Below are 72089 nucleotides of genomic sequence, written 5' to 3' on the forward strand. Positions count from 1 at the left end.
ATTTTTCTCATTAATTTTATTTTAATCAAAATATCCACGGGTGTGCTGCCGGTCTTTAGTGTCCAACGGACTATATAGTGTCCCGTTGGACACTATAGACCGGCAGCACACCCGTGGATATTTTGATTATCAAATACGCTGGGAGAAACTCAAGAATCACAATTTTATTTTATTTAAATAGACAACACTAAGCGACAGCTAAAGCAGTCTTTAGGCTGTGCCAAGCCACAATTAAGGCAGTGTAGTGAATGTGTGATTAAAAAAAGTATTGACGAATTTTATAAAGATAAATTTCGAACAGGTGGATATAAATATGTATGTAAAGTATGCTGTAAGGAACGTAATAAAATTGAAGTTACTTGTAAATGTGGTAGAACTGTAAATAAGTCTTCAGTAAAAAAATATTTACAAACAACAGCTCATAATAATCTTATGGCTGCTAAAGTGTAATGTAAATAATTACATATGTTATTGTTTATATATTTTAAAAAAATATGTTTTTCACAAAAGTCAAAAGTAGGAGAATTTTTTGGACTAAGAAAAAGTTATAAAATATGCTTTTTTATAAATTTGTTTTAAAAATAATTTAAAAAAACACGTTTTTCACAATAGTCGAAAATAGGACATAGTAATTACCTAATATATTTATTTACATTACATTCACCTATGGGAAATGTATGCAAGATAAATGATTTTTTATTATAGTTATTATTATGATTATATTATATTATATTATATTATATTATTATTAGGTAAAAGGGATAGTAGTTAGATTTGGTAGGTTTTGGATCATTAGATCAATCTTATGGAAAATAAAAAATTGCGAATGTTAACGAGTAATTTTTTTATTTTATAAGATTGTGCGAATACGGACTATTGTCTTAGTTTTATGACTGTATTCATCATGTCCTGCCAGAAAGGTCATCATTCGTAGTAAATTACGAAAACTCATGAAGTAAACCCAAAGCAGTACCTGGCGATTCCCTAGCAAGTGATAGAGGCCCTTTTCTGTTCCTAATATGTATAAATGTTCTAGGTGACATTCCCAGCATCTTATGTTGATTATCTGCAGGTGATTCTGTCATTTACTGTCTAATAAAGTCATCTGGAGATCTTTCCCAAATGCAAAATTATTTAGACAAGATTTTTGGACGATGAGGAAAGTGGTATATGGTTCTAAATAATGAAAAGTTTAAGTTCATCCACATGAGGAATTCATTAAATTTCGGTTACACAATAAATCACACAAAGCCAAAGGCTGTCAGTTCAGTTGGATACATAGGGATAACAATTACGAATTACTTGAACTAGAACTATCACAGAAGTAGTATTGTGGGAAAAGCGAAATAAAGACTGAATTTTATTGGCAGAATACATAGAAGATGCATAAGACTACTAAATACACTACCTACACTACACTTTTCCGTAGTCTTCCTGGGAACAGATGTCTACACGGGATCCGTATCTGATGGGACTGAAGATTGACATCAAAAAAGTTCGTAGAAGACGACTCCTTTCGTATTACCGCAAAAGAGGGGAGAGAGTGTCAAGGATATGATAAGTGAGTTGTAGTGGCAATCATTGTAACAAAGGCGATTTTCAATCCTGAGAAACTATCACAAGGAATTTCAATCACCAGCTTTCTCTTACAAATGCGAAAAAATTGTCCCGGTACTCACTTACATAAATAGAAATGGTCATTGTAATAAAAAATATAAATCAGAGCTCACACATAAACATTGGAACCATAGGCAAATAGTCTGAAGATGGTTCGATGAACCCTCTAACAGGCACTTCATTTTGAATTGCACAGTAGTAATGTATATACAAATGTACATGAAGAATCAATGTTTCATATTACTATGTCAAGGCATGTGATCAGGAAACTGCAGACAAAATTTTTCTAAATCGTTAAATACATGAGCTGCACATTATTTTCTTTCCATTTTTCTGAAATAGATACAGTTACCTGAAGAAAAATGAATACTTCCAGGAGAAGAAGTAGAAACTGAAGATATGTTGGTAACAATATAAGTTTCGCCTAACGTGAAATTTGAAGTAACTGTTCAAAATTTGAACGTTTTGTGAACTGACTGTACCAGTTCTAGGTTTCATTACACTCACAGTTGAAGCGACACACACTTTGCATCACATTTGTCACTCTCACCTCGATATAAAGTAGTGGAATCACCAGATGCAATAATTTACATGGTGATGTATTACACATACGTTACATAAGTAAGTATATTGGTATGAAATCAATTCCGACACTCTTCCTGATTTTAATGCACAATTATTAAGTGATTGATTAGAGTGAACGAAATATAAAGGTAATATGTAGCGTTTACAAACAAGGGACCAGTACACATACGCTTATTGAGAATACATAGCATGGATACAAGAAGATGGATAGGAGAACAAGAAGAAGAAGAAGAAGATGATGATAGTGATGGTGATGATGATGATGATGATGAAGGAGCAGAATCAAAATGCAGAATGCTCTGCAGCGACTCAGGTTCGATCATACATTTGGGTAATATTTTATTTTGTTTTTTAATTGTTAGAAGTATTACAAAAACTTTTAATAGAGTTAACGACCTGAAATGGTATCAACTAAATCGTAAATAATTTTATTTTATTTATGAAGTAAAATTTACAGTTAATTACCACAAAATGTGAATTACAATTAATGTTTCCTTTTTATAAAGTTGAATAATTTCAGATGCATTTGGAATGGAGGTAAATTAAAGCATTAATTGCCATTAAAATGTTATTTTAAATTTAACGATAATATAACTTGTGGGTGGGTTAAAAATACTGGTTACAAATTTGAGGAACCTGTTTCTACGCCCTATTGTACATAAAAATAGACACATGGTGAGGAAGGGTCAATACACTCACGGAATTAATTGAGTAGTTGTCCTTATCTGCTACAGTGTGATATGTGCAGTTATACGAAACATTATTCCTCTATAACACTCAAATTAACGTACCAGTTCTTACTTGACTTGCTGGTAGTGAAGCGTTCTATACTGTGAAGGATTATCGGAATTTTTAAATTATTGTGAATTAAGAATATCTGTTAACGAAGATGTTGCGAAGGTATCAGCAGCTGCAGATGAAATCAGTCAAGATTCATTGTGCAGTCAAATGTTGAAGGAGAGGTTAATAGTTGCGGTCATTTACGAAGAAAGCTTGCAAATTCCTACTGATAATTTTGAAAAAACAACAATAGTCACGTTATCAACAGACGTTTTAATTTAGTGAATGCAATTTTGCACTGTGATAAACAACGAAAATTCGCTTCTATTTTCACTAGGTGAATAGGAGTCATGTCACCTCTACATATTATTGTAAAACTTCTATAATCATTTGCGAAGACTAAGACATATTGTAACTCCATTTCCATAGACAGAGTTAGAAAATGCTATACAAGTCTAATATAGGTCTGTCAGACTCCCTCATCGTTAATCACATGTTCTAAATGTTGTACTACCTGTATCCTAAAGTGCCATTTCTGTATACTAAGTGTAAGACACAATGCGTGCAACTGCTTTAAGACCTGCCTTGTCCTTTGCCTATAGAGTTTGTTGTTGTTGTGGTCTTCAATCGAAACACTGGTTGGATGCAGCTCTACATGCTACACTATCCAGTACAAGACTCATCTCCTAGTAACTTCTGCAGCCTACATTATTCTGAATCTCCTTACTGTATTCATCTCTTGGTATCCCTCTACGATTTTTTCCCCCACACTTCCTTCCAGCATTAAAATGGCGATCCTTTGATGCCCCAGAATGTGTCCTACAAAACCGACCCCTTCTTCTACTTAGTTTGTACCACAAATATCTGTCTCCAAAATTCTATTCAGTACTCCCTCATTAGCCACGCAATCTATCCATCTCATCTTCAGCATTCTTCTGTAGCAAGACATCTCGAAAGCCTCTATTCTCTTCTTTTCTAAACTATTTATCGTCGATGTTTCACTTCCATACTTGGCTACACTCGAATACAAATGGTTTTAGACGGACTTCCCGACACTTAAATCTGTACGCGATGTTAACAAATTTCTCTTCTTCGGAAACGCTTTTCTTGCCATTGCCAGTCTACATTTTATATCCTCCCTACTTCCGCCATCATCAGTTATTTCTCATCCCAAATAGTAAAACTCATCTACTACTTAAAGTGCATCGTTTCGTAATCTAATGCACTTAGCATTTCCTGATTTAATTCGACGTCAATCCATTATTCTCGTTTTGCTTTTGTTGATATTCATCTTACAGCCTCCTTTCAAGATACTGTTTATTTCGTTCATCTGCTCTTCCAAGTCCATTGGTGTCTCCAACAGAATTACAGTGTCATCGGAAAACCTCAGAGTTCTTATTTCTTCTCGCTGGGCTTTATGTCTTACTCAAAATTTTTTGTTTCTTTTACTGCTTGAATAACATCAGGGATAGGCTACAGCCCCATCTCAATCCCTTCTCAACCACTGCTTCCCTTTCATATCCCTCGACTCTCATTACAACCATCTGGTTTCTGCACAAATTCTAAATAGCATTTCGCTCCGTGTGTTTTACCCCTGGCACCTTTAGAATTTGAAGGAGAGTATTCTAGTTAACATTGTCAAAAGCGTTCTCTGAGTCTACAAATGCTATAAACGTAGGTTTGCCATTCCTAATCTATGTTCTATGAGAAGTCGTAGAGTGAGTATTGCCTCGTGTGTTCCTAAATTTTTCCGGAATCCAAACTGAGTTTCCCCGAGCTCGGCTTCTACCAGGTTTCCCATCCTCCTGTGAAGGATTCGTGTTAGTGTTTTGCAGCTGTGACTTATTAAACTGATAGGTCGATAGTTTCCACACCTGTCAGCACCTGCTTCTTTGGAATTGGAATTACTGTATTCTTCATGAAGTCTGTGGGTACTTCACCTGTCTCATTCGTCTTGTTCACCAGATGGAAGAGTTTTGCCATGGCTGGCTCTCCCAAGGCTGTCAGTAGCTCTAACGGAATGTTGTCTACACCCGGGGTCTTGTTTCGACTTAAGTCTTTCAGTGCTTTTTCAAATTCTTCACGCTGTATCATATCTCCCTTCTCGTCTTCATCTACGCCCTCTTCCATTTCCATAATGTTGCCCCCAAGTACATCACTCTTATACAGACCCTCTGTATTCTCCTTCATCCTTCTGCTTTCCCTTCTTTGCTTAGGACTGGTTTTCCATCTGTACTCTTAATGTTCATACAGATGGTTCTCTTTCCTCCAAAGGTCTCTTTAATTATACTGTATGCAGCACCTATCTTACCAATAGCGGTATATGCTTCTCCATCCTTACATTTCGTCTCTACCCATTCCTGCTTAGCCATTTTACACTTCCAGTCGATCTCAGTTTTTAGACGTTTGTAGTCCCTTTCGTCGGCCTCATTTATTACATTTTTACATTTTCTCCTTTCATCGAATAAATTCAATATCTCTTGTGTTGCCCTAGGATGTCTACTAGCTCCCGTTTTTTTTATCTACTTGGTTCTCGGCTGCCTTCACTATTTCGTCTCTCAAAGCTATCCATTCTTCCTCTATTGTATTCTCTAATGCTCAGTCTGAAACTTTCTACAGCCTCTGGTTCTTTAAGTTTATTCAGGTCCCATCTCCTAAATTTCCTGCATTTTTGCATTTCCTTCAGCTGTAATCCACAATTCATAACCAATGAATTGTGGTCGGAGTCGACATCTGCCCCTGTAAATGTCTTACAATTCAAAACCCGGTTCCAAAATATCTTTCTTACCACTATATTATCAGTGTGAAACTTTCCGTAGTCTCCATGTCTCTTCCACGTATACAACCTTCTTTCATAATTCTTAAACAAAGTGTTAGCTATGATTAAACTATTCTTTGTACAAAATTCTCCCGGATGGCTTGCTCTTTGGTTCCTTTCCCCTAATGCATATTCACCTCCTATATTTCCCTCTCTTCCTTCTCTTACTATCGAATTCTGGTCCCCCATGACTAATAAATATTCCTCTTCCTTAACTATCTGAATAATTTCTTTTATCTCATCATGCATTTTCTCAATCTCCTCCCCATCTGCATAGGTAGTTGGTGTATGAACTTGTGCTACTATGGTGGTTGTGGGTTTTCTGCCAGTTTTGTTTCTCCTGATAACGACGTCCTCCTGAGTAGTCCCCACCCGGACATTCGAATGGAGGACTATTTTACCTCCAAAATATTTTACCCAAGAGGACGCCATCATCATTTAACCATACAGTGAAGCTGTATACCCTCGGGAAATGTTATGTCAGTATTTTCCATTTGCTTTCAGCCGTTCGCATTACCAGCACAGCAAGACCGTTTTGGTTGATGTTACAAGGCCAGATCAGTCGATCATATAGACTTTTGCCCTACAACTACTGAAAAGGCTGGTGCCCCTTTTCAGGAGCCCTCCGCTGTGGTCGCACCTATCTGCATCGCTGAGGCACGGAAGCCTTACCGCCAGTGGCAAGGTCCATGGTTCATGGGGGTCAATACAGTTACGTCATCTAAATAAATCTTATACTGCTTTTGTTTTAACCCTTCCAAAATTTCATCTAACAACTACAGAATCGTCGGAGGTGAATTCCTTAATCCAAATGGAATTCGACAATATTGGCAGTGTTCTGAAGGAACTATAAGTGATTGTTTGGCTGATCCCCCCGTGCCACTTTTAGGAGATGACATACACTCCACAAATCCACGGTAGAAAAGTACCTGCACTCCTCCATACTATCCAAAGTTTCCATTAAATGCAGTACTGAATAAGTGTCTGTCATAATACGACTATTGAGATATTTAAAGTCACAACACATGGTTTTGTGATATCTCTGTACTTTAATGGAATGGTCACCACTGGTACTCCACAGGGTCTAATACTTTTCTCAATAATACCATCCTGAAATTGCTAATTAACGAATACTTCCCCCTCCAGATATAGATCATATATTTTGCATCGTTTATGACACACAGGCACTTATTTCTCAAATGGAATTCTACGCTGTGTCAGTGGGGTTGTTGGTAAATGTGCATGAGTATTAAACAGATACTCTAACTCTACTAACAACCACACCATTGCTATCTTTTCTCTTCCTTTCAAGTATTTTGCCTTTTCTCATAACGCTTCATTCTTCATCTCGATGTCCCATTTCACTCTGTCCAAATCATCTTCCCATAAAATTTGCTAATCGGCGACCATCACCCGTTTAGCCAAGTCCATGTTTTCCATCATATGGATATCTATTCTGTCAGGCACTACCTGCTCACAATACAATTCCTGTACATATACCACACTTCTTTGAATGACACACACTTTCGCATTTAATTCCTAAGTTTCCTACAATTGTACAAATACACACAAAACATTTACCGAAAAGTCAGTTCCAACACTCATACCTAGTAGTTTTCCAGTACTTTGCGGTGCAATATCAGGCAAATTAGTATATTGTAGCCTTGCACACTTGCACACAGTCTAATTGGTTCCCCTCTCTGGAGAGACAAGCAGTACGTAGTGTGTCACTGACAGCAGTTTACCTTGGATGGACTGATGTATCATCATGTTGCAGCATCCGCTGCCAGATGCCAATTTTAGCGTGATGTTCATGAAAGAAATTTATTGTACTTTAACTGTCGCCTATACGAAGAAAAACTTCCATACAACACGATAAATTTTTTGCCCAATTCGAATACCAAATATCACTGATCACAACAAAGGCACATCGCTTCCCCTTCTCCACATAACCAACAATGTCATAGGCCCAAACTCCTTTTCCCCATGAGGTCCTAGCTTTCCATAGACACCTGTGAATGTGTATCCAATAAAAACTTGTTTTCTCTTCCATCCATTAGGCCAATTAAGCAATATTTCACTTCTGCACACGTTTTAGAGCTGACAAAAAATTTACTTTGATCACCAGTAATCTGGCCTGTATTCCTCACTACCGTTTGACGGCATGTTGCTATTTCCATATCACATTCCTCCATCATGTCGCTTATTAAGTTTTTCGCTATAGTACCATTCTTAATGCCCTGCTGGCCCCTATTTCCTGCGATGCAGTTGACAGCACTCCCGCTGTATATGGCCTGACCGTAACACTTTATTCCCTCAGCAAATCCCCCCCCCCCCTTTTCCTTGATTCAGTTTATTGTGTCCATTTTCTCTGAAACAGCCGAAGTTCGTTTGGCTGTAGCTAAGCTTTTAGGAAATTCTGCCCTTACTTCTTTTGATATATTGAGTTTGTTCTGCCTCTTACGGAAGACCCCTACCAGTATCACCGTTTCCTGTCATCTCGTAAGAACTGACATTAAGCTTCCTGATTCCGTGAACAAATTTCTCGGTGGACTTCCCCCGTTTTTTGCGACACGTTATTCTATTTCGCCTTGTAATATCTTTGGTATCGTTCTCCATAGACAACATACCAAATCAATCCTCGTTCCAAACTTTGCAGCAACCATATGGTTGCACTACCAATATGCAGTCGCTTCCAAGATACGCCCTCATTAGTCCGTGTGGTGAGCGCCGCGGTCGGAGCCGATTAAAGGGTCACACTTTTGCCCTGTCCAGTCTAGTTCGCACTCTAATCGTGATGCCTCGCCACTCAGCTGTCCTACTAATGTGTATACATGGACTTCGTCTGACTCACGGATATGTACTGCTCACCGATTTGGACTTGTTATTGGAAACCGAGTTAGGTAAACGAAGTTTACCGCACACTACTCTTCAATCTCATTCTACTGCTCCGAGTCATAGTATCCAACGACTCCTTGGCATCCACCAATGGTAAACCAAACAATAAGCACAAACATTCATCCTCCTACATCGCCGTACATATCTTGTCCCTAGAAACACAAACGACTGGGCACTCCGTAACTCTTCATGATACGTGAAGTAAGTTTTGTCATCTCTCACCAAACATAACTTGGCTGATGCAGCAATTACTCCTCTGACCAAAATTCCAGCTTCGTGGCTGTTCTTAGGTTGTCTATGAACACTAACAGATCTTCTCTTGCTTTACTCTCAAAAGGAGGAAGTAAGGTAGTGATAATAGCACCGATGCTGTCGTAACTGACGAGGATTTATCCTCTCTTAATGCATCTACTTGCTTACGCAAGCCCATGTTGTCAGCCTGCATCTGTACCTTCTGATTCAGCAAGGTCTGTACCATCTCTACATTGGTAACCCTAATTACCCCTGACTCACTCATTGCAAAGCCTGTATCCACAAGAAAAGGAAAAATACAATTGGATAGGGTTTCATACCAATACCACCTTGACGCTTTTTATTACAGACACTTCTACTTGCCAACCATAAGTACTTCTGCATTATGTGGCATGATGTCCACGCGTCACACATGTAAAATAAATTACTGCTGATCATTGGGTACATAGAACACTGTGCCTCTACAAGTTACTTTTCCTACGCCTAACCAGATATAAGCTGCGCGCTGTTTCTCTAGAATACCCCTTTAAGTCACTTCAATCGTTGAGTGAGTCCACTTCTGTCAATCTATACTTCCGTCCAACGCATCAGTCAAAGTAATCAGACATTGCCAAATCAATTACACGGGAAAAATAAAAAAAGTAACCTCAAAGACAGAAAAAATGACGTACCACGAAGTAATTAACCGAATGGGACGGAAATCGATAGATGTGATGTAAAAACTACAGACATGAAAATTATCACATTATCAGAAAAGTTGGATTACTGATTCAAGAGAAAAATCTTCACAAATTGAACAGGTCAATAACGCTTTGGACCACCTGCAAGCATTTATTTGGCTTGGCACTGACTGATAAAGTTTTATGATGTTTTCCTGAGGAATGTCCTGCTAAATTCGGTCCAACTGGCTCGATGGATCGTCAAAATAACGAGTTTGTTATAATGCCCTGCCCATAGCACACCAAAAGTTCTCCGTTGGAGAGAGATCTGGTGACCTTGGTTGCCAAAGTAGGGTTTGGAAAGCACGAAAACAAGCGGTTGGAGCTCTCGCCGTTATGATGGCGATCATTAAATCGCTGAAATATAAGCCCAGGATGACTTGCCTCAAATGGTCCAAATGGCTCTGAGCAGTATGGGACTTAATATCTGAGATCATCAGTCCCCTAGACTTAGAACTACTTAAACCTAACTAACCTAAGGACACCAAACACATCCATGCCCGAGGCAGGATTCTAACCTGTTACCGTAGCAGCAGCGCGGTTCCGAACTGAAGCGCCTAGAACCACTCGGTCGCAACGGCCGGCGATGACTTGGCATGAAGGGCAATAAAGCAGGGTGGAGAACATCGTCGACGTACATCTGTGCTGTAAGGATGCCACGGATAACCACGAAAATGTTCTTGCTAAGAAAATAAATGGCACCCATACCGTCACTGCTGGTTTTTGGGCGGTTAGATTCGTACCCACCGCTATCCGGGGCATCTCCAGGTATGTCTTCGGCCTGGAATCTATTTGACTGGTGTATAATTGTCTACACTGATAGTCATGCTTTGAACTGAACTCCAGTGACTAGCAAAAATGCGTCTGGAGACGTCCCAGACAGTGGCGGGATACCGCCTGACTGTCGCTCAACATATGGGCCGACAACCAGGAGTGATGATCTGGGGTGCCATTGCTTTTCGTTGCAGGACCCCTTCGGTTGTCATCCGCAGCACCCTTAGAACAAATCGGTACAATGACGATGTTCTGCGCCTCGTTGTGTTGCCATTCATGGCAAGCCATCCTGGCCAACGCGCTCTTGGACAGAAGTTAACACGATATCCCTCAGGAGGACATCTGCCAATTCTGTCAATCGATGCCAACGCGAATAACAGCAAACATAACGGTCAGAGGTGGATCAGTTTCCTATTTACTTGCTCAGCTTGTAAAGCTCTTTCTCTAGAATAAATCATCCAATTTTTCTGAAATTATTATTAATGTTTTTCTGTATATGAACATCACATCTGACGATTTTCTTCCCATTCGGATGAGTCCTTCGTAGTGTGTCTTCTTTTTGTTTGTCTTAGAGTGTAATTCGTTTCCACTCACTAAGTAGAAATGGTGCTTCCGATTGTTGTAATGGTATCGGCCATTATGATGACTTCTGTCCGAGAATGACGTATGCAGGAACTCTGGGGTGCGTTCAAACAATACCCAGCGAGTATGTGTTGAGGAGAGCTCCTCCAGTTTCAACACTATTTATTTGCAAGACTACCGTACGTACGTCGACTACCGTACATACATGCTTCAGCGGGAGACCAGTGGCGGCTATGAAGCGCACAGACATATCGTGCCAATCCAGGACCCTCTAAATCGCCTACAGTGCCGGACGAAGAAACTGTAGATGAAGTCGCCAATTAGCGACACTGGTTCCAGTGGCGGCGCGTACACCAGCGTCTAGTTGATGATGTTGTTAGGTGAAGTTTTTGTTCCACAATACGTGGAAATTTAGCCCGCCGCTAAGGCGCTAAGGCAAACTGAGGTATTGCAGCATGCTGTGCCAGCAGTTTGCTAACACCCTTAGCCAATATTTTATGGGCCGGTCGCCTGCACGGCACTCGACAGGTTGTGGAGTCTTGTCTGCAGTTAGTTCCGCAGCACCTTAAACAGCAGGTTGATCCATCCCAAACTATGGCTTACACGAGAGCGAAAAACCATCTAAATCTACCCTCAAGTATTCTAGTGTATAAGACGAACGGTCTTTAATACGGCCTGCTGATTTGATCCTCGTTTTGATCGCTTCCGTGACATGCAAATCAGCACATTGTACAATATGTAATAGCAGTACGAAGGTTGTTTCAAGTAATAATTTTCAGCACAGGCTGTGGTATTCGGGGCTCAGGAAATGGGAAATACGATGCTGTATAGGGGTTCGGCATACTGAAGAAGGAAGCGATTTCAATTTTATCACAATGACAAGAGTTACAATAACCTAGGAAGTACATGTGTAGTCATCCGCAGAGCAGGACGCAGATGTGATCTGAAATACAGATATCAAGTACTTTTAGCGTCCCGTACCTCAATAGGATCACTTCGCTGTCCAACTGTCTGTCTCTCTGTCTGTACTACTTATAGGACCCCTTTTCTGGGTAGAGGTATGATTTTGAAAATTATGACACATACGAAGGTGTGGGAGCTCTTGTCGGAGTGAACCGTTTAAGCTTCTAAGTCAATGCAGTCAATGGAATATCGTTGTATTTGCAAACTCTCTTATCAGAACCTCTAGGGGATATACCGTTCACCGAGAATCATAAAATTTGGCAATAAGCAAAGTATTACAATTTAAGTAAAGGAAAAAAATCTGAAACTGGTAATTTATAATTATATCACATTAAAAATATTTTACTACTTGTTTTCCGCCTGTCTGGCTGGGTGTCCGTCTGTTAAGACCTGTTTATCTCAGGAATGGGTACAGATATCAAGCTGACATGTATGCCAGGTACTGAGGTTTACGGTCCCGTGGCGCTGTAAGACTTTTAAGCCTATACGTCAGTGCAACCAAAAGATACGGTAATTTGTGTCACGTATTTTGGTAATCGCAAACTGACATATTAGATTCTACATGGCACTTCTCGTTGAAACAGAATCATACAATTTTGCAAAAAGCAAAGTTTCACAGTACAAGTAAAGGGAAAATTCGACAAGTACTAATATAGAGTTCTTTTTGTTTTTCCGTTTATTGTCCTTCTGTTTGTCTGCGCGTCTGTTAAGACCGCTTTTTCTCACGAACAGTTAGAGGAAACACGTTCAAACTTATGTCAAATACTAAACTCAGCGGTTCTTTGGCAGCTTAAATAATTTAAGCTGACAAGTCACTGCGATGAAATGATACGGCTATATATATATATATATATATATATATATATATATATATATATATAATAATAATTTGATTCTCGCATGCTCACTTATCCAAACCTATGAAAGAACTATCTATATACATCATGGGGCTGGTTGTCTAGTGGTAAGACGTTTGACTGGAAACCACAGCATGTAATCTCGCTCGCACAACGGAATTTTTAACCTAGCTTTGACTTCTCAACGATGTGAGCAGTAGCCATAAACAACATTTAGTTAGAATTCCACGTTAAACTACAGTCCCTCTATCCCTGGGTGGATAACTTAGATAGGGTAGGGACGAGCAAGTCGCAGAAGTGGCGTCCATTGAGCAACACGAAATTATTATTATTATCCACACAAATAATGACGTTTGTAGGGAACCTTGAGAGTGCAGGTACTACTGGAACTACATTTTACCTTCTGTCTGCTGTTTATATGAACAAAATCTTGTGTTCTCGCAGGTAAATGTCAACGAATTTCGTAAACTATGTTGGATGGAAAACACATACTCGTCTTAATTTAAAACAGTACAACTTACACCCTTGCGTTCCACACAGACCACGCCCATGTATCGCCCAGACAGGAACGACGATTCCGTCACAGACAGTATCTATACAATTAAATCAAAGAGGTTGCGCGGCGCTTTCGGCAGCTTAGGTTCTCCAGCCATATGGAGGCCAGAGTGCCTTCACTGTGCGTAGGCGGGGGCACCTTGGCTGAATATTTACGGAGTGAAGACTGCTTACGTCCTCCTCGCAACATGCTTCTGAAACCTGCCTGCTTTCAATTCGATATAGTTTCCGAACTGCTGTGCAGACACATAACTGCTCTGTAGCTAACCACTTTTCTAAGAAGTACGGACTATCTGTATTGATCTTCCATAGTCCGGTTAGCAGGTCTATGACTCACATGTTCAGGCATCGTTAATTTTTACTGTTGTTGCTTGAATTCAGAGGCAATAAAATTTATTCACTTCACGTTGAGGCACAGGTATTTTACTAGCGTGGGCAAATAGTAGTATGTCACTTCACCAATTTAGGTCGTAGAGCAGAGAGTTATGGGATATATAACTCACAAATTTATCCATTATATCTCTACAGTACAGTGTTACAGAAAACTCAGCAGTCAGATCGAAGAAGCGCAGCGCCCTTTGCGTCAGTGCTACATCAAATGCCCACCTAATTCCATGTTACATAGTATTCTGGCTCCTTCAGTAGTTGCTGTATGCCTTTCAAATACTGCTTTTGAGACACTAACATTATGTTATTGATTCGAAGACTCAAATGCTTATCTGTACAACGTACCATATCTTAACATGCCAAACATCTTTCAAAATTTGATTATCTGTCACAAGCAGTGCGACTCGTACGTATCCCATTTCCTTTGGGATGGACTTCAGACACCATAATTACACGATAAGTTTCATACAATCTTGTAACAGTGTGTATAACTCGCATATAATAGTTGATTCAATAGCAAACACTTTCTGCGGGAATTGTGATTTCCACCGCCACCTTGCGCTAATTTATCTTCCAACTTTGATCACATTTAAACGAAGAGCTCTCTCCAGCTTCGGCTACAAGTTCACATTCAACAGGTGGCTCCTAAAACATGAATACCATTCCTGTTAATTACCTCTCCTCTTAAAATGAGAAAGAAAAGGCAGCTAACTGGTGGCAATAGACTACACCCAGACACGAAGACAAGACCAGATTGGATAACATAAATGTCAATAGGGCTTCAACTTGACTTAGAAAATAATATGTGTGTTGTAATATCTCACGTGAAACAGAGACAACTCATATTCTATTTTACTGTAGTTGTTATCGTTAAGCCGGCCGTGGTGGCCGTGCGTTTCTGGCGCTGCAGTCCGGAACCGCGGGACTGCTACGGTCGCAGCTTCGAATCCTGCCTCGGGCATGGGTGTGTGTGATGTCCTTAGGTTAGTTAGGTTTAAGTTCTAGGGGACTTATGACCTAAGATGTTGAGTCTCATAGTGCTCAGAGCCATTTTTTTGCTATCGTTAATGACAAGATAGAAGGCCAACTTGTCACGCGAACAGGAACGAATACAGTGCGAAAAATCACTGTATTTACCTGTTATTGTTAAAGAAAAAAGAGAAGGATACAAGGTTCATATATTCTGGACGTTATTTGTAGCGATAAGCTAATCGACATCTATTCTCAAGACAAGCAATGAAAAAAACGAAGGAGAACGACACAACCACTTATAAACAGAGCATTAACACTGTGTGCATGTTAACTATCATAGGACGAAGAAAGGAATGAATCAGAGATAGATTAGAAAACTATTCGGATCAAACATGTATTACTGAACAAAGCGAATCGTAGACCAGGCCGTAGCAATTAATAACTTGGTCATGTGACTACATACAGTCATGTTCCAGTTCATAGTAATGCCAGCTGTTTCGACGCAACGTAATCATGAAAAGTGAAGTGGAAAACGTTTAATCTTGATGTCAATAAATTTAATGACATTGGTAAGGGGAAAGGAATGACAGTTCTTATGGGAAAGGTAACGGAACGTGCAACAAAAGTATTAAATATGAGCTATGTAAATCACAATAGAAGGGAACAAAACTCAGCTGACCGGGATACAAGTATATAAAAGAAAATGCACACCAGAAACGTACCATTGATGATACGGACAGATGCGTTATTGGGCAGCAATTGTTGGGATATTGTGAAAATTACAAAGAAATGCTAAATTCGAGAAAACTTCACTGTTTTTGTTGCACAGAACTGGACCTCAAGAATGTCAAGGAAATCCGAAAAAGAAAGTTCTGTCAGTGATTTTAAACGGCACCTGCTTAAAAAAGTGTCATGTGTGTTTCAAGAAAGGCATTACAGTGATATAAATAAAATACACGCGACATTGATTTAATGAGTACTTGCAGCAGCTAAATGTAACCCACAATGTACATTGACGCCTCTGTGTCACTACAGATATAGGGTTGCCAGGTATCCAGCTTTAGACGGACATGTACAGCTTTTTACCGTCGTGTCCGGCCAAAAGCATACAAGTCAACCCATTCTGGCTTTTCTTATTCTCTTTAGCAATGAAGTCGAGATGGCACAACTTCTTCCGCTCTGACATAATGATGATCCTTTGAAGACATCGTCGTATCATGTGTCTCGGCTTCAAGGTATTCTTTCGCAGTACTGGTTTTTCAATTGGGCTACATGTAAGACCTAATCACCAACTCTGGGCCATATTGTTCCTCAAATACGTTTTTACGTCCTCAAGACAAGAGAAACTCCTTTCTAATGGAGCACTTGTTTCAGGAATGGTAGCAATTAGACACAAAAATTTGAAAATTTTTGGGAGAATTTTATCCATCTTAATCGTCAGCCTGGCGTAGCGATATGTGTCCTCATGCTGGAAAGAACGTACAGTCTCCAGTTCTACACGGAACTGCAGGCGACTGAAGAACGCACCAAACGATCATAACAATAAATGTACACCGTCTACAGGGAGATGCTGAGCATACATGACGAACTGAGAAGCTGGAGGGAGGAGGAGAGTAGTGTTTATGATCCCGCCAACAACGAGGTCCTTACAGACGGAGTGCAAGCTTGGATTAGGGAAGGGTGGTCAAGGAAATTGGCCGTCCCCTTTCAAGGGAACCATCCCGGCATTTGCCTGAAGTGATGTAGAGAAATAACGGAGAATCTAAATCAGGCCGCAAGAAGGTTTGGACCGTCTTCCTTCCGAGCGCGAGTAAAGTGTGCTAACCATTGCGCCACCTCGCTAGCTAGCCGACAAGTATCTTCTAATATAATGGAACAGTTTATCACAATCCGAACATTTTGTTTGCAGATTCCATGTAGGTTACAGGAATGCAGCCGGCTGACGTCGTCGACAATCGCCGATATTTCTACAGGTGACCACCCCGGCTTCTTCAAGGCAAATCAGCAGAAAGTAAGCGCTGTACAGTAAGTTCGAGACCTCGGTTTTCAGAACAATTCCCAACTATGTCCCTCCGTTTTTGAACATGGGAGAGAGCAGTATTCAAGGCAGAATTTGCACAAACTTCCACCTGTAATAACAATGTTACTTGCTAGTTTAATCTCAACTGCTTCCATGCTTCCATCATAACAGTATTCCAGTAACTGGAAGTCCATGCCATAATCCCCACGCTGTTGTACTGCATAGGATGACCGGTGACAAGATAATATACTCCAATAGCGCTTCCGTGCTGTCGTTTTACCATGAAAGGGACAAGGTGGTCACCTGTCGAAATATCGCTCGTAGTCGACGACACCACCCGTCTGCATTCCCGTAAGTTATCTGAACGTTTTATAAGAAAAAGAGAAACTCAAGTCGCACATTGTTTCCGGTTTTGTTACAGTATTATCCAGCAGCTTGAAGTACGTCAATGGATTGACACTGTATTCAGCCTTAATTTCAGCTCGATTATTGGAAGCTTCAGGTTGAGAACTAATCGGGCGTTTCGTGTAATTTAAAAAGTCAAGTCGATTATCTTCTTCTCCTAAGCTTTTCATTTAAGCTGTAATTTGTGAGACAACAATGTTGCAAAAACCGTCCAGCCTTGTTTTTTTCTGATGAATGTTGAAAAGCAGTTCTGTACCAATATGCTTTGAAAAACAGAGAGACGAAAACAGCAATCAAAATCAGGCAGACTATTTTTGAAACCACAGGCTACTCTTGTAGTCGTTGCACTATAGTAAGGAGTTTCATTTAAACCTCAATTAGCCGCTGATGGTTTTTCGTTAACGGCAGATATTATTTTAGCATTACAGTTCCATCTCATTTCATTAGTCGAAGGACTACTTTTACTAATAATAATATTCATAACTGCTGTGCGTTTGGAAAACTGGTGCAGACAGCATGAACACACTGAAGCGTCACGAAAAAAACCTTACTTGTTTTATACGAGAGCAGCTCTGGTGAAAAACTAAATTTAAACGAAGTGCAAAACAGTGAGTGAAGAGCTTGTGGGGCAATTTCACGGACCTTAGCTTGCAGGCCATTTAAGTCTCCTTTGAGAACGGGAGCACCGTCACAGATAGTGGCACCAGTTTGCTCCCCACATCATAACTCTGAAACACACCACTCAGCACAGTGAATAAAGCAGCAGCAGCTCCAACTTATGATAACCAAGAAAGTGCTATTGAAGGTTGCCTTTGCAATCCTTCAGCCTCACAACAACAGAGCACTGTGACTTGTCTGAAACGTCTGTTTCTTTATCCAAAATAGAAGTAGGGCAAAGCTGAACTGAGCATATTTTGTGTATGTGAGTTGCATACATTCAGGGCAAGAATACTTCCAGAGAGGACGGGGGAGGGGGAACCTATAGTTATGCTGATTGATTGATGACGCACTGTGGGTTGATTTATGCCCCCCTGTGGATAATCCATCCTTCTAAGAAACTCCCCAACCCTCCGACTCCCCCTTCTCCGCACCCACCCTTCTGGCAAATCCCCAGTCGGTCCCCTCCCCTACGCCAATACAAGCACACTCTTGATACCAAATTAATTGGCTAATTATTTAAATTGATCAATTAACTAACCCCTCCCTCTCCTAGGAAATCCTCTAGTCCTTCCTTTCTCTTCTCTTCCCCACTCCCCCATAGGGAAATTGGCAAGAATAATATTCAGTCTGTTCATAGTTGCTGGAGAGGAAGGACATAGGCTAGTTTCTTTTCCTTATTTTGGGTGCTACCTTATTAGCAATTGACAGGAAAAGCTCAGCCCCACCCTTACACTCCACTTCCCTCTCTTCCCTCCCATTCCTCCCGCACCCTCCCTGCCGACATGAGCACGCTTTTTGAATTTTACACTTTTGAAGAGGGTTTCTGGTGCACTTTCCTTGTCACCATCCCTTAACCTATAGTTCTGTTCCATGTCACCACTTTTGATATCAAATTAATTGACTAATTAATGAAATTGGTCGAAAAATATTGTTGGTATTCTGTCATCGAACACGAGCTGCTTCATACCAGGCCCGAGTTTTTCGAATATCCCTTCTTCTACACTATGAAATTGAATGAGTAATTAATTAAACCGATATCTTTTTGTGTGGGAGAGTTCTCCTCGATGGATACTGCTCCCTTCCGGAAATATTGACTGACTGGCTGGAAATCGATTTCATGATGTGAAATATTGTTTATCTAAAAAGTTTGTCAGGAAATTGATTGCAGTGTGTGGAATATTTAAACAACTGCAGCACCTTTTTATTCCAATTGCGCAAGGAACACTATCGCAGAGCACGTAATTTGACTGTCACGGATCGAGCTAAACATGTCTGGCAATCGCCAGGCTGCACCATGCACTGGTATCTGAGATAAGCAAACGGCCGCACTACGCGCACTCAGGCCTGTGTCAGCTGTCGGCTGCCGCACTGCCCGATGAAGGACCACCAGACGTCTCGAGGTATCAGCACGCCTCAAGTGACTCCTTCCTGTCTCATGCCACTGCTTGGGGGAATTACGACCAACCTGTCCAAGCCTGTTGACCATGGTATCCAAGATTATTACGCTCATTTTTTGTGGACATCCAGCCGCCAGGTCACCCCACTGCCGCTGTTCGTGGCGGCATCATTTGCGACCTCAAGTGGCTACTTTCTGTTCATACATGCGTGAACCAACCTGATCAAAACTTTTAACTAAAGTATCTCTAAATACTGCAATCTGAATGGTTCCTACCAAATAAGAGGTTAGAGCTTGAGTCTGTAAAAACCGTAGTTCCTCCACCGCCAGCCTCATTCTGCTATCATTCACAATTGGATCAGCTCGATCTCATTCCTCCGTCTTGTGTTCCTAGTCTGTTTGCTTCGTCATAGTCTTCTCTGCATGAACATGAAGCATTATGCAATGACATCAGGTAATAGCAGCGGCAATGCGAGTGACAGTAAATGTCCGAGGCAGTCACAGGAATGGGAATTACCTCGTAAGTTAATATTCAAATCGGCATCTGTAACTTCTTCTTCCACTAAGAATTTCATAGTAGTGGAATTAAATACATTCCATCTTAATTTTTGAGCATATATCCACAAAACTGTCGATGAGTTGGAGGCAGAGAAGTTACAACAGCAGCGACAGTAACAGCATCATAAGTAACATAAATAATTTTGTTCTTCTTTGTATATGTAATATATTGCTGTTATTTTGTGGTCACTCAATGAGCCTCTGCTGTTTTTCGCGAATTTGAAAATCAAAATCGACAACTGTAACATTTTTACTTTAAATGACAGTTTTGTAGTATTGAATACATGTGGTCTTATTGTTTCAATATATGTCCAACATGTAATTGCTGAGCTGGCTGGTGAAGTCCAGTCACAGCAGCAGCAGCAGTAGCAGCAACAAAATTTTAAGTAGTGTGTGTATTTTCCTCCGTCATAATAACTCGTATATGAAATATTTTACTGTTTGACAAAAATTTCATTCTATATGTAATATGGTGCACATTCTTCTTTCCTGGCAGAAGAAGAGAAACAGGGAAAGATATGTGTCAAAGATAAGCAGGAGCCATCACAGATCTACTGTAACGGCATGTTCTAAAAATTATTTCATTCTCGTAGTTTTTTTGCAAGTGTATATGTTTTATTATTAAAAGGTTAATATATGGTTTTAGGTGATAACAGTGAGATGTGCAGAAGGGCCTTCCCCAATTCAGGTGAGGAGGAAATATCGCAGTAGGTGGAGGAGATGTAGAGAGACCTTTGTCGGCATGAGGAGCTTTTAATGACCTGAGGGAGATGGCAGGGAGCCAAAGCGAAATAGGTAATTTATATACATGTACACATTCTACTTGCAAATATTAATAGTCTGCGTTCTTTCTTTCCTAGCAGCAGCAGCAAGAGGCGACGTCTGAAAGCATGTACTTGTTTCTCATTACTCTTTTTCTACTGCACCACCATCCATGTGGTATGCAGTGGCACGGGTACCGGAGGTGTTGAAGAAACAACTATCTTTCTCCGGTTTCCTCGATCGAAGTGGGAGGGTCAGCCAAAGCACTCAGCCGAATACTGCACCTAGACATCCATACGCATGTCTGTGATCTGGTAAATGGAGGGTCTGACTATATCGAACTCCCTAAAGATATAACAGCCAAGCAGGCATGCATAATGTCGAAAATAAAAAGGATCAGACTTGTTTTCCATGGTCATTTCTGGCTAGCGAGAGAAATTACGAGAAAAATACGCAGCTCACTTCTCGATATGGTAGATACCTTGACATTCATAAGTGTTATTACTTTGATGGCATCGAGTTTCCCCATGAAGATCCAGGACATACCGAAACTTGAGGTTTAGAATACCGGCATATTGATTCAGGTTTATGACCTGGAGAAATGCAAGTCAGATGAGCAAAACAGGCATATAGTCGTCGGCCCGCTCCATTTCTCAAAATTTGACAGTGAGTTTCAGCAGTAAGTAAGCATGCTGCTTTTCCCGGATGAGAAAAATAGGGAGAAGGGCAATTATCATTATATTTGGGTGAAAGACATGTCCCGCCTTCTCGCCTCCCAGATGAATAAACATGAACATAAATAGCATATCTGCGTAAGGTGCCTTTTCGACAAGCGAGTCTTCAGCAAAGCATCTAGAAGATTCACTTCCAAGGACCTGGTACGTCTTGTTATGCCGACTGGCGAAAACAAATTCATAAAGTGAACCAATACTCACCATTAGCAGCGATGCCCTTTTGTGATGTACGCCGAACTTTGCAAGTCTCTTCGCTCCTGTGACCCACTGTGAAGGTGACCATACAGCCTAACATACTACCTTAAGAGAAGAACACGTACCACATGTGGCTGCTTCCAAATTGAGTCGTCCTAAGCGCTACAAATCTTATGTCAGGGATAGTGCTGAGGTTTGGCTCCTCAGTGAGCTTAAGAAACTTTCATAGGAGGTTGATAAGCTGTACAGCGACAACGTTCCCACGACCAAATCGAAGGAGAATGAATATTTGTACAATAACGCAGTTGACTGTCATATTTATGGGCTGCCGTTAGATAGAAAAGCTGAAATTTCCCGTATGGAGACTTTGCCAATGTGTCCATAAGCACACTAGGACAAGTAATCCGCGTAGGTGTGACAGATTCAGCACATTCCTTGATTCAAGTTACCTCATGTACTTGGATGTTAATAGCTTATACAGGCATGCCACGCAACAATCACTGCCGATTGGGGAGTTTTGAGTGGTGCCTGCAAACGAATGCAAGGGTTAGGTAGAAAAATCGAGGGTATGGTGGCTAATTCTGATGTCTGGTGTGTGGTAGAGGCAGAACTCACACATCCTATTAGTTTGCATGATGCGTACTCAGATTTGCCGCTGTGCTCAGAGCAACCAGTTCTGTGAAAAACTGACGACAACTATGGTAATTTCTGACAGTATCTTATATTGGGGATACAGCTGGTCAGAATCACTCGGGCTATCTCCGTCAAGCAGTCCCCCTGCTTGATGGAGACAGCACTGAATACGACACTGAGTGCTTCCATGACGTGTGACTTTGGAAAAATTTTGTTAAATGAATGAACAATTCAATTTTCGGTAAACCAATGAAGAAGTTGATGGAACAGCGTGAAATTTTGATTATAACATAATGAGATGGGTGTTATTCAATGAGAACCTCGTTGCGCGGAGATGGCGAAGGTTGAAGTTGAATTCACGGAAACGTATCTATGGAGGGGTGTGCATAGTAGACCTATCCAAGCTCGACATTATATGATTATCATCAATATGAGTTGGCGAAGCCGCATTTCGCTGATATTGAATTATTGTATATGGATATAGATGGCTTCAGCTATTGGGTGAAGAACTGCAATCCACATGCAGTAATGAGGTACCATGGTAATGAATTCGACTTGTCTACATACACGGCCGATAATCCTTACGGCATTGTACGAAACAAGAAGGTTACTGACCTTATGAAGGACGAGGTGAATGGATTGACAACTATGGAATTTGTAGGTCTGCCAACAAAAAAGTATGCATATTGCAAATTGGAAGGTGCCACTAAGAGGCGGCCTAAGGGTGTGCGTTGTGTTGTAAGGCATCCGGATCTTATGGATCATATATCAGATCAGTCCCCAATGACAGTATGACACAGTATGAGATCTTCAGAAAACTGTATTATCAAAAAAAAGCAATTACAGTAATCTAATGCACCAAAAACTAACAAAACAATATCTACCAATGTAAGGGCAGGATCATGCATAAATAAGTTAAAGTTTGGAGACGAACCAAGCTGGTGGTTAATGGCATTGGAAAACCCTACTTAAAAAAAAGAGTGCCGAGCTTCAGTGCAGAAAGGGATAAGGCCAGGACAATAAATTATTCCTATTAACGCAAATACAGCCGGTACCGAGGGTAATTGGCTGCATGGCTTCAACAGGGCTAGCGGCGACACGGAATGAAAAATAAAAATTCACTTCTAAAGAGATGGCGGTTTGCTGAAGCCTTACTGGGTGATGCAAATGTGACGTGGTGGGGAGATCTCCATTATATAAAAGCATATTGAGAACTAAAATTTTCGAGATCTCTCTCATCTTGCAGCGGACTGCACAAGTGTGTGGAAAATAGCGAGGGCATTGAGAGTCCTGCATCTGCGAAGTGTGGGCGATATGATTCACATATAATGGCGACAGATAGTAAAGAGGTAGTTAATTATTGCTGCGGGATTTTTTGCGGCCAATGAAATTGTGCACGTCGCTCCAACCCTTAGCGAGTGTGCAATAGCCATTATTTCGTCTAGGGAAACATTAACGTTCCACGGAATGCAGGAAAGTTGAGAATCCGTGAATTCGGTTAAGGCCATAGTAGGGAATTAACGTTTTAGATCCAGCACAGAGAGAACACCATTGCATATCCCGATTGGTAAAGTACCATTGCGCATTAGTCCACAGTAAATGTTGAGTCGAGATTTTGCTCACTCCAACCTGCGTACACTTTGACCATTGAATATCAAAAGCCAGGATACTAACCCACCCTCACATTTAGTACATGAGAGTTTTTTCATTGGATTAAAAGGTAAATTTATTCTCCACCAACTTCGTACATTGACCAGCTATGATATCACAGAAGTAAATTTAATAGATAAAGATTTTTGATCATTCTTACCTGTGATAACATTTTCATTTGTAGAGATAACGATTTAATAAGGCAATTCAATATGTGTAAGAGTTAAATATTCGGTTATTGAGTGTTGAAAGACATTGAACATGATCGCTGTGCATCAGGTGACCCCTGAAAGCACCGTTGACAAAGTGTATGTAGCATGAGAAAGGGATTAGCTGTTTTGTCTTTCTAGAATAGATCCCAAACTTTCACTTTCATTAATTCATGTAGTCTAGTTACGTAACAGAAGCATTTCTAATTAATTTGTCACAATCCACACCTAATATTAGCAACCTTACAACGCCATATTCATTTTTATTTAGAATGACTGTTTCACACCCTTGGCTTGAGAAGACAGTTCAGATTCATTGTCCATTTGCGCGCATTGCTTACAATGTAGCAGCTACAGCCCCTCTATTGAAGCCAGTGCCTGTGCAGTGGCGTCCGTGGTGCTCCACCGGAGCCACAGCACATGGTGCAGCAAACTAGTGGTCGATTGAGAGGATACGAGGTGTATACTGTGCTGCAATCTAAGGTCAGCCTGTCGCCTTATAACGACAAAAGCGTCATTTGTGACGACAGGATTGAAACACTCCCGTACTCACACTATTCTCTTGTTGCAAGAGAAGGGGTGAGATATCCTGATTGAGTGAGAGGAAGAGTACGAGACTGGCTGTAAATATGATCAAATAGTATGACTCCTTTATCGTAGTATAAGTAACTGTGTGTGTGGTTATGTAAATATTTATTTATGCACACTATGTGTGCTTGTATAGTTTGTGTATTATGTACACATGTGTAAATGTCCCCCCAACCCCCCCAATGAACCATGGACCTTGCCATTGGTAGGGAAGCTCGCGTGTCTCAGCGATACTGATAGCCGCACCGTTGGTGCAATACAATGGAGGGGTATCGTGGTTCCTGAAGAGGGGCGACAGCCATCTCAGTATTTGCAGGAGCAACAGTCTGGATGATTGACTGATCGGGCCTTGTAACATTAACCAAAACGGCCTTGCTGTGTTGGTACTGCGAAGGGCTGAAAGCATGGGGAAAGTACGGCCATAATTTTTCCCGATGTCATGCAGCTTTACTATATGGTTAAATGATGATAGCGTCCTCTTGGGTAAAATAGTCCCCCATTTGTATCTCTGGGCAGGGACTACTCAGGAGGACGTCGTTTTATCAGGAGAAATTAAACTGGCGTTCTACGGATCGGAGCTTGGAATGTCAGATACGTTAATCGAGCAGGTTGGTTAGAAAATTTAAAAAGTGAAATGGACAGGTTAAAGTTGGATATAGTAGGAACTTGTGAAGTTCGGTTGCAGGAGGATGAAGACTTTTGGTCAAGTGAATACAGGGTTATAAATACAAAATCAAATAAGAGTGATGCAGGAGCAGATTTAGTAATGAATCAAAAAATAGGAGTGCAGGTAAGCTACTACAAACAGCATAGCGAACACATTATTGTAGCCAAGACAGACACGCCTACTACAGTAGTACAAGTTAATATGCCAACTAACTCCACAGACGACGAAGAGATTGAAGAAATGAATGATGAGATAAAAGAAATCACTCAGATAGTGACGGGAGACGAAAATTTAATAGTCATGGGGGAGTGGAATTCGATAGTAGGAAAAGGAAGATAAGGAAAAGCAGTAAGTGAACATGGAATGGGGGCAAGGAATGAAAGAGGAATCCGCCTGGTGGAATTTTGCACAGAACATAATTTAATCAAAGCTAACACTTGGTTTAAGAATCATGAAAGAGGGTTGTGTGCGTAGAAGAGGCCTGGAGAAATTGAAAGGCTTCAGACAGATTAAATAGCGGTAAGATTTAGGTTCAAAATGGCTCTGAGCACTATGGGACTTAACTTCTGAGGTCATCAGTCCCCTAGAACTTAGCAATACTTAAACCTAACTAACCTAAGGACATCACACATATCCATGCCCGAGGCAGGATTCCAACCTGCGACCGTAGCGGTCGCGCCGTTCCAGACTGTAGCGCCTAGAACCGCTCGGCCACTCGGGCCGGCTAAGATTTAGGAACCAGGTTTTAAATTGTAAGACATTCCGAGGGAGACATGTGGACTCTGACCACAATTTATTGGATATGAACTATAGATTAAACCTGAACAAACTGCAAAAATGTAGGAGATCGACAGGACGTGGAAACTGGATAAGGAGGGACGGCTAGAAGACAAATGTAAGGATATAGAGGCATATATCACTATTGGTAAGATAGATTCTGCTTACAGGAAAATTAAAGAGAGCTTTGGAGGAAAGAGAACCATTTGTATGAAAATCAAGAGCTCTGATGGAAAACCAGTCCTAAGCAAAGAAGGGAGAACAAAAAGGTTGGAGGAGTACATAGAGGTTCTATACAAGGGCGATGTACTGGAGGGCAATATTATGGAAATGGAAGAGGAAGTATATGAAGATGAACTGGGAGATACGACACTGCGTGACGAGTTTGACAGAGCACTGAAAGACCTGAGTCAAAACAAGGCCCAGGGAGTAGACAGCATTCAATTGGAACTACTGATAGCTTTGGGAGAGACAGCCCTGACAAAACCCAACCATCTGGTGAGCAAGATGTATGAGAAATGCGAAATATCCTCAGACTTCAGGGAGAATATAATAATTCCAATACCAGCAGATATTGACAGGTGTGAAAATTACCGAACTGGTAGTTTAATAAGTCACGGCACCAAAATACTAACACGAAAGTTTTACAGACGGATGGAAAAACTGTTAGAAGGAGACCTTGGGGGCAGATCAGTTCGGATTCCGTCGAAATGTTGGAACATATGTAGCAATACTGACCCTAATACGTATCTTAGAAGATAGATTAAGGAAATGCAAACCCACGTTTCTAGCATTTTTTTTACTTAGAGAAAGCTTTTGACAATGTGGCTGGAATACTCTCCTTCAAATTCTGAAGGTTGCAGGGGTCAAATACAGGGAACGAAAGGTTATTAACAATTTGTACAGATATCAGACGGCAGTTATAAAGAGTCGAGGGGCATGAAAGGGAAGCAGTGGTAGGGAAGGGAGTGACAAAGTGTTGTAGCCTATCGTTGATGTTATTCACTCTGTATATTGAGCAAACAGCAATGGTAAAAAAGACAAATTTCGAGTAGGAATTAAAATCCATGGAGAAGAAATAAAAACTTTGAATTTTGCCGATACCACTGTAATTCTGTCAGAAACATCAAAGTACCAGGAAGAACAGTTGAACAGAATAGATAGTACCTTGAAAGGAGCATATACGATGAACATCAACAAAAGCAAAACCAGGATAGTGGAATGTATTCGAATTAAATCATTTGATGCTGAGGAAATTATATTAGGATGAGTTTTGCTATATGGGTAGCAAAATGGTCGAAATAGGGCAGATGTAAAATTTAGACTGGCAATGGCAAGGAAAGCTTTTCTGAAGAAGAGAAATTTGTTAACATTCAGTATAGATTTATGTGTCAGGAAGCCTTTTCTGAAAGTGTTATTATGTGGAATAGCCATGTATGGAAGTGAAACATGGACGTTAAACAATTTAGATAAGAAGAGAGTAGAAGCTTTTGACATGTGGTGCTACAGAAGAATGCTGATGTTTAGATGGATAGATCGCGTAACTAATGAAGGGGTACTGAATAGAATTTGGGAGAAGAGTAATTGGTGGTACAACCTAAGTAGAAGAAGGGGTCGGTTTTGTAGGACACATTCTGGGGCATCAAAGGATCACCAATTTAGTGCTGGAGGGAAGCGTGGGGGGGGGGGGGGTAAAAATCGTAGAGGGAGACCAAGAGATAAATACAGTAGAGAGATTTAGAAGGATGTAGGTTGCATTAGGTACTTCGAGATGAAGAAGCCTGCACAGGGTAGGGTAGCATGGAGAGCTGCATCAAGCCAGTCTCTGGACTGAAGACCACAACAGCAACATCAAAATATATATGAACACCACGCGTACTAAAAATATATCTAAGTATATAGACGCACACAATATACACTAATGAAAAAACAAGTACACAATTGCACGTCAGACGACAAAAAATGTAAATACCGTATCTAGCACGACATGTGCATTTCTATGCAGAATACTTTTTAAGTTTCACCTGCTGCTAGCCGTCCAAGTCAGATCAGTTTTTATGCGTACATCATTCACAGTCCATCAAAATTATTATTGTTCATCCATGTAACTGCTACCATATCTGAAAATTCTAAATATTTCAACCAGTGAATTTTTTAATTTGTTAATGTTAAAAATAAATTATGTGAAAAAGATTCTAATTTTAATTTCAAGAACTGAATTGAATCTTAAGATTGAATCTGTATCTGTAAGAATTGAATAAATGAAAAACTTCATTGCCATGCGTCTTTGTTGTTATTTACAAAAAACCTTATCGCGACAGTGTGTATGAAGGATGTGCAAGACGCTCTAATGACATTAATTTTGAACATGAAGGCGAAGTTTAACATGGAAGATAATAAAGTACACAGAATGATTGAATGGGATTACTCCTATCATGGAGCAGGGATTGTCTTATGAGATTAGGAGGTGCGTGACCGTGTCCGCTTCCAAAGACAAATAACAAAGATGTCTAAAATTGTATCTCCTGTTCTTGAAGAAGACCACAGACATACTATCTAGGATCTGGGAAAAGTTGCGTACTATATAACTATCAAAATGGTAACAGGGTGAAAAAAATCATACACTGATTGTAAGGTAAAAAAAATAATTCATTTTCCATCCAACTTAAAAGTAATCTTACGTTTACATAAAACAGACACAACGCTTTTTTCATACATCTTCCTGGGTCGACTGAGAATAGGAAACCCGCAGAATTCCAGGTCTTTAGTAGTAGCAAACTTGAAGATTCGTCGTGTCCATGTGATCTTATCTTTTCGTTTGACGTAGATAATGGTCGAATAATCGAAGTGGCCTCATCATATCTTTATAGGGTATACCAGTGAATGACATGGTAGCCGTTTTGCACTCCTCAATGTTGTAACACACTTCACACCCTTGAAAGGCCTCGGTGATGCAGTGTCTGCTGAGAATGTCTTTATTATACAGGTACCCTCTGTCAGTGCAATATCTTAAAATATGAACTGTCTACACTCATCATCAGAGAACCCAAGAAGCAAAGCAATAGGTTACTAAAAAGGGAAAGATAGTAGCATCTTACTTGGCTGTTGTGACTATGGAACAGACATTATGATTTATTATTGCTCATTTCATCTACATCTACATGTTTACTCTGCAATTTACACTTAAGTGCCTGGCAGAGGTTCGTCGAACCATTTTCATACTACTTCTCTATCATTCCACTCTCGAATGGCACTTGGGAAAAAGGAACACATAAATCTTTCTGTTTGCGCTCTGATTTCTCTTATTTTGGTTCAAATGGCTCTGAGCACTATGGGACTTAACATCTATGGTCATCAGTCCCCTAGAACTTAGAACTACTTAAACGTAACTAACCTAAGGACATCACACAACACCCAGTCATCACGAGGCAGAGAAAATACCTGACCCCGCTGGGAATCGAACCCGGGAACCCGGGCGCGGGTATCGAGAACGCTACCTCACGACCATGAGCTGCGGACTCTCTTATTTTATTGGGGTTTTTTGGGGGAGGAGACCAGACAGCGAGATCATTGGTCTCACCGGATTAGGAAAGGCCGGGGAAGGAAGTCGGCCGTGCCCTTTCGAAGGAAGCATCCCGGCATTTGCCTGGAGCGATTTAGGGAAATCACGGAAAACCTAATCCAGGATGACCGGACACGGGATTGAACCGTCGTCCTCCCGAATGCGAGTCCAGTCTGCTAGCCACTGCGCCACCTCACTCGGTCTCCTATTTTATTATGATGATCATTTCTACCGAAGTAGGTGGGTATCAACAAAATATTTTTGCGTTCGGATGATTGAAATTTCGTAAATAGATCTCACCACAAAGAAAACCTCCTTTGTTTCAGTGACTGCCTCCCTAACTCGCGTATCATATCAGTAACACTCTCATCCCTATTGCGCAATAACACGAAATGAGCTGCCGTTCTTTGCACCTTTTCGATGTCCTCCGTCAATCCTACCTCGTAAGGATCCCACACCTCACAGCAACATTTCAGCAGAGGACGGACATGTGTAATGTCGGCTGTTTTTTTGGTGGGTTTGTCGCATCTTCTAAGTGTTCTGACAACAAAGCGCAGTCTTTGTTTCGCCTTCCCCACAATATTATCTATGTGGTCTTTCCTATTTTAGTTGCTCGTAATTGTAATTCCTAGGTATTTAGTCGAATTGACAGCCCTTAGATTTGTGCGATTTATCGCATACCCAAAATTTACCGGATTTCTTTTAGTACCCATGTGGATGACCTCGCACTTTTATTTGTTTAGTTCCAATTGCCACTTTTCTCACCATATAGAAATTCTCTCTAGATAATTTTGTAGTTGGAATTGATCGTCTGATGATTTTACTAGACGGTAAATTACAGCGTCATCTGCAAACAATCTAAAGGGGCTGCTCAGATTATCACCAAATCATTTGTGTAAATCAGGAACAGCAGAATGCCTATGACACTACCTAGCAGAACGCCAGATATCACTTCTGTTCTACTTGATGGTTTACCGTCTGTCACTACGAACTGTGACCTCTCTGAGAGGAAATCACGAATCCAGTCACACAACTGAGACGATACTCCACATGCACGCAATTTGATTAATAGTCGCTTGTGAGGAACGGTATCAAAAGCCTTCTAGAAATCTAGGAATATTGAATCGACCTGAGATTCCTTGTCGACAGCACTCATTACTTCATGGGAATAAAGAGTGAGCTGTGTCGTACATGAACGATATTTTCTGAATCCGTTTTGGTCTTGTATCAATAAGCCAGTTTCTTCAAGGTGATTCATAATGTTCGAGTACAGTATATGCTCCAAAATCTTAGTGCAAGTTTAGTTCAGTTATATGGGTCTGTAATTCAATGGTTTACTCCTATTTCCTTTCTTGAATATTGCTGTGACCTGTGCTACTTTCCAGTCTTTAGGAACAGACCTTTCGTCAAGTGAGCGGTTATATATTTTTGCTAAGAAACGTGCTATTGTGTCTGTATACTCTGAAAGGAACCTGAATGGTATACCATCTGGACCGGAAGACTTGCCTTTCTTAAGTGATTTGAGTAGTTTCGCAACACCTAAGATATCTACTTTTATGTCACTCATGCTAACAGCTGTTCTGGTTTTGAATTCTAGAATATTTACTCCGTATTCTTTCGTGAAGGAATAACGGAAAGCTGTATTTAGTAACTCCGCTTTAGTGGCACCATCATCGGTAACATTTCCATCTCTATCGAGCAGTGACGGTAGTGACTGTTTTTTTGCCACTGGTGTACTTTATATATGACCAGAATCTCTTAGGGTTTTCTACCATATTTTGAGACAATGTTTCATTGTGGAAACTATTAAAAGCATCTAGCATTGACGCCCGCACTAAATTTCGAGCTTCCGTGAAACTTAGCCACTCTTGGAGATATTTCGTTCTTCTGAATTTGGCATGCTTGTTTCGTTGCATCTGCAACAGTGTTCTGACATGTTTTGTGTACCATGGTGGATCAGTTCCGTCTCCTATTAACTTATGTAGTATGAATCTATCTACTGCTGCCGATACTGTATCTTTCAATTTGAGCCAAACCTGGTCTACACTTACATAATTAGCTTGGAAGGAATGGAGACTGTCTCTTAGGAGGGCATCAAAGGAATTTTTATTTGCTGTATTAAATAGATATACTTTGCGTTTATTTTTAGTGGTTTTGCTTGATATGATTTTGAGCCTCGCTACAATGACCATGTGCTCACTAATCCCTGTATCCGACATCACGCTCTCTATTGTGGCTAAGAGGTAAAGAATGTTTTCGCAACCATTTACAATTCAGCTATGCATCTAACACAATAGATCTTAATTGATTGTGGTCCATAAATCTGGCATCGAGCATTCGAGTCATTGCGATTAAAGCAGGGCTCATACGTTGAAATGAGTTCATCCCTTTTAAGCACGGAAGGCAGCATACTGAATGTGCGCAATATATCACATAGTAATGGTATAAGTTGCGTAAGGAATATGTATTAATCAAGAGCGTTGACGACGACTCGTAATCAGTTCTATCTAAATATGCGAGAACACATTACGCACATTTCTTGATTTAACCCACTCAAACATGTTGAAAGTGACTCTTCAGGCTTTCCCGGCGATCTAATAACATCTTGGGTTGTCGGGTGTTCTGCCGGATATCAGCGTCGTAGTTGCACGATATTTCGGTCACGTAGTTCGTGGCCTTCATCAGGTGCGACCTGAGACTACTCCTCGAGTAGACCTGGTCCAGTATTTATGCCAATGGCCTTCCCCCTCCACCAACGGCTGCAGGCGCTTCCTCTGTGGTCCGCGCCCATTCCCTACGACCTGCTGGAGCGTTGCTGCTCCGTTTTCCGTCCGCTGCGGTTCTAGGTGTTCCCTCTGCGGTCCGCGCCCACCAAACCCGCTCCTGGGGGTTTCATCTACGGTCTGGGGTACCAAGCGATCCCCTTGCGGTCCGCGCCCGCTCACTACGACCTGTTGGAGCGTTGCCGCTCCGTTTTTCGTCCGCTGCGGCTCTGGATGTTCCCTCTGCGGTCCGCGCCCACCAGTCCCACTTCTGGGTGTTCCATCTTCGGTCTGGTGCGCCTGGCAGTCCGTCAGTGGCTCGTTTTCCATCTCCATGTCTCTGGTTACGTGGATATTTGAGAAGACTCAGTATCTATCACTGAGAAGTGTTGGCGCTGGACATATTGACACCTTCAAAATTCGAACCACTCCAGTCATCCTGAACACCCTCCATGGACGGGAAGTCCTCTTAGGCGGGCCAAGTCCAGCTGCAGCCCCGACGGGATAGCTGAGATGCGCGTCAATAGCTGCATGTGGACATCGGGGCATGAGTGCATGGGATGTACGAGTGTTTCAGCGATCTCCGACATCTAACTCTGACAGCTACTACTACGGGATGGAATGTGGTTTAAGTGTGTGGTGCTTACTGCTTCTCAATACAGTACAGTGGACTCCGTCTTGCAGCTGAAAGGTGGGAGTGGTATTCGTTGTTGTTGCTATCCAGTCACGTGGTAAACCCTTCCTCCTCCTCCTCCTCCTCCTCCTCACTTCTTCTCCAGTTGAAGCTGAGAGAACAAACTTATGGATTATATAGTGCCTTAAAATCCCAATCGCAATATCAAATTCCCCATTGTTCAATTTATTCTTCCAGTTAGTGGTATTGCGAGCACACACACAAGTCCAATCATCCACGGAATGAGTAAGGACATTGCATGCAACTGCGCTGAAATTTGAAATTTACAGCTACCTCAAAGGTACTGGACGTCCTACCAAATTACCTAACTGTGCCAGTATCCACCAATAGGAGGCAAAGCAAAAAAGTCTGAAAGACGGAAGAGTAGGGATTGGAAACTGGGCAGCTGCAGTATTGAATCCCACCAAATATACTAGTCCTAGTATCCACCAATAGGGTGCAAGGAACAACTGCCCTCACACAAAGGGTATCAATTTAAATTACTAGTCAATCAATCTGATAGAGGGAGGGAGTATTTATAAGACATCCACCCCTGGGGATTTACCAGGTATCCACAACTTTGTTGACGACAAAAGAGGGTTTACTGCAGTACGTGACAGATGCTTGCTGGGCAGGAATAAGCCACTTCAGAGAGAGAGAGAGAGAGAGAGAGAGAGGAGAGAGAGAGAGAGAGAGAGAGAGAAAGATGATAGGTGTGTGTGTGTGAGTGTGTGTGAGAGAGAGAGAGAGAATGTTTTTCAACAGGAATTTCTGAGGTAGCATTATCAATGATTTGACGTCACTTCGCCCGCATCTCGTGCTCGTGCGGTAGCGTTCTCGCTTCCCACACCCGGGTTCCCGGGTTCGATTCCTGGCGGGGTCAGGGATTTTCTCTACCTCGTGATGGGTGGGTGTTGTGTGCTCTCCTTAGGTTAGTTAGGTTTAAGTAGTTCTAAGTTCTAGGGGACTGATGACCATAGATGTTAAGTCCCATAGTGCTCAGAGCCATTTGAACCATTTCATTTGACGTCACTTCACTTGATGCTTTGTACGACAGGAACTAATCGGAGGGACTAGGGAGAGGAGAGGAGGGGATTGGAGGGAGGAGAAGTGGGGAGGTTGCTTCTCCCAGCATCCTCTGCCGGTGGTATTGTGAAATACACTCCTGGAAATTGAAATAAGAACACCGTGAATTCATTGTCCCAGGAAGGGGAAACTTTATTGACACATTCCTGGGGTCAGATACATCACATGATCACACTGACAGAACCACAGGCACATAGACACAGGCAACAGAGCATGCACAATGTCGGCACTAGTACAGTGTATATCCACCTTTCGCAGCAATGCAGGCTGCTATTCTCCCATGGAGACGATCGTAGAGATGCTGGATGTAGTCCTGTGGAACGGCCTGCCATGCCATTTCCACCAGGCGCCTCAGTTGGACCAGCGTTCGTGCTGGACGTGCAGACCGCGTGAGACGACGCTTCATCCAGTCCCAAACACGCTCAATGGGGGACAGATCCGGAGATCTTGCTGGCCAGGGTAGTTGACTTACACCTTCTAGAGCACGTTGGGTGGCACGGGATACATGCGGACGTGCATTGTCCTGTTGGAACAGCAAGTTCCCTTGCCGGTCTAGGAATGGTAGAACGATGGGTTCGATGACGGTTTGGATGTGCCGTGCACTATTCAGTGTCCCCTCGACGATCACCAGTGGTGTACGGCCAGTGTAGGAGATCGCTCCCCACACCATGATGCCGGGTGTTGGCCCTGTGTGCCTCGGTCGTATGCAGTCCTGATTGTGGCGCTCACCTGCACGGCGCCAAACACGCATACGACCATCATTGGCACCAAGGCAGAAGCGACTCTCATCGCTGAAGACGACACGTCTCCATTCGTCCCTCCATTCACGCCTGTCGCGACACCACTGGAGGCGGGCTGCACGATGTTGGGGCGTGAGCGGAAGACGGCCTAACGGTGTGCGGGACCGTAGCCCAGCTTCTTCATGGAGACGGTTGCGAATGGTCCTCGCCGATACTCCAGGAGCAACAATGTCCCTAATTTGCTGGGAAGTGGCGGTTCGGTCCCCTACGGCACTGCGTAGGATCCTACGGTCTTGGCGTGCATCCGTGCGTCGCTTCGGTCCGGTCCCAGGTCGACGGGCACGTGCAACTTCCGCCGACCACTGGCGACAACATCGATGTACTGTGGAGACCTCACGCCCCACGTGTTGAGCAATTCGGCGGTACGTCCACCCGGCCTCCCGCATGCCCACTATACGCCCTCGCTCAAAGTCCGTCAACTGCACATACGGTTCACGTCCACGCTGTCGCGGCATGCTACCAGTGTTAAAGACTGCGATGGAGCTCCGTATGCCACGGCAAACTGGCTGACACTGACGGCGGCGGTGCACAAATGCTGCGCAGCTAGCGCCATTCGACGGCCAACACCGCGGTTCCTGGTGTGTCCGCTGTGCCGTGCGTGTGATCATTGCTTGTACAGCCCTCTCGCAGTGTCCGGAGCAAGTATGGTGGGTCTGACACACCGGTGTCAATGTGTTCTTTTTTCCATTTCCAGGAGTGTAACTCAACCAGTATCTGCACAGCATGGCGGGCACTTAGAGCAGCTGCATCCACTGACCTTGTGTGGAAGGTGTGTGTGTTTGGGAGGAAAACAAGAAGTGAATCTTGTATCAAAGGGACGCCGCCACCAGATACCTTGTTCGCGGATTAAGTAGGAAACGATCGGAGGTTACTACCGATGGCGGCCAGACACTCCCGCAGTCGCTGTTCGCTGTTCAACGCTCGTGCGGCCGCGATCCCGTCATCACCTAGTAGTCTGCAGTTGGCGTGCGCGAAGAGGGAAGTGTGGGCAAGCAGAAAGTTGTCTTTTCGCCAGATGTCTTTAGCGTGATCTGTAACAATGTAATTATGTGTGTGAGCTATGTTTAGGTACTTAATTACTTTTCTTTTCATGTATTTTACAAATAAAGGTGAGGTCAACCCCTGCAAGCTGAATTTTATAAATAAACAATCTATTACTATACGCTCTGCAATGTATTTGATTTTCCTGTTGTGTGATTGTTCCAGTCCACCAGCTCACCGATTTTCTCCGCCAGTTTTTTCTGGGAGGGATGGGATGTCCTCTGGTGGTGGCATAGTGCATTTGCTCAGTCGATCCCTGCATGTCAAGGTGAGCACATACGCGAAAAATTTCTAGCAACACAACACTTTTAATCTGAAACAACGCAATTATGTAGTTATTGTGTGTAGTTCTGGATAGGTTAATACTTTCGCCTTCCACACCAACAACTCTGCACAGTCTGAGAAATTTTCCCACCAATTTTTTTTAGATGAAGAGCAGGAAAGTGAGGGCTGAGAGATTGCCCAGGTGTAGGAGGGGTAATTAATTGATCAGTTTAATTAATTAGTCATATAATTTGGTACCAAAAGTGTGCTTGCATCGGCGAGTGGACGGGGAGGTCTGGAGATTTTCGAGACAGGTGGAGAGGAAGAGGAGGAGGAAGAGGGGGTGTGGTGTGGATTCACAGAAGGATGCATGACAAATCAATCAGCACAACAGTAGGTTAAGTGGAAGGGGCTAAAAACCAATAAAGATTAGACTTGAATGTATGCAGCCCACACAAAGAAATTGGGCTTGGTTGTCTTTGCTCCACTACTTACACTGCAAGCATAAAATGAGGTTGTATCCAACCTTAAATGTACATTTTCACAAAACTCCTCATTTATACATTCAGTCAATTCGTTCCTCATAGGTTTTGAAAATTCCCGGAAAATGCCAATTTTCTTCCAGTGTGCTTTCACAACTTCGTTTCTGTTTAGCACAAGTTAAAAATGGCTCTGCAATTTCCAGAATTTAGGGAAACCTCTGTTTAATCACGACCTCTGAGTGATAGCTCCTGCTTGCACAAAAGATTTGTGACGCCAGTTACAATTTTCATAAGCTCTCTTATAGCCTACACATTAGTTTTGCCGCTGATTTTCATCGATTGGTTATTTTTAGTAGGCAGCTGTGAAATACTAAAAACTTGTTTCGATAGTTCCTTAGATGAAATAAAAAAACTGAGAAGAATGCTGTGCTAAACGTCTACACAGATTCTTCAGATCGTCGAAACCCTGAGCGGATTATATAGTTTTTTCGGAGGAAATCTGGCCAGTTGAATAGTTTTCCTTTTGTTGGGCTACCACATAATCACTTCTACTACTCACACCATGAGTTTTGGAATAGACGTAAACACGACTATTCCAGAGCTCATGGTATGAATACTTATCTTTCTCAAGAACAATATAACTACAAAATTTCATGTCGTTCAGTTTCACATCTCCTGGGAAATGAAAGCTTCTCCAAGGAAGTAACGATGTTTTTCACTCGAAAGCGTTACGTCAGTCCTTGTACTAGGTTGAGCTTCGTCCATATTCACTGCACATGGGTCAACTAACGCAACAGAAACCTAGAGAGGCGGCCTCCTGTAGCTAGGGGGCACACGCCAGCACGTCTAAAAACGCCTGCAGCCCCTCTTCTATTTCTAGTAGTGACGTAATGGTCACCATGGCAACCGAGAGTTCACAGGAGGGCAGGCATATGTCTGGCTTCCGCGCCATACAGAACATGATTCGCACCTCCGTCTCTTTTAGGTAGGAGTTAAGGTTTCTCACTTTTATTTGCTCTCTACTGCTGGCGGTTTAGAAGAAATAACTCAAGATAACTTCTTCCGCAGTAACTGAAAAAAGTATATATAGTTTTGGCGTAAAACTAATTGTTGTTACTGCTAATTTTACTACTTCTGCTACAGAAAAGTGAAAAGGCCTGGCCTCCGTTGCCTTCTCTGAGCAGCCGCCACTGGTAAGTGGATGACAGCTTGCTGTTGAAAGGATAGTTACTATGTTTATCAATTAAATCTGAGTTATAACTGAAAATATATTAACAAATGAAAATAAGAGATTTGGCATGCTGTCCCAATGGTGAGCTACAGGCAGCTCAGACACCACCCATTTTCTCGAATTAATTTTTATCGATATATAAGTGCTTAAATCACAATAAATGCAATCACGATTGGTGGTTTGAACGATGTATATTGTTACAGAAATTATCATATTATAAAAAAACATTATAACGAAAGAGCATTCTTAGGATATACAATGACTTGTAAATTTCAAGAAAATATGAAATGGCAGTGAAGACGTCGCAGAAGGGCGGGGCAGCTGCGAAGACACTGAAAAGACATTCACTTTGATTTTTGTTTTTCAAGTTTATTTTTAAATCACCTGCGCAAACAATACATGTTCTGATAGAGATAATATGAGAATGTCCTACACATTGACTCCAGTCAGAGGCAGACGACGTTTCTTGATAAAGTTAAAAGCGCTTTACACATTCGTTTTGTTAGAAACTTAATTCATCGGAGGTTTCATCGTTATCCCCTTCTGAAATTGGGTCTTCAAACTGACGCTTCTTGGACTGTTTTTTGCTCTGGTTTTGGAGATTTGATTTCTTTTATCTGCTACATTTTTTTCTGCACTGGTATTTCCTTTATACTATCCATAGTTGATTATCTTTCTTTTTGTTGATATAAACTCGTCACACGTTAGGGTCATTCCTGACTGTCTTCCTTTTGGATTTGCTTCCTTGAGGTAGGACACGAATAGGTGAAACTTTTCCGCCAATTTTGACGGAGTTTCTCGATGACTGAGTTGTCATTTACATTGCAATTGCCGTGTGTAGCTGGTTGAACAGAGGGCAAATTTTTTCCATGTTTACAAGTAGAAGGGTGTTCTGTTAACGAAATGGTTTCAGACATTGATATTGATTGATGATCTGGAATCAACTCGTTAGAGACATCTTCAATAGTTGCCAGTTCAGTCTCAGTATTATTAACGTCTGAAACAAAGGCATGATTAGGAGTTACTGCTGTATCAAGCGAGATGATTTCAGTAGCTCTAAATCTGGATACATCAATCTCGCCAGTAGCAGCACGAATTCATGCTTTGAAGATCAGCTGTCCAAACTACTGCCTTGTAATTCTTCTGTCTTTGCTTGCATTAACTAAAATCCATGAATGGCAAGCTTCTTTAAATTAAGATTTGATAAATTATCGGTCTAGTGGCTGTAAAAGGTGTGTCGTATGACCAGGAAGCGAAATTATAGACACTTCGTTTTTAAATGCTGTACCCAAAAGTGTGACAGAATTCATATGAGAGACATGACCATCTAGCAGAAGCAGAGCGGGGCCAGGTGCCTTTGTAGGAAGGAAGTGGTTTTTGAACCAATCGATTAAAATATCAGTGTTCACATAAGAGCAGTGTTCACGTAAGAAGATTCTCTTCTCATAACAGGAATTGATCCTGCCGATCTGTTGTCTTCATTGTTTTTTTTTTTTTTGTAGATACTATGTACCTGATTTATCCGAAAGCCCGTTCTCTGTCAACGTTTTCGTCAGTATATCAAAGTAAGAACTGACTTCGTCCCTGTTCATTCCAGTCGCTCTGTCAACAGAAAGCCCTTGCGCTTTTCTGATGATGAAGTCTCCATTGCGTTCTAACATTAGAGAAACCGATTTTTCTCTGCACGTTTCTTTCCTTGATTGAATTTATTTTCCGATCTCTTCTGATCAACTAAATTGAAAGCTATTTGCTTGAGGTCTGACTGTCCAGGAACAAAGCCACATGATTGCAATTTCTACACATGGGCAACTAATTTCCTTTCTCCATCTTCACCCAAGTATAATGATGATGGTTCACACTCTGTGGAAACTGCTCTCCTTTTAGTTTTACCTTCCTCTTCAACTAATCTATGGCCTTTATTGCATTTCCTGCAGTCCATTTCCACCTGTCTGTGATTCTAGTACGTTTTTCTCGGCATTTTTCTGTAAAACAAAATCGTGTGGACTCCTGTTAGCGTTGCAAGCATCGCGACATCTGTCCCACAGCAAGGGTGCGTCATATGTCCGTTTTCATAGGGATAGATGCCGCAGCTCCATTTTCACCAGTGATGTTAGCGTAAGAAGCCATTACTCAACCCACATAACCTACAATATTTCTATCTCGCAATCTAAATACGAGTTATAACTTACCACTCCGGGATCTACAATTATCTACTATCAAAAAGGTATAGTGTAAAATATCCTTAATGTACTTTGGTTTGGAAATTCTACTATCTCAAATTTTTCCTCTATTTTCAACTCCTGAAGTACAAAAACATGCGAATAAACTGATTCCACCAGATCTTACAACAACAATGAGCGTCCTCCCACAGCAACATCTATTAAGGAATTTCCTGGAAGTGCGGCGCCAGTCTTTCACCGTCTTTTTCCTCACTTTTATCTTTTCCTACCTCTCCTGTGACGACAGCCAATCAGATTATCCGACTACTGAACTGGTGCTGTTTCTCATCGACCGCTTGCTAGGTGCAGGGTGCGGCGACTATTTGTAGCATCGTACCTAGGGTCGACCGCGGTCGTCTTATTTGGGGCAAAGTAGAATATCTAAACCAGAGGCTTACACGACTCAACGACGGTATCGAATGGAATTTTCCCGACCTCTGACATCAGGTGGAGAACTGCAGCGTTACCCTTCATAGGTCAGGCGTGCACTAACCCAGGAAACAACAACAAGAGTAGCGGAGAGCTTGTGGTGTTTACATGAGGATTGGTTCAAATGGCTCGGAACACTATGGGACGTAACATCTGAGGTTATCAGTCACTGACACTTAGAACTACTTAAACCTAACCAACCTAAGGACATCACATACATCCATGCCCGAGGCAAGATTCGAACCTGCGACCGTAGCAGCAGCGCGGTTCCGGACTGAAGTGCCTAGAACCGCCCGGCCACAACGGCCGGCTCACATGAGGATTTTTTTGGTTAGAACCCCACCCCTCCTCTCCCACCTTTTGGGAGGAGAGACGAATAACCTACCAAATCGAAACATAAGGAACAGGAAGCTGGTTGGAACCGGAAGTGGAGCCGGCCGGGGTGGCCAAGCGGTTAAAGGCGCTACAGTCTGGAACCGCGCGACCGCTACGGTCGCAGGTTCGAATCCTGCCTCGAGCATGGATGTGTGTGATGTCCTTAGGTTAGTTAGGTTTAAATAGTTCTAAGTCTAGGGCACTGATGACCTCAGATGTTAAGTCCCATAGTGCTCAGAGCCATTTTGAACCGGAAGTGGATGGCAACGAAATCCTAAGTTCAGATTGGATTATTGATCGTAATGATTGGTTAAGCGCCAATGGCGGTGACGTATATATCGCAGTAAATGATGCGATAACATCTAGCGAGGTTATCAAGGATTCCGAATGTAAAATAACCTGGGTGAAATTAAGCATTAAACGTTGGTCTAAAATGTTAATTAGATGTTTATATTGACAACGTAGGAGACAAACTTTAGTGGTAGAGTGCTGCAGAGAGAACTTGCTTTCCGAAAGTTAATTCAAACAGATAATTACAGAAACATCTCTTGAAAGTAACGAATTAAACCTCCTACCAACAAACACTCCTGAATTTATCGAGTCAGTTAACGTAGAAGAAGATACCAGTGGTCATAAAGCTGTGAGGCAAATACGACCACATGCTTTACAAGGAATTTTAAGCAAGGTAGGACGATATTTTCGCCAATGAAGAGTGACTGGATTGAACAAATTGCAGAGTATCCGAGTAGTAAGCATCAATTATTCAGTGCTGAGAACGAAAATGTGGAGCACAAAGGGAAAAAATTTAAAACATTGTTCAGTACGCCTTAGACAAGTGTGCTCCGAGCAATGTTTTGAGAGATGGGAAGGACCCACATTGAATTAAAAGACATGTTAGAAAATTGCTACATAGACAAAGAGACAGACATCACAGGTTCTAGACAAGTCAAAACCTAGCTGACGAAGAAAAGCTAGAGGAAGCGAAAATTTTTGTAAAGAGAACAATGAGAGAAGCGGTCAATGACTTTGAAAGAAAAATATTGTCATCTGATCTGAGTAAAAGACCTAACAGGTTTTGACCTGATGAAAAATCGGTAAGCAGTTCGAAATCCGTTAGTCATTCACTCAGTGACTAAACTGGCTCTGAAATGGAAGATTACTGGGAGTAGGCCGAAATACTGAATTCGGTCTTTCAAGATTTTTTCACCGCGGAGGATGGTGTCACTGTCTCTCACTTCAATCATCGTACGAACTTCGAAATTACAAATAGTGAAAGACATAGTAGCGGAAAGACATCAGGACCAGATGAGATGGCTATAAGCTTCTTCAAAGATTATGTGCAATATTTCCCCTTCTTCTACCAGCAGATTATCGTAGACAGCTGGAACAACCAAATTTATCGAGTGATTGGGAAAAAATGCAGGTAGTACTCGTTTCAAGGAACTATCTTAGAGCTGATGCACATAACTATGGGCCTATATCGTTGACGTCAATCTGTTGTAAAATTATGGAACACGTTTCTGCTCAAGGATTACGAAGATTTTGGGTAATGTAAATGGAAAACGTAATAGATGCCCTAACAAACGTACTCTACTCTGTAACAAACAAGCTCCACTAAAGACCAGAAAAGTAAGATGGCAAGCAGCGCCTAGGCTAACTGAAGAAATAAAACAGTTAAAGAATCTCAGAGACGCTGCCTACTGGACATATTGACTGCGCTCCAAACTTGAAAATCATTTTGTTTACAGGGTACTACCTATAAAGAACGTTGCCACAGCACCCTCTAATTACAGACCTATTTTTATACATTAACTGACAGCAGAAACAGACGAGCTGTCCAATGGAAAAACCTGCGTAGTATTTGCAAAGTAAAACCTGTAGCTGATCCAAATGTTCTAACCAAAGAACTGAACTGGTACTACATATTAACTTTAGCCACAACTGAACCACAAGCCAATCAGATACTCATTGATTACTTCATGTGACGAAACTAGTGAAGCCAGAAAAATTCTATCTAAATCGTGTTACCTGCACTATTTTCAGAAAGGAAGCTTATCATCGTCCCAATTCTATCCACCATAACAGATATCTTCAAACATCCACTAACCGCAAATGATTTCCCTGAGGCCCAGAAACAGGTACTAGCTAAGCCACTACCTAAGAAAGGACGTTGCCACAGCAACCTCTAATTAACGACCTATTTGTATTATTGTTACCCTGTCCAAGGTCTCAGAATATACAGTTCACGAACACTAGCAAACGACCTACGGACAAAAGCCTACTAGGCGAATAGCAGTGACGGTTCTGTAAAGATTGCAGCACGGCTTCGGCCTGACATGAAGATTGCCGCCGGCAGCGGTGGTCTAGCGGTTTTGGCGCTGCAGTCCGGAACCGCGGGACTGCTACGGTCGCAGTTTCGAATCCTGCCTCGGGCATGGGTGTGTGTGATGTCCTTAGGTTAGTTAGGTTTAAGTAGTTCTAAGTTCTAGGGGACTTATGACCTAAGATGTTGAGTCCCATAGTGCTCAGAGCCATTTGAACCATTTTTTTTTTTTGAAGATTGCCATCGATGCACAACAGGCGACCATTATGTGCGTCTTAGACTTTAGCACCGACTTGGCATTCTCGATTTCGACGTATTAGTTGCCAAACCTAGCAGTGTCAATTTCTCGCCAAGGGGAGCAATGGTTTCGCTCATACCAGACGTCTCGCCAGGAATGCGTCATGTCCTGCACCATAAAGCCATAGTGGATGAAGTTAGTATCATGCATCCCCCAAGGTTCGACATCAGTTCCTATACTCTTCTCACTACATGTCAATGATATGTTATCAGTTTTGGAAAGCTGCAAATATCACATGTACACTGATGATCTCCGGATGTATCAGAGTAAAATTGCAATAAATCTGAATATAGCTATGGAGAATCTCGATACCGTCCTGTGTGTACTATCATAATGGGGGCAGGATATAGTGTTAAACCTCAGCCCATACAAAACCCAAGCGCTACTGGTTGATCATTCTAGGCTCATTAGCCCGGAGCACACATATCCACTTCTCTCCTACAGAAAAGAGTCTAGGAGTAAAAATAGATGAAAATCAAGTAGGACTAAGCTCGTAATTGCAAATGTGCAGAAGAAATAAGAATCTCTCCATGACCTACAGCAGAAAGCTCTTCCCTCTCGACCTGAAAAAGAAACTTGTACAAACACTTATATTATCAATTGTTGATCACGGCCTTTCTGAGGAGAGCTCGTGACACCTGGAAGTGGTTATGAATGTCTGTATTTGTTATATCTGCGACGTTTGACTCTTTTTTTTCATATTTCCTATCCTAGCTGCGCGTGGACGAGAGCAGAAATTTCCGTACACTACGTCTTCTCTACTGCTTTATCAACCAACACTGCCCTCCATAACTCTCCTCGACCTTAACGCTCATGTCTGAACATGGCAGAAACACCCATTTCCGTCAGAGCAAAATCCTTTCGGTTCCACTCCATCGCTCAGCCATTTTTATGAAGTTGTTCTCAGTAGCATGAACCTGATTCTGAAATAACCTCCCACATTATATTAGAGAACTGGGTAACATCTCCAGATTCAGAAGACAGTTTATAACATATCTACTAGAGTAACAGAAACGATTAACATTCTCCCTGTACGCACTTATTACCCTTGTACATCATTCTTTCCATCTACTTCTTTCTTAATCACTTACAAGGGACTGACGACCCTGTAGTTAGGTTCTTTTCTCTCCAACCCAACCAACCAACTTACATTATCCCTATAGACAGCAACTTCATTTTGATACTATTTGCCAAATTAAAATTGTGTTTCTTAGGTAACTATGATGCAAAAATGGTACTAGGCTTGTGAAAACTTCTTCCTGTGTAAGATAGGGCCTGATGGCTCTAATCAGATCAGTTTAAGTACATAAGTAAATAAAGTCTCCATTGTAAAAATCTAGATGGTTTCGGCAGATAGAGATCTTGCGAAGCTCAGTTGGTCCATGAGATCCACAGCGCTGTAGACAACGGACCTCAGGTTGGGGTCACGTTCCTTGGCTTCAGGAAGGGATTTGACACCTTCCCGCACTGACGAGCTTACCGAGCTTATCGAATATCGGACCATATTTGCAATAGGATTCAAGACTCTCTTGGAGACAGAGCTCAACACGTCGTCCTGAACACAACTAAATCGACGGAGTACCCCACTGAAGTGTAATAGGACCATCACTGTTTACAATGTATGTACGTGATCTAGCAGAAAGCGTCGGAAACTCTTTAAGACTCATCGTACACGATGTGGTTTCCTATAAGAAAGTATAACGCCAGAAGATTGTATCTGTTTCCAGAGTGACCTGCAAAGGATTCATTAATAGGCAATTGACACTGAACATGAACAACTGTAAGATATGGAACATATATAGCGAATGAGATCCACTACTGTACAGCTGCACTATTGATGACAAATTACTGGAAACAGTACCTACCATAAAATACCTAGGAGAAACTATCCAGAAGTGGAATGACTACATAAACCAAACAGCAGAAAAATCAGAGGACAGTATCATATTCATAGGAAGAATCTTAAAGTAATGTAACTCATCCACTAAGGAAGACGCTTACAAGGCAGTTGTTCGACCGATTATAGAGTATTATTCATCGATATGGGATCCTTACTGTGTAGGACCTAGCGAATACATAGAAAGTCTCCAACTGAGAGGAGCGCATTTAGTCACAGGGTCATTTAATCGGTGTGAGAGCGTTACAGGTATTCTCAACAATGTGCTGTGGCAGACGATAAAAGAGAGTCGCTGTGCAGCACGGAAAGGCGTACTGTTGAAATTTCGAGAGAGCATCTTTCGCGACGAGTCGGACAAAATATCAGTTCCTCCCATGTACATCTTGCGAAACGACCAGGACGAGAAAATTCCTGAAATCAGAGCTAAAGTACGAGAAGTACCCTCAGCTACACACTGTTAGGTGGCTTGCGGAGTATGATGTAGATGTCGAAGTAGAATCGATACCCACAGTACTGTCTGTTGTCGGCACTTCACACCTCTTCTTATGTTACACATCAGTTAATGCAGTCATAATTAAATCTATCTATCTATGTATATCAGGATCCCATTCCAGCTACTGCCGGGTCATGGTGCTGACGAGGCCTCTCCATTTGGCTCGGTCATCCCACCACTTTTCTTCCTCCACTTGCTGCCGGGTCACACCTCTCCTTTCCACAGATATTCTCACTCCGTTTTCCACCTTGTTCTTGGGTGCCCTCTAGGTCTTTTTCCATCCATTTTTAGTTCCTCCATAATTTTCGGGAGTCTCTGCCCACGCACCCTCTTAACATGCCCGTACCATCTTAATACCTTTTTTTCAATTTCCTCTGTCATACTTTCTGGTTTAAGGTCCTTTATAATATCTACATTCCATACTCTGTCCACTCTTGTTTTTCCCTTAACTGTTCTGAGAAATTTCGTTTCCCCTGCTTGCTGTCTGATCCAGTCCCTTTCTATCATTGTCCATGTTTCTCCTCCATAGGTGACAATAAGGACGTAATAACTCTCATACATAAGGAGTTTTGCTTTCTCTGAAACTTCCATACTCCAAATCAGGTGTTTTATTGTTTGGTAGAAATTGCCTCCCTTCTGTAACCTCCTATTAATTTCGTTGGTTATTCTTCCATCACTAGATATTTCACTCCCTAAATTAGTGAAAATGTTTACCACTTTGTGGGGTTCTCCATTCAAAGTAAAATTTCCGTTGATCCCTTTGTCTCTTCCAAATACTATTAATTCACTCTTATCTTTATTTATTTTTAATCCATACCTTTTCATTATTTTCTTCCACGCATCAAGTTGTAACTATACATCTGCGTCTTTATCGCCCCATATTACCATATCATCTGCAGAAATCACCTTTTTGTCTTTTTCTTTTGCTATATCCTTAACTACCCCATTCCTTCCTTCCATCACAACATTAAAAAGTGCAGGAGATAGAATACTTCCTTGTTTAAGTCTTTCTTTTATTTCTAAGTATTCAGAGTGGCCCGATAGTGTTCAAATTCTGCCGGCCGGCGTGGCCGTGCGGTTCTAGGCACTTCAGTCTGGAACCGCGTGACCGCTACGGTCGCAGGTTCGAATCCTGCCTCGGGCATGGATGTGTGTGATGTCCTTAGGCTAGTTAGGTTTAAGTAGTTCTAAGTTCTAGGTCACTGATGACCACAGATGTTAAGTCCCATAGTGCTCAGAGCCATTTGAACCATTTTGTTCTAATTCTACAATTGTGCATTGTATTTATTACATTAACGCATCCACCTTCTATATCTATCTTCTTCATTTCTTCCCAGAGTCCTTCCCTGTTAACTGAGTCATATGCCTTTTCTATGTCTACAAAAACCATTATCACCCTTTTTTATACTCCCAAATTTTTTCCATCAGCTGATGAATAGAAAATATCAGGTCGATCGCGCTTCTTCCTTTCCTAAACCCATGCTTTACTTCATTCAGCTCCTTCTCTACCTTTTCACTTATTCGATTTAATAAAATTCTTTCAAAATTCTTGGCGGTATGACTCATAAGGGTTATTCCTCTGTAGTTTTTACAAAGTATTTTATTGCCCTTTTTTAAGATGGGAACAGTGTCTCCTCTTCTCCAATCGTCAGATATTGTACTATTTCTACACACACTTGATATTACTCTATACAACCACTGCATTCACGCTGGACCTGTTGCTCTTATCATGTCCACTTATACTTCATCAGGTCCTTCGGCTTTCCCCCCATTCATCTCCTTCCCAGCTATTTCCATTCCTTCCTGGGTAATTTGTCCTAATTCTGCTTCCCAACTTCTCTCAGTTTCTCCATTATTTGTTGTTTCCTCGTATACTTGCTCTTCAGCGTTAAGCAGTTGCTTAACATTTTCCCTCCAGACATCTTTTATATTCCATGGATCTTTAATCACAGTACCATCCTCTGCTTCCGTCTTTACTGGTACTTCAGAAGCCTTCCTTTTATTTCTCATGATTTTATAGAGCATTTTCTTGTGGCTCTTCACATCTTCTTCAACTTTTTTTCTAAACTCTTTCCATGCCTTTTTCTTTGCTGTTTCCACTATTTCTTTGCACTTCTTCTTTTCCTCTATATATCTTTTATGGTCCTCGTCATTTTAGTTTTCAACCACTTTCTCCATGCTCCAATTTTTTTTTTAACTGCTTGGATTTTGGTGTCATCCCACCAACTTGTCTGTCTTACTTTTTCCTTTCCTTTAGTGCTGCTTCGGCTGAGGTGTCTTTGAATAAACTCCATTCTCTTTCTGCATCGCAGAAAACTTTATTACATCATGAACTGAAATACTGAGTTTGAATATTACCGTTGGTAAAGCCAGAAATATTGCAACATACCACATTAAATTTTCCCGAAGAAATGAATCATCAGAATAAAAACGGCCACGAGGCTATTCTGACGTAACGTGGATCTATACACATTGCAATGAGAATAAATGTTTCCAAAATATGTTACGAGCATTGTCAAAAAACGTGCTGGGCATTATACGAGGGTTGTCCTGAAAGTAAGTTCCGTTCGGTCGAGAAACGGAAACCACAGTGAAAACCAGAAACGTTTCGTTTCCGACAGTTAGGTACACCTTCCACTTACTTCTCTATATAGTCGCCGCTCCATCTTCAAGCTTTGTCGTAGTGTTGTATCAGCTTTCCAATATCCTCGTCATAGAAAGCAGCCGCCTGTGCTTTCGGCCAATTATCTGCACTGGTCGGCAGCTCGTTGTCTGTGGAACAATTTTGTCTTCATAGCCAGCGGTTCTTGTGAGCAGAGATGAGACTCAGGGGGAGCCAATTACGGACTGTATAGTGGGTGATCAAGCACCTCTCATCGGAAACGCTGCAGGAGCGCCTTCATTGATCCTGGAGTGTGCGGCCGAGAATTGGCATGAAGAAGGAACTGCTCGACAGTTGTGTAATGTGGGCTGCATGACACAGGCGAAATCTCTAACCATGCCCTCATACTTGGCGGGAGACGCTATTCCCTATGCATCTTTACGTGCTCACTGTTCACTCAAAACTGAACAGAGCGACGCGACATGATCGACGGGCCTACTAGAGACACTGCCCAACACATGTGTGCAAAGCTTTACCGGATTTGCCAGTAGTTTCCATTTCGCGACCAATCGGAACTTACTTTCTGGACAACCCTCATATAACTGTTGTCTATATCGACATTCATTTGTATGGAGAATCACTACCCGTTCCAGCTGAGCTACGATAAAATCCAGTACGCCATTTTAAAGATAATTTCAATAATGAATTTCTGGTGGAAATGGTTTATGGATCTGATGAAAATTTTCGGAGATCTTCTTGGTTTACTGCTCATAATTAAGTAATTTAAAATACAACAAAATTAATGTCTTCCAAAGATTGATACAGTGACCAACAAGATTTAAATTACTCCGGATTTCAAGTGCTGTCGAATGACATAGACGGTGAAACATGGAATGCCTCCCTTAACGGGTACACATGCACAGTAAATTGTAACAGGCTAAAGGAGTATCAAACTTCCAGTGAAGGCAAACCACGGTTGAAATTTGAATCCATTTAGATGCAGCTGTAATCGAAAACTTCAGAATACAATAGTGCTATGTTGCATGTTGATTAACTTTTCATGATCGGGCTTCACAGTCATGTGGAATACTTCAAATAATGTAATATTCGCCGTTGACTGTAGAAGTTACTTATTTCACTATTGCAGTTGCGCCCTTTGAGCCGTTTTCGAGTGGTACTGCAAAAGAATTTGCTTCACCACATGTGAGACTTTAAAATCCTTCGACATCTTCACCTGTTCTTGACGATGGCATGTGTATATGTCTGAGGATTCAGAGACTAACATAGGTCCCTCCACGAGACTGGTAGTTGGGATAGTGCGATACCTTTGATTAAAAACTGACGAATATTTATACAGTTTTGGTGCATCCTCGCTGTGTTATCACGTTGGTTTCGCCCATGTTAGTCACAACCTGTGGCTCCGATGTCGAGCAACTGGGTCATTCATTCGATGCGGCTCTGTCATTCCGTCACCTCAATACTATTATTCCCGCAGTCTCTCTGTTTAGCGACAACACGAGATAATTGCTTGGCACCTCGATGGCAGTACTCACCGTATGAGCAGACGTTTCTGGGGAAAAATATACTCAGCAATCTGACTTGATCTGTTTCTCTGGCTTTTTGCAGTGCCAAGGGATTTATCGTAATATTTCCTCGGGGGGCACAACAACACTTTCAACTTTGTCAGTTTTCGTTATAAACTGTGATATATCCTAAATAGTGGGGGCGTGTGGACGTGTCTTGACAATCATTGAGTGACTGGAAATCACAGTGACCGTACGTTGTTTCATACAGCTATTTTCAAGTTGACAGTCTGTGGATATGTGTACTTGGTGTTGTATTAGGTATCAGAAATCAGCAAATAACATTCAGGGACTCATGTTACGGTATTTGTTTCAGTGTTTTGTCAGACTAGATAACAGAAATTACATCTCACGTAAATAGTACAGCAAAGCATGGCGGAATAATAACATTAGGCAGCGTACGACAAGAATCAGTTTGCATGTGGACAGGCAGAGTGATTTCAGGCTAATTCAGCGCACGGGAACAAAATAAGTGGTGAAAGTAGCAGTGGACGATTGGTTCAATGCACACTCTGCTGTCGAAGAGAGGGCTTGTAATCAGCTTACAGATTTGCATTTTAGTGAACGCTGATAAGTGTTAAGCGTGACCAGCTATGTTGTTCTTGTGTTGTTTTATGAATCGCGTTTTCTGATCGAAGTTAAACTGCCTAACCGTCGACGTGCATCGGAATGTAGAGTCAGCGATCCAAGTAATAATCACGGTCCATGTAATCGTAATTATCCCTTTGTCAGTTTTAAGTAAGAAAGTGGTGGGATGAAAAATAATGTAATTAATGGATTAGGGGGCCATTATACATGAGTGTAGTTGAATCAAAGGTACATTTGAGGGAATAAAGTAAATGTTTACAAAAATTTAATAGAAGTATTTAATATTAAAATTGTGGAAGAGAAAACACGATTAATAGGGAAAGTTGAAGCCGTAGAGAAGAACCGGCGAGTGCGTGGTTAAGAGCATCGGTATTGCTCATCTTTTCGTACAAACCCGAAAACGTTGATGTTGTGAGGCTACTGCACTACAATTGTGACGTGGCTGTCTGTCCCGTGGCACATCACCTCAAATACCAAAGCGACACTGTAATTTTCGAGACAAATACGCAAATAAATAAACCAAGTATCATAACTTATTTAGTAGAACGCTCAACGAGACATAGAGCTGTGGTATAAGTGAAAGCATTTCTCTCTTACTGGAACAGATAACTTCAATTAACAAAGTCCGAACTTTGACGATACAATCTAAGACTAATAGTTTCTCTTACGAGTCCACATCTAGCACTTTGTATTCCGACATGGCTTCCTGGAGCTACAGTGTACTGGTATTGGTGCCGCACACTGATGACTACCGCACGAGGCACACCGCTGGCTTCTTCTCGAGGACTCCAACCGCTACTACTGTGAACTCGCTGTGGGTTGAGTGCAGACTGGCCATAGAGTCACAGAGGTGCTGGTTGTATTATCAGTCGGACGAGTACACTCGGTCCGCGTAATTAGCTGCCGTCGGCCTTGATAACAGGCTGCTGCCTTATTGGCGTTCCATACAACGTGATGTCCTCCGGCTGTTGATAGACATTTGTGAAAGGTGTAACTACAGGCACTGCACTCATATGAGAAATCATTTCAGTCAGCAGTAACCTGCTCAACTAAGACTTATCACGACTCACAGCAGCATTAACTCAGGGCCGTTCAAGGCACTGCCGGTCCTCCATGAAACACACATTTGTATGTGTAGTTGCTACTCCTATTTTATCCAGGTCACCACTAATGCTGTAATTACTATTACATTGCGTTTCTGTACCACAAAATAAGGCGTGAGCACAGGAATCCAGTTCAGTCTTTACTTGATCTACCCAAATACATTCACTATTAATTAATAACAGCTGTAACATTAGATAAGGGACAGATACTATCGTTCTGATGTAAAAAGATATCAGCAATAAAATTTCACGTGTCGATGGACTGACGAGTGAAGTGACTGACCAACTGGCATACAGCAAGCACAAAAAATAAGTTCGCTACCTAGGAGACGAATTTGTAAACGCGGCAGTGCGAGCAGGCGCTGCGACGGAAACCCCATCAGTTTTAACGCTCATGTTGAACACACACACATATATATTCAACACACACACAAACACACACACATGTTTTCGTTACAAGCGTGAATAGGAAGAGTTATCTGAGAATTCAGAACAGACATTTTTGGAAAAGTCTTATAAAGGACGTTGTTCAATAGAGTAGGAGTCAAGTAATTCATATATAATATTGACTAACGTTTTTGCGATTAGGTACAGCACAGTGTGTGAAAGAAGAAATGTTTTCCTCGAGTTTATATGATATGTTTCCCCCAAGATGCGCCGGCCGGTGTGAACGAGCGGTTCTAGGTGCTACAGTCTGGAACCGCGCGACCGCTACGGTCGCAGGTTCGAATCCTGCCTCGGGCATGGATGTGTGCAATGTCCTTAGGTTAGTTAGGTTTCAGTAGTTCTAAGTTCTAGGCGACTGATGACCTCAGAAGTGAAGTCCCATAGTGCTCAGAGCCATTATTGAACCCCAAGATGCACGTAGTGTTGTATTTTAAAAACTTGTGAGGATATTTAAGTTTTTCAATTTAAAAGTTAGAAGTGTTCTCTTCTGATTAAAAAATTACGTAATGTGATTCGGAAATCACACAACAGCAGCTGTAGGAGATGGTTCTTTGTTCATTCTGGTAGTTAATCAATGGTCAATTGACTATAAAGAATCACGAAATAATTTTAAGTTGGTGGAATAATTTATTTAAGTCTGTCTTTTCCTTCATTCTTAGGACAAGAGTTTTTTAAGTTTATCTGTACTCGTACTTCCACGTTTCAAGTGAAGTATTGTCCTTTACATCCCATGTTCCAAGGTATAATTTGTCATTAACAACAAGTGAAAGGCTTGATCGAATGAATGAGGCATGATTTTGGTAGTTTGAGGAACCGTCAAAGGCTACCTTGTGAGCTGTTTAGGAAACAGTGAAGATAGAGAATTTAAAACATAAATATAAAAGATTCATAGCAGGGTCAAGTGTAACTTAGATGTTAGAATTGTTATGGCTATTGCCCGATTAGAATAAATACGAAAACGGGACATCAGTTGTAGAAAAGTGACAAACGGATGGATTTACGAAACTGAATAGAAGAAGGGACTGCCAACATTATGATTTTTTTATCTGTAACATAAGCTAGATTCATAAGAAAACTAATCTCAGGGATTGGACGCTATGAGTAGTGAATAAGATGTATGTCCCGCAGGTTGCTAGATAAACTATTTTAAAGACATGTGTGGCGCTGAGTAAACTGCAAGTAAATAGTGCTGAATACGTTATACAACCGACGTTCGGTAAGCTCACGCAGGTACCAGCTTGAGTGGGAAGCAGAGACTTAACAGAAATATTGACAAGTAATAAAAGTTAAAGTGTGGCTGTGTGGCATGGACGAAAAAGGCTTTAGTTTCAACGGATGAAGTTCTAACACAGGAAAAACGTATATCTGGGAACTATCGATGAAACAGTTGTAACTTGTCGTAGCTCAGTTGGGAAAGTACTGGAAATCCTAGTGGTAATAGAAAGCACTGGAGGCTAGCTAAAGCCGGAGATAAGTCCAACCGAATTTTTTGCGACGAACCTAACGGTGATCCGAAAGGATAGGTTAAATCCAATTAGCTGTGGCGTGTTTGATGCTGTTTGAAGCAGTTTGTCTGGCAGCAAGATTGAAGTTCTGAGTTAGTATAGGTAGAGGTAATTCTTGAAAACAGGAATAAAACAATAACTGGAGCCTTTTACTGGCCTCTCAACTCAAATGTACAATCACTGAAAGGTTCAAAGAAAACTTGAGTCTAATTTCAAACACGTACCTAACTCGTAAAATTTTAGTTAGTGGTGACTTCAGTTTACCCTCTATATGTTGATGAACATGCATGTTTACATCCGGAGATACGCATAAAACATGCTAAACTCATATTCTGAAAATTATTTCGAGTAAATAATTCATGAGGTCACTCGAATAATGGACGGTTGTGAAAACACACTTGATCTTTTAGCAACCAATGATCCTAAGGTGACACGAGAATCAGAACGGACAAAGGGCTTTGTAACACAGGGTTGTCGTAGTGAATCTGAATACCGTATCTCCCAAATCCACCAAAACTAAACGAAAAGTAAAGCTATTCGAAAAAGTGGATAAAAATTCGCCTGACATCTTCCTGGGAGACAATCTCCACTTCTTCCAAATCAACAATGTAAGTGTAAACCAAATGTGCCGTCTCTGAGCGATATCAATGGAAATATTACCGATGGCAATGCTGGTAAAGCAGAGTTACTGAACACAGCCTTCCGAAGTTCTTTCACCACGAAGACGAAGCAAATATCCCCGAATTCGATTCATGAGCAACTGCCAACATGAGTAGCTCAGATGTAGATAGCCTCGGATTATTGAAGCATCTTAAATCACTTAATAAAAGGAAGTTTTCCGGTCGCGGTTGCATACCAATTATGTTCCTTACAGAGGACGTTAATGCAATAGCTCCGTACTTAACAATCATATACAACCGCTCTCTTGACGAAAGATCTATACCCAAAGACTGGAAAGCTGCACCGGTCACACCAATACAGAAGAAAGGCAGTAGGAATAATCTACTAGATTACAGGTCCATATATTTACGTCAATATGCAGCAGGTCTGAAACATATATTGTCTTCGAACAATGTTAATTACCTCGACGAGAATGGTCTATTGACACATAGCCAACACGGGTTTAGAAAACATCATTCCTGTGAAACACAACTAATCACTGAAGTGTTGATAGCTATGGATAAGGGATTTCTAACTGATTCCTCCGGACCTCACAAGTTGCTTTGAATCAAATTGCGTGCTTATGGAATATCGTCTGTTATGCGACTGGATTCGTGATTTCCTGTTGGAGAGGTCACCGTTCGTAGTAACTGACGGAAAGTTATCGAGTACAACGGAAGTGATTTGTGGCGTTCCCAAAGGAAGGGTTATAGGCCCTCTACGGTTCCTTATCTGTGTAAGCGATTTAGGAAAGAATCTGAACAGCCGTCTTATGTTGTTTTGCCGGCCGTGGTGGCCAAGCGGTTAAAGGCGCTACAGTCTGAAACCGCGCGACCGCTACGGTCGCAGGTTCGAATCCTGCCTCGGGCATGGATGTGTGTGATGTCCTTAGGTTAGTTAGGTTTAAGTAGTTCTAAGTTCTAGGGGACTGATGACCTTAGAAGTTAAGTCCCATAGTGCTCAGAGCCATTTGAACTTTATGTTGTTTGTAGATGATGCTGTCAAAAATGGTTCAAATGGCTCTGAGCACTATGGGACTTAACATCTATGGTCATCAGTCCCCTAGAACTTAGAACTACTTAAACCTAACTAACCGAAGGACAGCACACAACACCCAGCCATCACGAGGCAGAGAAAATCCCTGACCCCGCCGGGAATCGAACCCGGGAACCCGGGCGTGGGAAGCGAGAACGCTACCGCACGACCACGAGATGCGGGCATGATGCTGTCGTTTATCGTCTAGTAAAGTCATCAGAAGGTCAAACCCAATTGCAAAACGATTTAGACAAGATATCTACATGGTGCGAAAATTGCTAACTGACCATAAGTAATGAAAAGTGTGATGTCATCCACATGAGTGCTTAAAGCAATCCGTTAAACTTCGGTTACACAATGAACTGGTCAAACATAAGGGCGGTAAGTTCGACTAAATAACTATGAATTACAATTACGAAGAATTTAAATTGGATGAAACACATAGAAAATTTTGTGTGAAGGTAAGCCAAAGACTGCATTTTATTGGCAGAACAGATCTACTGGAGAGACTGCATATATTAAATTGTTGTGCTCTTCTGGAATACTATTGGGCAATGTGGGACCCTTAGTAGATAGGATTTGGGGTGGACATCAGTAAAACAAAGCGCTTGTCGTTGCGCCGGGATCGTCTAACGAAATATCAATCATCATCTTTCTCCGCCGAATGCAAAAATATTTTGTTGATGCAGAACTACATAGGAAGAGACGATTCTCATAATAAAATAAGGTACATCAGAGTTCACAGTGAAAGATACAGGTGTTCCTTTTTTCTGCTCGCTGTTCGAGAGTGGAGTAATATAGAATTATTGTGTTGGTTGTTCAATGAACCCTCTGCCAGACACTTAAGTGTGATTTGTGGAGTAGCCATGAAGATGTAGCTGTAAAGACGTTTAATGTAAAGGCATTTTGTGGTATGAGAGAGAACTGGTTATAGTTGTTGCATTCTGTTCTCCTGTTTCAGTGGCACGATCAGCAAAAAAATATGATTGGAAAAATAATGGTTTGTATGCAGCAGCCGGCCGAAGTGGCCGTGTGGTTCTAGGCGCTGCAGTCTGGAACCGCGAGACCGCTACGGTCGCAGGTTCGAATCCTGCCTCGGGCATGGATGTGTGTGATGTCCTTAGATTAGTTAGGTTTAACTAGTTCATAGTTCTATGGGACTAATGACCTCAGAAGTTGAGTCCCATAGTGCTCAGAGCCATTTGAACTATTTTGTATGCAGCAGAGTTATTCCACCACGATATTGGCACGTGCCTGAGGCCAGAGTAGAGTGATAGGTCGAAGGGAAGAAGACATGTTGTAGAGCCACTTTTCGACTTTTAAAGGACATGATTTTCCCACAGAGATACGAGTGCAAACCGAGCTTATTGAGGAGGAAACGTGAACTTTATGTTATGAAGTCTGAGATAATTTACAGTTCTGTACATCTTATCATTGGCGTATTATCATAAAACGAAGCTATGGTGTAAAGCATATATCAGTGACATGTACGGTCTCGGTGTTGCAATTTCCAAAACATTTGGCATATCTGGTACTTGTCTCCACAGAAATTACACAATGAATTTTGTCTGAATTTTCGTTACCCAACGAAGTGTGGGAAGAAGACAAACAGGGTAGGAAACTGACCAGCGTGGGATATCATTTTCCAAAGGAAGATTTAATCCTTGGCAGGAACCGGGGCAACTAAGAAAAACCGACTTACGATATCACGAAAACACGAAAATTTCATTGAACTGCTGCTATTAACTAAGTAAAAAAGGGAGGAAAAATATCACAAATTGAAAAATCTGTGCTTTTCCTTGGTCAACGTACTCTAAGTAATAAAGATAATAATGATAATGATCATAATAATAATAATAATAATAATAATAATAATAATAATAATAATAAAAATAATGATAATATTTAAATTTACTGCATTTCATTATTCCTGAACAAAAAGAATTAAAATTAACTCAAATATTTTGCGAAAAGATTTGTTAGAAAATAACAAATAAAATAGATTAGAGAAACATTTGACTCCCCTTTGTATGGTGTTCGAAATCACGTATTTGTCTTAGACGTTAAACTTGGCCACTGAACGGCCACCAAAGTGAATAAGTTCGTGTCATTCATTTAAGGCAATCAATAAACCTGGCTGCCCATCGGAAGTGTGTCACGATATATGCCCGATTTGGCAACACTGTAATATTCATATATGTCTGTAGGGAGTGTTGACTTCTTCTCGAGTTTCTGTAGTTCTGTATGAGCTCATAGTCCAGTGGCAATCTGCCTTTGGCAGCGGTCGTGTGCGGAGCACGGCTGTAAGCTGCATCGGACTCGCTCGCTTGCAGTAAGTCTGAGCGTTTATTGCAGCTTTACGATGTAAAGATTTTTGTGAATAATAGAAGGTGCATATATGGTTTAACCAAACAGAGCATTAATTCAAATTCACCTTCGATTGGATCTTTGTTAAACTGATCTCCTACGAAATTGAATCTTCTCTTGAAGAGTAATTTATTTGCTATCTATTTTTCGATTGTGGGTAGTGTTGTGTATGTCAAACTAATAAATGCTCTCCTGTGTGATAAAATTGCCGAATCTGGTGGAGGAACCTAAATTCAAGCACTGTGACAGAAGGTAGTGTTACCTATAATAGGTTCGGTATAAATACAATAAGGGTTTTCGAATTACAATTCTAAGCCACAGGCGATCAAATGAATACAGTAGTATCGTCTTATGAGAAGGTATCAGAGAATTTAAAGCCGACTTACGGATACATAGCACGTTTGTGACAAACATGGCGTGTGACGAGGGTTCCCGTCGGGTAGACTGCTCGCCTGGTGCCAGTCTTTCGATTTGAAGCCACTTCGGCGACTTGCGCGTCGATGGGGATGAAATGATGATGATTAGGACGATGCCGAGCTATTGTCATCTATGAAAGGCAGCCTAGAAAGTGCGCAGTGGGTGGCTCAAAAGGTGATGCATATAGCGGCATGTGGCCCAGTTGTCGGCCGGCGAAGTTGTTAGACCTGCGGCTATGACCTCTATGCCGATGACGTACATGGCTGTTGCCACTGAACTCGCACCCACCACCGTCATTTCGGTCACCCCTCAAAGTGACAATGTAAGTGATAAAGATATGTAAGGTGTCAGGCAAATCCAACACCTTCCATGAAAACCCTGACATGATAAGCAAATCCAGTAGTATGTCACATAGCTCCGAATAAATCGTGACATCAAATTAACCAAAGTAATACGAGTAACGAGTGAGCAAATGGAATACCACAGACTAACACAAGAATGCCTAAATGCATGTCATACCTTCCCACCGTGAGACAGACGCAGTTCCGAGGGGAGAAACGAGAACAGAAGCCGAGAGCAGAACCGTGTTCAGCTAGAAGGCCCTACGATAAGGGACGGACTGGACACCCACGTCGCCAGCTAACCACTAGGATCACCCCAGCTGCAAGTTTTAGCGTGAGACTTTTTCGCGTCTCGGTTACGTCAGGACCACACCCCAGCCCATGTTAAAAGCTAGAGCCCTCTAGAAGAACAGTATAGATCTTACAATAACACAAAAAGGGCCACACCACCCGCAAGTTTTAGCGTGAGACTTTTTCGCCTCTCTGTTACGTCAGGACCCCCCGCCAGCCCATGTTAAAAGCTAAAGCCCTCCAGAAGAACAGTATAGATCTTACGATAACACAAAAAGGGCCACACCACCCGCAAGTTTTAGCGTGAGACTTTTTCGCGTCTCTGTTACATCAGGACCACCCCCCCCCCCAGCCCATGTTAAAAGCTAGAGCCCTCCAGAAGAACAGTATAGACCTTACGATAACACAAAAAGGACCACACCAGCTGCAAGTTTTAGCATGAGACTTTTTCGCGTCTCTGTTACGTTGCAAACTTTAAAAACATTGCCCCACCACGAAAAGTATAACGTTTCTCATTGGATAGACAGAATTTTTGTAGGCAGAACTTAAGGTTAACATTGAGACCCCGATTGGTCAGATGAAAACACAGCCAGATAGTTTTTTTTTAAACCAACTTCGGTAAATTGTAGTAAAGAGGAGTTGCTTCGGAGACAGCGAGCTGTATGGAGGTGTGCCGGCCTCTGCCCCCTGACGAACTCCGACAAGGTAATGAACGCACGTGATGCCGCATTTTTGAGCGCATAAAGCTTCACTCAGAACTGCAGAAGTCTCATCTGTTACATCCCCTTTTTGCGTAATACTAGTGTCGATCGTCAATTAAAGCTCATGGTGTTCACATTTGCCACTTGAAGTTAAAATCTGAAACGCGATGATTTTTCTGTTATATAGTTATTGAGAAGCCACATCAGCCACTGTAATTTACGACAAGTTAGATAAGTAATTAAAGATAATTGAGGGTCACTGTAGACGATTTTGATAGTTTTCTCTCTTGTGAAACTTAATTTTAATTTAAACCTAGATTATAGATGTGATAAGGCATCCATTGTAGACCTTGGAAACCCACTCAGGGAATATTCGTTCACATTTTTGTTGAACGCAGTTGGTTTTTACCGTCCTGTATTAAAACATTTCCTTTTATCAGTAGTGCAATTTATAAACAATGTTTTGTGAGTAGAATAAAATTTCCAATGGTAAACTTAACTGCTTTTTCGACGTTATTTTACCAGCTAACTAAAAATAACTGAATTCTACGTGTCATGTGTGGTCTGGCGTCTCCTTACCAGCAACAGGTCCCAAGTTCAAACTAGTCAATTCCCTAAAAAACACGCTCAGAGCGTCGTTGCGCCAAAGTGGTAGGGAGACACGATATAGAACAAACAGACACCACGCAGAATGTTAGAGATATACCAGTAGAAGTCACTGAACCACCCGGAGGTAATTCCAGCCGAAACGGAACTGACGGAACGTTCCAAGCCCTAACACAGCCAGTTCAAGGAAGTATTTCGGAATCGGATGCACTGTCTGCTGACGAGTACATCACTGAGCCCGTGCAGGATACTGTAGCAGAAAAATCAGCAGGCTTAACGAAAAGCCGCTCCCCTACAAAACACAAGAAACGAAAGACCCTACATCAACCTGCCGCGTAAAATCTTTCACTAGTGCTCAGCCTGCACCAGACCACGTACTACCCACCACTGTGGAAATAAAGCGAGGTACTAGTGCAGCTCTCCATAGGGTTTAGAAATTCCCTTTGCACCCAGGAAAGGTATGGACAGATCTTCGATTCCGAAGAACTGGGCTGATGAGGTCAAGAAGAACGAGGAAATGAAGAAAACTTCGTTACTTTCCAGAGACGCACTGCCAGTCTTTTCAAAAGAAAGTTTAATTTTTTTGAGACTAAGTGATAGCGGGAGGATAAAGTGGAAAAGAGCGTCTAGCATTGTAGGCCGGGAGGCCCCTTCCGGAGAAGTTGGGCCGCCAAGTGCAAGTCTTATTGCAGTCGACACCACACTGGGTGACTCGTGGGCGGGTGATGATGATGAAATGATGATGAAGACCACATAACACCCAGTCCGCTAGCGGAAAAAATCTCCAACCCGGTCGGAAATCGAAAAAAAAATGTTGAAATGTGTGTGAAATCTTATGGGACTTAACTGCTAAGGTCATCAGTTCCTAAGCTTACACACTACTTAACCTAAATTATCCTAAGGACAAACACACACTCCCTTGTCCGAGGGAGGACTCGAACCTCGTCCGGGATCAGCCCCATAGTCCATGACTGCAGCGCCCCAGACCGCTTGGCTAATCCCGCGCGGCTTGGAAATCGAACGCGGTCGCGGTGTATGGGAGGCAAGCACGCTACTACTCAGCTAAGCAGGCGGATAGGGGGAGGATATGAACCAGATATATGTTATTGGCCTTAATACGACTACTAGTGTTAAAAATTACGAAGAAATAAAATGTACGACATTATTAACACGACTCAGGCCTGCAGAACTACAGCTTTGAACATAAACAGCATACGCAGTACACTGAAATTAAATAGCTTGAAAGACTTCTGTACGCGGCAGACATTGATATTATTCTGCTTCAAGAAGTAACGGACATCGCACTACACACTATATTTGGGTATAAATTGTAATTAATGCTGCAACTGAAACTGAAGTGGTGACAGCAATACTCGCGAAGGAGAGTAAAAAAGTAAATCACGTAATAGTAAAGAGCTTGTGCTATCCACAACACCCAGATCGTTAACATACGTGCTCCATCTGGTGGCAGCCAGCGACTTAACCGAGCACAGTTTTTTAAACATAAGATTATCCCCCTTTTCGGTGGGCACAACGATAATATAATTTCATCAGGCTGTGTTTGCAGAGCCCTGCGTCCAAAAGGTCAAATCCCTAATTTCACGCTGTCTCCTGAATTAGAATACATAATTAAAGAGTTCAGCCTAACTGACACGTGGGAGAATAAAAACCTTGACGCGCCTGGTTTTACATTCATCACTAATTGTTCGGACACTCATTTAGATTGCACATACCTACAGAACTATGACCTCCAACTTCACTCACCATGTTGCATTTACACCGCTGAGCCAAAACATTGTGACCGCCTTTTAATAGTGCGTTGTTCCACTTTCAAACACAGTAAACAGGTGCATGGATACTACTAGACCTTGACAGGATTCCAGAAGTTTGTGGCACCAGATGTCTGCGCACAGGTTAAGCAATTCCCGCAAATTACGGGATGGTGGATTACGGGCATGAAGTATACGCCCGATATGTGCTCGAGATTGTACAGCTCAGGCACATTTTCAATTTGAATCCACTATAATGACCCCCAAACCACTGTAGCACGATTACGACCTTCCAACACGGGAAATTATCCTGCTGGAAGATGTCATCACCGTAGGGGAAGGCATCAAGTGAAGCGATGCAGGTGGTCTGCTATAGTGTTCAAGTAGTTCACCGCTGTTCTAATGCCTTCTATTTCCACCAAAGATCCCATGAAAGCCCAACTTAATGTACTCCATAGCATAATTCTGTCCCCACCGACCAGCTTATGTGGCGCGGTGTTTGTTTCGTGCAGACATTCTCCTGGATGACGATATGCAAGGACCAAACCATGGACCTGGCGTAACAAGAAATGCGATTCATTCAAAAAGCGACATTTTCTATTGATCCACAGTGAAAACTCAGTGATGCTGTGTCCACTGCAATAATTACTGACGGTGTCATTGTGTCAACTCAGGAACAGCTTGGGGTCGTGTGATGAGGAGCTCCAGGTTCAACAACGACCTTTGAACGGTGTGCTTCGAAACATTTGCGCCTGCCCAGCATTGTACTCCGTCGTCATATCTGGCACAGATCGCTGCCTTTCCTGGATTATACAGTGACGGTTCCTCCGACCTCAACGTATTTTGATGAAACTTGGTCGTCCACTACCATAGTGCCTACCCTTAGTTCACCATCCTTCAATCCCCTTCCAAAGGTGCTCGCGATAGCAGCATGCTGACAGGTGACAGCTTCGCCATTTCACAGTGGATTTCCGAATTTGAGGCCCGTACATTCGTTATAATGATTGCCCATTTGTTTCTCTTCCGCTTACCTTTCCTTACTGCGTCACTTGCTCCCCATAGAACTCTGAGGGATTCAGCCTCGCGGTGGAAAGGGCACCTACCAGTCTACAAACTACTGTAAGCTAAACGGTTCAACACTTTGAAGATGCCGAATACCATGAGCGTCTCCCCGAAACTTGGCAGGAATGCGAAAGTAAGTTCACTTTCTATAACTGTTCTTTGACCTAGAGGCTAAAATGTTCGAATCCGCGAGTCAGGAAAATGTTAATCGACTATTTGCGCACAAAGGTTTTTACTACAAGAAAACAGCCGAAATTTAATTCCAGTGCCTGCGGGCCTGAACAAACAGGACGCATCTTTCACTGAAAACCCGCTTTGGTCAAGAGAATAAAATACGAAATATTGACTCTAAGGTGAAATCAGTTACAGTTTTCCAAATCCGTGCGAGAAAGCAGGGTACTTTTATAAGTGAAGAAACGTCGATAACATGTAACAATCGACAATATGAGATGACACAGAAAAATAACTACAGAAATTAAAATGACTGAAGGGACTGTCCTCACATTATAGAAGAACATTAAAAAAGATGTGTATGGCCCAATTGCTGTCTTTACATACGGCAATGCTGTTAGTTGCGGAGCACAAAATCTTCAATGCAGACTTAGCATTGCGGCATCTCAGAGTCTCATAGAACAGGTAGATGATGCTTGTGTGGCAAACACAACTGCACAGGATCCAAAAAACAAACAGCTGAGACCTGACGACTCTCCAGCAGTGTCTTCCCAGGTTTTCCAGGAGAAAATGAAATCTAAATTGCTCCTTGTGTGTAATGAATTAATGAAATGTGACAGGAAAATCTCAAAGGAATTTCTAGACAGAATTGTATTGCTAATGTCGAAATGCCCATATAGCAGGTCAATAAAAACCTGAAGTGGGACTACAAAAACATGGTGCACATTCCTCCTGGATGACTAAAAATGATAATGCACGAGATCAGCGGCTCATATCAGTCTAGTGTGGATAAAGACAGATCAACTATTCGAACTGTGTGCAAATACAGGGACATCATTGCGACGGGTGATGTTCTCAGACTTCTATGCGTTATAATGACGCTTGATTTCGAGAAGGTTTTCGATAGGGTTCGCCACCAGTACCTTCTCAAACAATGACCAAAATGCATTTCCTCCAATATTTTGTCACCGTCTTTGATAAACGGCACGTCGAAAATCATTACTAATGGTCAGCTAGCCAGACAACTTGCGATCACAAGTGCGGTTGAGACAAGGTTGTCCTGTCGATAGCCTTGTTTGCCAATGCCATCGAGTTCCAGATAGCCATTGTGCGAAGGCAAATTCGAGGATTGTGCTTGCACGGCAAGAATATCATTTGCAAGGAATACGAAGATGCCGTAGATCTTCTGAGTATTAGTGAAACTGACGTAGAGAAGGCATTAAAGGTCATCAGCAAATACGAACTTCCAACACATGCGAAACCAACCCAAACTAAATCAGGCATCATGAATGTAGGACATGGAATATTTTTTCAAAACACGGAAGAACTAAGTGTGGTCACGCATTTGTAATTCTAGGTATCGACTACACGAGTAGTACAGTATAACGTATACCACAACAAGTGTGCGAATCAACGTCACATAACATAGCATGAGAAAACTTGACGACATACAGAAGGCAACCTCTGCAAATATGTACATGGCCATTAAAGTGAACAATGTGGCACAGGCTTTACCCATGCCTCGTGAAACTACAGCAAGAATTATCTTAGGTTTGGGTTACAATGTAGGTCGTAGTAACGTTTTCAAATGCAAGTTTGACACGTTGACACTCTCAACCGGAAACGGGAGACTATACGTCACCGATGTTGATAGAAAGTCACAAGCTTTATTTGTGTGTAGCACATACAAGCTAAGGAATACTGCACCAATCAGTCTCACATTCCACTTACTAGACGAAATTACTCTCATTTACTTGAATTCACCCTTAGATGTGCGACCCGTTCCCAATGGCTTTTTCATATTACTCAATTTTTAATCGAACTCAGTTATATCCAAAGCAGAGTCCGCTCATTGAATACGGTAAAAGTTAAGGACGTATACGTGAAATTAATAGAAGACAAAATCAAAAATGGGGCTGAACAAAAATACCAACACTACAAGTGGAATTTTATTTGGAAAATCATCAACACCCGTAAACTACCAACAAATGTCAAAACAACTTGGTTCAAGACAGTAAACAGGAAAGTTGCAACTAACATGAACCTTCTAGCCACACATCTATGAGCTTGCCAATGTGTGGGAGCTGCGGTGTAGTAGGCATCGAATAATATGGGTTAGTGTGCACTAAGAGATTGATAACTGGAAAATTATGAGGCCAATGTTACTCACGATAAACCGATCAGGCTCCCCAATTATCTTGCCTGCCGATTTTTTCCATCCTGATCATTTGCCATATCTATACACAAAAAGAAATGCCGTAAACTGCCTAAAATTACAAGCAACAAATTACCTCCTCGCCGAAGAATATAAAACCAAAGATAATTTTCGAACATATCTTGTCCTTCAGCTTCACAAAAGTATTGAAGAGAAAAGACTATAAGAAGAACTTTTCAAATTTTTAGTTTACATAATTATGTGAAACTTGGTGGACAAAGTGAATCTAAAATGACTTACACTCAAGGACAAAACAATTGCGAATTATTGTTTTTTCCATATGTCGTACATTTTTTCTTTATATATTTCTATGTCTGGAAAGGAAAGAAAAATTTTGTCTGGAATACATTATTTTGTGCTGAAGCAATCTCAGAGGAAAACTTTATCCTCACGATGGAGGACGTCGTACTTTTAATTTTATTTCTTTGCACGTGGCAACATCTCTTTTAGTCAAAAGAAGTGATTAACCTAATATCTACTGTTCTGCGATATATTTATCGTTACCTGAAGCATCCATAATGGCAGTTCGGAGCTTCCGACGTTTGGCACGCTCATAGTTAAAAGAAGACCAATTCAGCTAAGAAATCTCGGGAAATCGAGGATTTGGATGATTAGCAACGATATTGCAGAATTAACTGGAAAGTTAATCTCCGTGAAGACGAACTTCGAAGTCGTCTCTGAGATGAGAAGTTTTCTGTGCAGAAATGGCCTTCTGGATATGAGACAGTAGCAAAAAGAGAGATAGTAATTTTTAACACATTAACAACATAACAGTTAATTGCAGCTGAAGCAACAGGTACTGAAGCCAAGAAGAGAAGGCTGGTATGGCGACGGATATTACGGGCTGATGGGGAGGAAGAAGCAGGAAATAATAAAAAAAAAAAAAGAAGTCATCTGTCAGCTAAATTTGCCCTATGATGCAACCTCAAAGAAAATTTCGCTTCACTTACCAACCCACATTAATAACATAAACTACCACATACAATCACGCAAAATGGCTCACGGCTGCATCAACATCAGAACAAGTGGGAGAATGTCTAATACTAGCAACATATTGTTCGCTTTGAGTTTAATGGGCAGGTGAAGGCAGCGGAGGAGTTCGAATCTTTTGTATTGTGTGTGGAGGGAGCGCCTTCGGGCAAAACACATCAGAAAAAGATTTTTCTGTTCCAAGAAGAATTTTTCTGACATGACTGACTTTCAACATTAAACTCTCGATACTTAACATATGTGATGAACAGCTACCATTTAACAATCATGCGACATTTACATTCAATTGGCTATATTCAGAAGTCGGTTTTAGATGATCTGCATGCTCTACTTCAAAGGAATAAAAACATAAGGGGAGAATTTTGCTTTGTATTTCCTTGAACGTCATCAGTTCGCTCTTTGAGCACTCCTATAATATATTGTTACTAATGACGACTTATGACGAGTTCCTGTTAACTTCCCATGAAGAAATTAGTGGCAAAGCCGTCACAAAAGAAACATATTTCTGCAAAGTCAGTGTGAAGATAATATATTTCACCTGGTGGCTAAAACAGTGTGTTTTCAATATGAACTTATCCTGAGGCGCGTGCTCATCGCAGCTGGTATTTGTGGCCAACGACTGAGATACCAACGAACTGCATCATTTGTAGCTTCTACGTAGTAACATATTTTGCTGATTTCAAAAACAAGAGAATCCAGGTGTATTGGAAATTATCCCTTACAGACTTATTCTTCTGACATCATTCTTTCAAATTTATACCTCTCCCACTTTGTACCCAACACCCACAAAGAATATTCCTTTCTTCACCAAAATGCAGTTCAAACTAGATTTGACGACATCTTTAACTGAAAACCAGTAGGTTTGTTCAGTCATAAAATTGATAAACCGCCTGACTACGGTCAGACTGTTTTCGATAATGTGAAAGAATATATCGTTGACGTTTAAATTCGCTGTGATATTTACTGATGTGTTCAACAAACTAACAGGAAATGCTTTTAAAATATGCTGTACGCTAATTCAAATGAAAGACATCTCACCACCACAGTCAGATAAATTATAATGAAAACGAAGAGATTACTTACAATTTACATATGAAACGACGTTCCTGGACTCCAGATCATCAACTGATAACCTTATGCCACACCTTAAGCGAAAATCACAAAGATTATTCATTGGAAATGTCACAAATAATCTGATAAATTTAGCACGATAATTCAGTGCCAATCAGGAAATACCTCGCCGGTCACAGATTTGCCAAACATATTCTATGTTGTTGACAAGATTCAGTCATACTACTTGCAGGAAGAACAGCAGTCGAAGAGTTCCTTCAGCGTAATGGGAAGTGAATACAGCTTGCATCTCAAAGTTGTAGCTACTGAGGGCTGGGATACCCAAAGTATACGTCAGTGATTCTTATTCCTACTTCTGTAATTAGGTATTTAGGACTAGAGCGTAGTTACTAATAATTTCAGAGATGCAGCTATTGCGGGCTGGTATACCCGAAGTATAAGTCAGTGAGTCTTATTCCTATTTCTGTACCTAGGTTTTTAGGATTGGACCGTAGTTTCTAATGATGATCAGAGCACCGACGACAAAATAAACATCATAAATCAGTAACTGTCACCATAATTTGTTTTTTATTTTGTCTAAAGCATACTGAAAACTGAAAAGTTCATTCACCAGCCGGTATTCGCATTTGTGAATCTTCCAGTGATTAAAATGTAAACATTATGAGTAGGCCACACATCTTTGATTCTCATAGACATAGTTGATATTTTTGTTAAAAACCCTGTCATAGGTACTACCCTCACAACATGTGAACACAAATGAATAGATAACAATACAGCAGTTACTGCAAAACATGAACAACCCGAGAGACACTCTGTAAACTTCGAGGAACATAAAATTCCACGTTAAGAGAATTTGCTGTACATGAAAATGTGTGGACAAAGTCAAACTTGCTAACATGAAAGGAGAAGCAATTGTACAAGGAACACAGAACGTCTGACAGTAATGTAAAAAAATGCGTCATCCTTAACCATAACTGACATTCAGTAAATTAAAAAAGGAAGAACAACAAAAACAGTCCACGCTTAGTGATTACTATATTGTCACTGTTGATGCTTTGTCAATGAAGGCCAAAATTCGTTTGTGTTGAAGGGCCTTTCAACTTTCAGTAAGCTTAAGACGGAGAGATCCATTCCTAGCATGGAGCTAATTTTCTATGCACCACTTTATAGTCTCTGCACAGTGTTATGTAATTAGTTTCTGGTTGTTTCATATAAACAGCGCCTCAAGGCTACCATAACACTCACATCAAAATTATCGAGGTGCACTGCGGCAGCTGTGTTAATAGGTGGTTCCCTCCCACGCTCCCTGCGGAAGTGGCGACCCTGCCCTATACTAACGTTTGTTCATCCACTCTGCATATTCTGAGGGGAATATGCCATAAAACACGTATCTATCTAAACATTTATTAATTCCTATTCATCCTTTCACCCCTACTCAACCCATAATGGAACTGCGTGGGAAGATATGGTCTTAAGCTTACCCTGAACGAAAATGTCGAAGTTTTAGAAGAAGCACATTACAGGAAATTAGAGCTAGCGGCTCGGATAGTTCTGGATAATGGGAGGGTGATATGAGGGACCAAATTTTACGAATCAAATTAGACAGATAAGTAAACAAAATGGAAATAGGAAGAACATAAACAAACTTCTCTCTGCTACCGAATGTAATATTCTCGCCATGAAACTTGAAAAACCTCTCGGCTGATTAAAAAACGAGTTTGTAAACATGAAATGGAACACAGTCGGAATCAGTGAAACGAAGCTCTAAAGAGAATCGGTTCCGTCCTCAAGTCTGGAAACATCATGTCTGAGAATAATTCGCATGTAAATTGGCGTATTGGCGGCGTAACTCTCCTGAGCCTTATCACCAAGACCACGTTCATTTTACATACTGTTACCTAGATAATCATTGAGCTGAATGTTGAAATTAGACTAAAAATCTTTCGTGATTACGCAATTACTTCCTTCTCAACCGATGAAGAGCTAAAACCATTCTATGTCATGGCTAAACAGAAATTCACCAACCACCACATTTTCCTCAATATTTGGCGATTACCAACAAACTAGGAAGTCCGCAGAAGGTCATTCCATCAAAGGAAAAGAGACCAAAAAACGATGGATTTTACTAACAAAATTTTTGTACTGTACAAATACACTTTACAAGAAAAATCCGAAAAGGAAGCCTTGAAACTACAGATAACTATTAAATAGATTACATTCTCCCTTAGAACAACCGAATCTGATAAGATGTGTCAGTCATAAATAGCTTCAACACAGATAGCGACGGTAAGATCCATGTTAACTAGAGAAAAAATGTGTGATGGAAACGCACACCCGAACTACAGTTAATTGACTGAAGGAGAAAACAAGCGAGTTCAGCTAACGAATAGACATTGAGTTAAAAAAAAGCAAAAGTGAAGAAGAATGGAACTGAACTAACTCTCGATAGAAATTATCAACAGTATTCTGACAGCAGAAAAGAAATTTAGAGCACTGCATAAACGGAATGAACTTAGATTCACCCTCGAAACAAAACACTTTTTTGAGTATTGGCGAAACATTGACAAAGACTTACTCAAATACAGAGACACCCACGGGAACGTAAAGAAGGCGATTGGAAGAAATCAGTGAACACAAAACACACGAGTGATGGATGAGACCATTTAAATCAATGTGAACATGAGAGTCCTTCGTTCCAGTCAATCAAATGACAAGTTTATCATCCACAACATTCGGAGTAGCTCAGGCGAAGTTTTTTGCTGAAAGAGACAAAATTGTAAAAACAGTCGAGGGCATTCATCCGAAGCGCTACAGTCAATCAATACCAAGCCAAAACCAGCGTGATAATTCACGACGATTTGTTATGAATGTGCGATGGGAACATCTGGAACATATCGATAAAAATAAAATAGAAACAGCTCTGAAAAAATTTAAGAACTGTGAGGCTACATGCGAAGATCAGATCACGTGCGAGATGCCAGAAATTGAGTGAGAGAGGAAGGAGCAAACCTAATTCTATTAAAGTAGATGCCTCGTGCACGGGGAGATACCAGGGACACGGAAAAATGCAAAAGTCATACTCCTCTTGAAAAGAGGTGACTATGAGAACATTGGGAATTACAGGACTATTAATGTTTTATCTGGATTTTACAAGCAGCTAACAAAAATCATTACGGCCCCCCTGAGGAAGATATTTGACTTTACCAGCTAGTCGAATAGGCGGTATTGAGAAAAGGCTACAGCCCTGCTAACCACATCCAAGCAATACGCACGCTGACAGAGAAGTATACGAGGTATAATGTCCTACGTCACATGGCCGTCACAGAATACCAGGAGGTGTACTACACGATCGAAACCTGAGCTGCATTAAGAACTATTAACAGAGTCCGCACTAGTTGTCGATATAACGACATAATCCGCTACATTTACAAGAATAACACTCTAGTTGTGAAAATAATGTAAGACTGGGTCACTGGAAAACATCCTGTGAGGAGAGGCATCAGACAAGGAGACACAATCTCAGCTAACTTATTCATCTCGGATCTGGAGGATGTGTTACAGTGTCTATTCTGGGGAAGGAAAAATCATCAGTACTGGAAACGTATCAGCCGTCTTTAGCAGTAACACGAACGAACTGTAAAAAAGTGATCCGAGGACACGAAGAAGCTTCCCATGCTGTAGGTCTCAAAATTAATCTTTAAATACTTAAGTCACGAGAACTGCCAATAATACACCCTCTGTCGAAACCTATGAATGCATTTATCTGGGCCATAAAATCCAAATTCAAAAGTTAAGCAGTCAGCAAGGATCACCCCATCAAGTGACCTCACCAAGATGGCATTTGAGAAACTTGGTTACACTCTCCATAAACAAAGTATCCCTACAGTTTAAAAAGGAAGGTTTATGAAGCATGCATCCTGCCAGTAACAATACAGGGGATGGAAAATATGACAATTACAACAAGCTATGCAAGTAAACTCTTGGTCTCTCAAAGGGCAATAGAGAAAGCGATGCTTGGCGTTAGTCTGAGAGATATAACTAAGAACAAAGAGTTAAGGAGAAGAATTGGGTTCTGTGACGTTGTAGAGCTAATAGTGAGGCTGAAGTAGTGTGGAGCGGACACGCTGCCAGGAGCAAATTCTATTGGACCACAACACTGATGCAGTGGCGTCCAAAGGAGTAACTGAAAAGTTTACCAAATCTCAGCAATTATTACTATATTATTATTCATTAGGGGCTTTTCAGTCTCATATTTTCACTAATTTTGAATAGTAGACCTCTAAGAATGGAAGCATCATATCTTCACCTCACAGAATATTCGTCTTCAAATTAAGCATTCATTTTCAGAGTAACAGAAAAATATCCACTCATAAAATCTCACAGGGAGAATCTAGTAAATTAGATATAAATCTGCGTTCACTGTCATAACTTTCAGACTTGCGTTGTGTATGTTTGGGTGAATCCTAACAATTGTTAACATTTAGTAATAGCAATTTGGCATCAAAAATCAGTATCCTACGTCTACTCCACTCAAAATCTAGTACAGTCTACCCATCTGTACCGTCACATTCTTCGTCTTCTTTTTATTCTCGTTTAGTCACTAGATATCCATTCCTG

Source organism: Schistocerca cancellata, chromosome 4 (genome assembly GCF_023864275.1).
Source record: "Schistocerca cancellata isolate TAMUIC-IGC-003103 chromosome 4, iqSchCanc2.1, whole genome shotgun sequence".
NCBI classification, from domain to species: Eukaryota; Metazoa; Arthropoda; class Insecta; order Orthoptera; family Acrididae; genus Schistocerca; species Schistocerca cancellata.